The sequence below is a fragment of the Pituophis catenifer genome, unplaced genomic scaffold, assembly GCF_029215685.1.
Source record: "Pituophis catenifer annectens isolate HBS135680 unplaced genomic scaffold, rPitCat1.0.hap2 SCAF_4, whole genome shotgun sequence".
In the NCBI taxonomy this organism is placed as follows: Eukaryota; Metazoa; Chordata; class Lepidosauria; order Squamata; family Colubridae; genus Pituophis; species Pituophis catenifer.
Window position 1 is genome coordinate 55,844,843 of NW_027256884.1, and position 60,948 is coordinate 55,905,790.

Sequence of the window (60,948 nt, forward strand, 5' to 3'; positions counted from 1 at the left end):
GGTGCACCCATTGTTTGATCAGCCCAACCCTAGTAGGGCAGTTAGGGATTAATGTAAGAAGGCTGAAAAATCCCATCGCGTTCTGCCAACTAGATGGGTCAATAGTAGGAGGGGAGCCAGCTTCTTTTGCTACTGAGCCTCTACATATAGGCATCGGAAACCATGAGGAAATGCTTAGATTTATAGTGGCTCCTGGCATGGAATGGCCGTTGGTTCTAGGCCTTGCATGGCTGAAAAAATGGAACCCAAAAATCAATTGGAAACAAGGCATCATAAAATTTCAGATGAATGTGACTTTTGCTGAGAATCCACATAAAGGAATGGAGGGGGCAGAGAAACAGCCATGCCTGGTCATGCCATACCAACTGAAGGCATACCCATAGAATACAAGGATTTGGCTGAGGTTTTTAGCGAAAAAGCCTCAGATGAGCTCCCCCCCCACTGCTCTACCAACTGTGCGATAGAAATCTTACCCGGCGCGGACTTCTGGTGGCACCGCAGGTGCTGACCGATGCTCCTCTTGGACCGTCAGCCCCGCGATTTCGTTAAAACCGCCAAGACAGCGCAAATCAGCTGTCTGGCGGCTTGGAAACCTTCCCCTTGGGAGAAGAGAGGAAGGCGAGCAGCCGGACAAAGGTAGAGCTCCCCAAAAGCCCTAGGAGTAATTCTGGGGCTTGGAGGGTGAGAGCTCCCTGGTAGTTCGACTGAGCTCCAAATCCGAGGCTTTTCTGCTTCAAGCAGAACAAGACGCCGCGACCACCCCTGCAATCAACATTCAGATTCAAAATAAGCTTAAAGCAGGCAGAACAAAAACAGGAGTCCTAGCAACTGCAAGTACTGAACTTTAATTCTGTGTCTATACTTCTTCCTTCTAAGACTTTTAAAATGAAAGCAAAAATGGCGCCTGAACTGTAACAGGGCGTGAAAGTGAAAGTTATAGTGAAAGTGATAGTTAACATTGTTAGCGCTTCTAAGGCTGTTTAAGATTACTGGATTCTACACCAAAGAAAGAAAGATTTAAAGTGGAAAGGCTACAGTTTGGACTTTAAATAAACTATAATACTTAAAAAAGATTTAAAAACATTTGGATTTATTGATTTGGTTGCTGTAGGAAGTATAAATTGAAAGCTAAAAATGGCTTCTAAGCAAACAAAATCTGACTTTAAAAGTGCTGGAGGATCGCCAGCACAACCATCAAAACTACAATCTTTGTCTACTTCAAACCCACAAATACTGACTTTGGTAGTTTTACAGGAGGCTTTGAAGCAACAAACTTCTTTTTTAGAGGGGAAAATTAAGGGAGTGTCTGAAGAGATGGCAGAAATTAAAGAAGTCATACAAATTCGGAATAAGGAAATAAGAGAAGATATAGTAATGGCATTTCAGGGTCTGGCAAAACACATTGAATTGTTGGATGAAAGAGTAGAAGAAATTAATCAGTCCAATCTGAATTTGGAAAATAAAATGGATGAAGTTCAGACCAAGGTGGATAGGGCAAACGATGAAGTGGTGATGTTGCAGTATAGAGCGATGGAATTTGCCCTGAGAGTAAGAGGTCTGAGAGAACACAATCGAGAGAACTTGAGAGAGATTTTTGCAGAGGCTTTTGCAGAGATAACTGGGGAGCAACAAGCAGATCTCTCATTGCAAATTGACAAAATATATCGTGTTAATTCCTGGTTTGCTAGACAGAATCAATTGCCAAGAGACATTGTGATTTATTTTACAATGCGGAGGACCTGAAATGAAATTTTACAAGCTTTCTATAAAAATAAACTTCAAATTGCAGGACAAGAGGTTTTAGTGTTCCCTCAAATTCCCCCAAAAATGTTGAGAAGCAGAAAGGAGTTGGCTTTCTTGGTGGATGAACTTAGAAATCGACAGATTCAGTTTAGATGCGATGTTCCAGCTGGACTGGTGGTGAATTATATGGGAGAAAGGTATCGTCTTAACACAATTTGGAAGGCAAGAGATTTTTATACTAACATATTAAAGACTGGATGTCCACCATCTCAGGAAATGAGGAGAAGAAAAGAAGAGCTGGTGATACAGGGACAGAAGGAAAGTAAACAGCCACAAGACGCAGGAGAGACCTCGCTTATTGAAGAAGATTTATTGCAATTTTTTGGTACTGATCAACCTTTGGAAGTAGCAGAAAAAAGAGAGGAACCAAAAGATCAAAGGCAGACTTGCGCTGCAGCAAAGCGAAAAGAACAAGATTTAAAGTCACAGCAAATGAAAGCTCAAGAAGCTACAAAAACAGAAGCAGTGGGAGGAGCAAGGCGAAGAGAAAGGTGAAGGAGGATCTTCAGCTGGCGCTCTTAAAGCTTCAAGGTGCCAAGAATGGTAACTAAATTTTTCACCTGGAATGTCAATGGTTTGAACTCACCACAAAAGAGAAAGAAAATATTTCATTATTTGAAACAGCTTAATTTGCCTATAAGAAACACATATTAGAGTGACAGATCAAAAATACTTGATAAATTCAAGATTGGGGCCACTTTTTGTTGCATCTGCTCCAGAGAAGAAAAATGGTATAGTAATATACCTAAGGACAGATTTAACAGCCAAATTAATTGAGGCAGATGCTCAAGGAAGATATATTGCAATTGAATTCCTAATAGAAGGGAAGAAAACACTTTTAATTGGAGTATGTGCTCCTAACCAACAGCAAGAAAAATTTTATAAGCTTTTGCATACCAAAATAATACAATGGGATTATAAATCGAGTATATTAATGGGTAACTGGAATGGAGTATTGGATACCCAAAAGGACAAAAAAGGATTACTTCAAAATACCCAAAATCGTGCAAGATTGCCTAAAACTTTTTTTGATATAATGGATAATATGAAGTTGAGAGATATCTGGCAAGAACGAAATGTTGAAGAAAAGGATTTTACTTTTTTTTCTGATAGACATCAATCCTTTTCTAGGATTGATTTTATATTAATTACTAATGATTTCTTTTCTAGGGTAACGAAGACGAAGATATGTTCAAGAATTTTATTTGATCATAGTCGGGTGTGAATGGAATTAGAGCAGGAAAAGGGAGCTAGAAGGTCTTGTTTAGATATGAGGAAAATGTGAAAGAATGTAAAAAACAAATGAAAGAATTTTTTGCTATGAATATGCACAAGGGTACACCTGGAAATGGTTTGGGATGCAAGTAAAGCATATATGAGAGGAACCTTAATATATTTGAATAATAAATATAGACGTGGACAAGAAAAGAAATGGAGGGACTTAGAAGAGGAAATAAAAAAGAAAGAGCAGGCACTTATATTAAATCTAACAGATAAGAAAATAAAGGAAACAATAAATTTGTTGTGAGGGCAGTTTAATATGTTGATGGCAGACCAAGTGGCAACTAACTTACAATATGCTAAACATAACACTTTTTGTAATGCAAATAAACCAGGTAGATGGTTAGCCTACTTGTTAAGGAACAAACAAAAGCTACGTACTATAGAAAAAATAGAATACAAAGGTAAAGAGGTATATCAACAAAATATGATTAAAAAAGCCTTTTTAGAATTCTATACAAAGTTATATGCTAGTGATACAATTCAAGGCAAAGATATAGACAGATATTTACAGGAGGAGAATATCCCTGTAATTACGCCAGGGCAAAGGGAAGGACTGAAACAACCAATAACTTCGGAAGAAATTATTTTAACAATTAAACAGTTAAAGGGGGGTAAAGCTCCAGGCACAGATGGACTGACAGCTGTTTATTATAAAAATTTGCAGTTAGAAATGGTAGAACCGCTTAAGGAACTATTTTTCAAGAGTCAAGCCGGAGGAGATTTACCCCCTTCATGGAGAACAGCTTTTATTTCATTGATTCCAAAGGAGGATCAAGACCGTAGTCAATTATAGGCCAATATCGCTTTTAAATACTGGTTATAAGATTTTTGCTAAAATATTAGCAAATAGGTTAATGGTAATCATGCAAGAAATGATTCATAATGACCAATCTGGATTTATAAGTGGGAGACAAATGAAAGGTAATGTAAGACAAATTGTAAACTTATTGGAATACTTGGAAAGGAACAACCAAGTCCCTGCAGCGCTTATCTTTTTGGATGCGGAGAAGGCATTTGATCGATTGAATTGGCAATTTTTATTGAAAATAATAGAAAAGATACAGTTTGGAGAATACTTTATACAATCTATTAGAGCAATATATCAGAGACAAACAGCACAAATAATAATTAAAGGTGGTTTAACAGAAACTTTTAAAATTGAAAAAGGAACAAGACAGGGATGCCCTTTATCACCATTATTGTTTATTTTAACTTTGGAACCTTTATTGAATAAAATATGAGGGTCAAATAAAATAAAGGGAATTAAAATTAGACATCATGATTATAGATTAAGAGCATTTGCAGATGACTTGGTTGTTACTTTAACTCAACCAGTACAATCAGCTACAGGTTTAATGGATATAATTAGCCAATATGGACAAATGTCTGGATTTAAAATAAATAAACAAAAAACAAAGATAATAACTAAAAACATGATGGTAAAGCAAAAAGAAGAACTAGAAAGACTAACAGGATTTGAAATAGTAAAAAAGGTTAAATATCTAGGGGTATATATCACAGCCTCAAATGTAAAATTATATAAAAATAATTATGAAATGTTATGGCAAAAAATACAGAAAGAGATGGAGAATTGGGGAAAACTACAATTATCTCTGTTGGGAAGAATAGCAGCAATAAAAATGAATGTTCTAACTAGGTTTCTATTTTTGTTCCAAATGATACCAATACTCAAAAAAGATGAAAATCTGAGGGAATGGCAGAAGGGTATTAATAATTTTGTTTGGGCAGGGAAAAGACCGAGAAAAAAGCTAAAAATAATGCAAGATATACGTGAAAGAGGAGGTCTTAAAATGCCTAATTTAAGATTATTTATTTATTTATTTATTTATTTATTTATTTATTTATTTATTTATTTGTTCTTATTTCTATACTGCCCTTCTCCAAATAGGACTCAGGGCAGTGAACAGCCATAGTAAAAAACAATACATACAAAATTTAAAAGCAGTTTAAAATAATTAAATATTTTGGCCGTAAATTAAAACAACCCAATTTAAAATCAATTTAAAATTTAACTCAAGCCAGCCCAGCTAGTTGAAATAAATGGGTTTTCAGGGCCCGACGAAAAATCTGGAGGTCTGTTATTGTACGTATCTCTGGAGGGAGGTTGTTCCAGAGGGTGGGCGCCGCCACAGAGAAGGCTCTCCCCCTGGGAGCCGTCAGCCAACATTGTCTGGCGGACGGCACCCTGAGGAGGCCCACTCTGTGCGAGCATACTGGCCGGTGGGAGGCTATTGGTGGCAGAAGGCAGTCTCTTAAGTACCCCAGCCCTAAGCCCTATGAAGCAGCTGTCCTAACAATAATTAGTGATTGGATTAACTCAACAGAAGAAAGAATATTGAACATTGAAGGATATGATTTGTTATATGGCTGGCATGCTTATTTATTATATGATTAAAAGGTGGATAAGACCTTTAAAAGCCATATATTACGGAACGCCTTGTAACGAGTTTGGAAAAAGTATCAATATAAGTTAAATTATAAGATACCTATATGAGCAATACCCAGACATGCGACAGAGAATATAAGTGTAGAACAAAAGCAAGAGGTGATTACTTATAAAGAGCTTCTTAAAATGGAAGGGTGTATTGCAGTTAAAATCTTTAAATGCATTAAAAGAAGAAAGAATAATTCAAACTTGGTTTCAGTATGGTCAGTTGCAAGCTAGATGGAAAGAAGATCAGAGAATTGGTATCATGCAGAACGAGGAAAATTTGGTAAAACAAATTAGAGACCAAGGTCAAATGCATATAAAAAGATTATACAATGTATTGATAGAAATAGATTCAGAAACGGAATTAGTTAAGGATTGTATGATAAAATGGGCACAAAATATTCAGGAACCAATAATGATGGAAACCTGGGAAAAAATATGGGTTAGAAATGTAAAATTTACGCAAGCACAAAATTTAAGAGAAAACTTTTACAAAATGTTTTATAGATGGCATTTAGATCCTAAAAAGTTGGCTTGTATGTATCCGAATTTACAATCTAAATGTTGGAGATGTGATTGTGATGATGCCACTTATTATCAGATATGGTGGACTTGTAAAAAAGTTAAAGCATTTTGGATTAAAATATGGTGGATTATCCAAAATATTCTTAAAAAGAAGATAAAGGTTACTCCACAATTGTTTTTGTTGGGTATAATTACAGATTGTATGGTTATAGAGCCTTAATTGATTTTAAATTTAATAACTGCAGCTAGACTTTTGGTGGTGCAATATTGGAAGAAGGAAGATTTGCCTACTATTGAAGAATGGACATTAAAAGTAGCGAATCTGGCAGAAATGGCGAAGATTTCAGCATATTTGAAAGATCACTCACAAGAAAGATATATATCGGAATGGAGAAGATGGATTGATTATATTCAAAACAAATATCAGACTAAAAAATATCAAATAGCTTATGAATGAATAGAAAAATTAAGAGTATTTATATTTAGTTAAGTAAAAGGGGAGTTAAAGTGTGAAGGGGGGATAGGAATCCTTAGTTTATTAGCTTAGTTTAGCATATGATTGTTAATTGTTATACCCTGTATTTTGTTCTGGGAAATTTGGGGGGGGTGGTAAGGAAGGGAGGGGGGGAGGGGGAAATACTTGTAAAAAAAATTGTTTTTTTTTCTTTCTGTAAAACTCTTTAATAATAATAAAAAAAAGAAATCTTACCTGGCGCGAAACTCCCTAAACCCAAGATGTACAGCATGTCACTGAGGGAGTTGGAAGAGCTGAGAACATTTATTGAGAAAAACCTATCAAGGTGTTTCATCGAGCCAGCCCAACCAAAAATCGCAGCCCCAGTGCTATTTAGAAAGAAAAAAGATGGCTCAAAACATCTCTGCATTGATTTTCGTACCCTGAATGCAATCAGTGTGGAGAACATGTATCCCCTCCCCCCTATGAAAAATATGTTAGCACACCTCGTTAAAGGGAAAATTTTTTCAAAGCTGGATTTAAGGGAGGCTTACTACTGTGTCAGAATTAAGGAGGGGGATGAGTGGAAAATGGCATTTAACACCCTCCTTGACTGCTACCAATTCAAGGTGCTCCCTTTGGGTTGCAAGGAGCCCCTGCGGTGTTTATGCAGTTAATAAATGAAGTGCTGCCTCAGCATTTATATAAGGGTGTCCTGGTCTATTTGGACGACATTCTAATATATACCGAGACCAAAGCAGAACATGTAAAACTAATCAGGATGGTTTTAAACAAACTCCACTCTCCAAACTTTATGCGAAACTTTCCAAATGTGAGTTCCACCAAGAGAAGATTGACTATTTGGGGTACCGCATTTCACACCAGGGGGTTGAGATGGATCCTCTAAAAGTGCAGGCTGTACTTGATTGGAACCCTCCACGCACTCATAAACAGTTACAGAGCTTCCTGGGTTTTGCCAACTTTTACGGCCAGTTTATCCCTGCTTTCGCTCAGATTGCCCTCTCCATCACCAAGCTCTTAAAAACGAGGGGGGAGAACAACCCTAAACCAAAGCAGCTATTGAACTGGACTATGGAATGCCAGGCGGCATTTGAAAAATTTAAACGGCTATTCTTGGCAGAACCAATTCTAAAACACCCAGACACAGAGAAACCATTTGTCATACAAGCAGATGCCAGCGATGTGGCAATAGGAGTGGTCCTGCTTCAGAAGAATGAGCAAGACCAACTACAACCCTGCGCCTACACATCCAAAAAGTTGAATGAGACTGAGCAAAGGTGGGCCATTTGGGAGAAAGAGGCTTATGCAGTTCGTTGGATGTTGTTAACCTGGAGGCACTTTCTAGAAGGTAGTAAGACTCCTTTTGAAGTCTGGACTGATCATAAAAATCTAGAAGCTGTAAAGACTCCAAGGAAACTCTCCCCAAAACAAATACAATGGGCTCAGTACTTTAAACGGTTTGATTGTACTCTAAAATATCTCCCGGGGGGGGGGACTTTCTGGCAGATGCACTATCCAGAAAACCGCAATACAATAGTGCAAAGCCAGACGTAATCAAACCCATAGTACAAAACAATCAACTAGCTGCTAAAGTAGTCACCAGATACTAGGCAAAACAAGAGACATTGATGGGCAGAGGGGTTCAATTCACCTCCAACTTTTGGAGGGCATTTTTGGACTTACTTGGTACTGGCCAGGGGTTGAGCTCGGCATGTCATCTGGCTACTAATGGAAATTCTGAAATTTTGAACTCGGTATTAGAACAATATTTAAGATGTTTCATTAATTTTCAACAGGATAACTGGACCGAACTTTTGCCTTTTGCTGAAGTTGCGTTTAGTAATGCTGTCCATTCAAGCACTGGTTTTACCCCTTTTAGAGTAGCAACAGGCCAGGATTTCAGCCCCATGCCTGAACTACCCACAGAAGAACCCACCATCCCCTCACTTAAGGAGTGGATGGATAATTTGCAAAACACGTGGCCAGTGGTTAGACTAGCTTTAAAGGAAGCTAGAGAAGCTTTTAAAATTCAAGCTGACAAGAAAAGGATGGAACCCAAACCTTTTCATATTGGAGACAGAGTATACTTATCTACAAAATTCCTGAAATCATTACAACCATCGAAAAAACTAGGGCCAAAGTTCATTGGACCTTTCCCCATCACTAGAATCATCAATCCAGTAGCAGTTGAACTATTCCTTCCAAAGACACTCAGGCAAGTCCACCCAGTATTCCATATTAGTTTACTCAAGCGAGAAGTAATCTCATCCCTCAGACCACCTGCATCTACACCACCTGTGCCCATCATGATTGAAGGTGAACAACACTTTGAAATCAAGGAAATCCTTGATTCTAGGATCCACAGAGGGAAAATCCAATACTTAGTTGCTTGGAAACATTTACCATCAGCACACAATGAATGGTTCGCTAAACACCACATTAGGGCTCCAATCTTACTGAGAAAATTTCACTCCCAATAACAAACCTTGTTAATATACTATCATGAAATCTTGTGGACCCTTTCGCTTTCTAAGGAGGGTAGCATGTCAGATCCCCCTAAAAGTAATACTGCCATTCAATCGGAGGAGGGGGGACACTTGGATTCGATTTAATAGCATTGCCTGTGTCAACAGATATTTTACAACCTATATCCTGGTGCCAAAGAGCCCTGAGATCCCCTTTACCTGCAGGAATTTTTATAATAGCCATGTGGGTTGTTTCACTTTAAAGGATAATGGTGGGAATGCATGTTTGTTCAGGTTCTCAGAGAAACTAGTAAAGAAAACATCTTCACACTTGTGTATTGGCAAAAATCTGCATTCTGACTTAAAGGGAGGGGTCTCTACCAATGTAATCCTACTGTCTTGCCTAAGGGTATTCAGATCTTGCTTTAACTGGATGGCTGTCACTTCTGCTTAATAAAAGAAATCCTTTTGAACAACCACGTTTCAAGAGTTCTCACTTTCTTAAGTTAGAAGGAGAGGCAATCCTTACAATGATTTTGAAGGAAAAGGAATTGAAAGTAAAAAGCAGTTAGATGATCTCACTGGGATTTACAGTGGCATAAAAAGAGTAGATGGGGGGATATTAGTGGAAAGGAGGAAGGATAATAAGGTACATATTAGTAGGTTAAAAGGAATTGTATTATTATTAACTGTGGATAGTCAACCAAATTAAAGGGTTTTTATGTAAGATTTGAATATGATAATGTATATTGCTTATAGTAAAACAAAACAGCAGATGGAATATGAAATGGCAATTTGATTTAATTTTGAAGACAATTTAAATTGAGAGATGAAGTTGAAATGTTAAAAAGTGGGATGGGGAATTTGAGAAATATATCTAGCAATGGATAAATAAGGTAATTAATTGATGTTATTGTAAGAGATTAGGAATTAAGGACAATTAGTAATATTAGTAATTAGTAATATTAGTAATATTGTTTATGTATTAAGAACATAACATGTTGGCTGGTGACCCCCAGGGGGAGGGCCTTCTCTGTGGCAGCACCTGTCCTCTGGAACGACCTGCCCCCGGAGATACGTAGGATCCCAGATCTCCGTGCTTTTCGCCGTGCCCTTAAAACTTTATTTCATCAAGCCCGGCTGGCTTAACCCCCACCCCCCTTTAGATATTTTTAATTGTTAATTGATTTTAGTTGGGGTGTTTTAAATTTATTGGGCCAAAATTTGTTTAATTCTTTATTTATTTATTTATTTATTTTTATTTTGTATGTGATGTTTTTATTCTTGGCTGTCCACCACCCTGAGTCCAGTGGGAGAAGGGCGGTATAAAAATCTAATAAAATAAAATAATAAAGAAGAAAATAAGATAAGATAAAGAAAATATGGAAAGAGAATATTATGGCTGAAATTGGAAACAGAGATAGGATGTAAAATGGATTTGAAAAGAGAACAACATGGCAGAAGCTAAAATAATAAGATACGGTGAAAAATGATTAATTTGTGATAAAGGATTATATAAAAGAGATGAATATGGAAAAAATGGGAAGATTAAAATAGATTATTATGTTTAAGATATATAAGATGTGACCCGGTCAACACTCTGTTCATAAAATATGTATGATGAAAGAAAAATTCTAATAAAACTTGTTTACAAAAAAAAAGAAAAGAAAACATCCTGTAAGCCACCTTGAGTTGCCATGGGTGGCAATATAAATTTAATCAATCAATCAATCAATCAATCAGAAATTGTGACATGTTTGGCCAGCCAAAAAATTGGATGAGCTTCTCAGCTTGAATTTAAAGCTGTGGGAAACAGGTAGGCAATGGTTAGGGAGTTTTAAAGTCTTATTTATCTTTTCTTCTTTTTCTTTTTTTTTCATGTGATGTTGATTATCCAAATCCAATTTAGCCCACCAAGTTTCTTCAAATCTTTCAAATCCGCTTTTCAGTGTCCAGTTCCAATAAAGTTTTAGTGTTTAATTTAATTTGCCTTATGAATCTTCAAAAAGCTCAGTAAATATTTCCCAGCATCCAAATCACCTACCAAGATAAAGTCAAGATCAAGTAGATTTCCAGATGTTGTTTACTTTCTCTCATCACTTTCCTTTGAATTTTACACATTGCAATAATCTTCTTCCTCCAGTAGATGGCTCCCCTACTGGGGACAGCAACATTTAGTGGTGAGACCATTTCAGTGCATTCAGGTTGAGTTTACTGAATTACCGTATTTTTCGGAGTATAAAACGCACCTACCTTTTTTGGTGTTTTTTTTAAAAAGGTTTTTTTTTTTATTTTTTAGACAAACACACATACAAACATACAATGTATTTTCTTTTAACAGAGTATTTGGCTGGTTCACAAATTTAAACAGTGTTTAGTCATTTCAATTAAATTTACAATTTCTGTATTTCCTTTTTACCATATTTATTCCTCATCTATTTTTTTAAAAAAAACCAATATTACCCTTCATACTCATCTCTAATCTTAATCAAATTCAAGTTTCCCTTCTATTCTATATTATACCCCTTCCCATTTTCATCTATTTTTATATCCATCCTCACATTGGTTAATTATGTAATATTACAATTGTTTAATACAAATTCAACATTTTAATATAAATCAAATAGTTATATAACTATCTTTTTTGTATATTAATCAATATGAACATGAATATTCCAATTATCTCCATGCAATCCAATTTCTTACAAATCAATTAATTATGTTTACCAATAATAATAAACCAAATAATTTTCCCCTTATGTTACTCATTTTCACATCTTAAACTCTCCCAATAACCCACATAGTTTTGCCCATATAATCCTCCAAATCACAACTTAATCATTTCTACTTTCATCACAATATATAATTAAAAATATTTCAATAATTACAATTTCCCTAATTAAATTTTAAAATGTTCTAGCTGTTATCCACGCTATAATTTAATCCTTTTTACTTTCTCCATAATACCATTAAAGGTATTTCAATTGTTACAGTTTATACTTATTCGTATTTCTAAAAAAAATAAAAAAATAAAAACTTATCATTGTCTAGATTTCAAAAATACAAAAACAAAGAGCCTGATAGTACAGTGGACTAAAGCACTGTTATTAACATCTGCTGCTTGCAATTACTGCAAGTTCAAATCTCACCAGGCTCAAGGTTGACTCAGCCTTCCATCCTTTCAAAGGTAGGTAAAATGAGGACCCAGATTGTGGGGGCAATAAACTGACTTTGTATAAATACACAAAAGTATGAAGGCTATTGCTTAATGCATTGTAAGCCACCCTGAGTCTCCGGAGAAGGGCGGCATATAAATTAAAGCAAAAAGCAAAAAAATAAAATAAAAATCCAATTATTATTCATTTCATTTTTATAATCATGATTTCCCATTTATTTCTTATTACTATTCATATTTCAATTCTAAATATGTATAACATTTTTCTCTTTCGTTTCTTTTTCTCCCTTCCCATTTTTATTTTTGCCTTTTTCTTTCTTCTTTTTTCTTTTGTGTTTTAAAATCTTGAACTCTCCTCTTTTGCCCTAAATTTCCCATTGTTTGCACCTACCTTTTTTGGTGAGGAAAAAGAAGAAAAATTCTGCTTCTGCCTAATTTTGCCTTGTTGCAGCAAACAGCCTGCTTTACTTTCAGTTTCGTTTTCAGCATAGCTTGATTAGCACAAGGAAAAAAAATCTGCTCCAGCAATTTACCTCTTTGCAGCAAGCAGCAGAGCCCTGCGCAAAACAGCTGAGAGCAAATCAGCTGAGAGTCGGAAGGCCGATCTAATCAACTTGTGCTAGTCTATGCTGAAGCTGAAAGGAGCTTTTTTTTCTTGCTGTTTGCTTGCAAGGAGGTAACTGCTGCAAGGCACAGGCCAAAGGGTGGGGGCCAGTGGGTGAGCAGGGTTACATTTGGTGTATAAGACGCACCTAAATTTTCACCCCCTTTTAGGAGGGAAAAAGGTGCGTCTTATACTCTGAAAAATACGGTACCTCAAGTGGAGGAGACTTCAATATTTATTGGTGATAGTGGATCATTTGACTGGATGGGTTGAAGCTTATCAAGCCATGAGGGCCACTGCAGCAGTAGTCATCAAAATAATATTGGAACAGATAATACCTATATATGGAATAGTAGAAGCTATAGATAGTGACCAAGGGACTCATTTTACTGCAAAAGTGCTTCAATCAATCTGGAGGCAGTGGGAATTAAGTGGGAATATCATATTCCATGGAACGCAAATTTGTTTATGCCATGGACAAGATGTTTACCATTGGCCTTGCTCAGAATTCGATGCCAACCAAAAAGGGATACTGATATTTCACCCTATGAAATCATGTTTGGATTACCACACTTGGGCAGAGTGGGGAAGATTCCACAATATGAAACTAAGGATATGTTTAAAAGAACTGTGTACTGGGACTGTCCTCTTCTTTGTCTTACCTCAGGAACAAAGGACTCTTGGCTCAAACTCCACCTATGGACTTTTTGGTACATTCTTATAGAGCTGGCGATTGGGTCCTAATCAAAACTTGGAAAGAGGAAAAGTTACAGCCGAACTGGGAGAGACCATTCCAAGTGCTGTTAATCACTGAAACCGCTGTGAGAATCAAAGAAAGGGGGTGAATATATTACACTTGAGTAAAGGGACCAGTGGAAGAACCAGCCATTTGGACTGTTCAGTGAACTGAAGATCCTCTACAAATCAAAATAAAGAAATCATAGCTGATGTTAGAATATTAGTATTTTTGGGTAACTTGGGATTTATTAACTGCAATTGAGATTTTAATTGTCTACTGTTTCAGGAAAGAAATATCTTGTGTGTTTGGAAAGAAGAAGAAGCTGAATTGAGAGTTTAGCAGCTGCTGTGAGTGGGCTGTGTGCAGAACAGATTGATTATAGTTGTTGTATCTATAATACTAGTTAAGAGGTACCTGGTTATACTGAACTAATTTAAAAACATCATGAACAAATAAATAAATTACAAGTAAAGACTAGGGCCATAGGGAGGTATGGTTAGAATCCCTTGAAAGGACTTAGTGATTGGATCCTTAACTTGGTCGGATGGGTAAAACAATTAGTAATGTTGGGAATTTTAATATTGATAATTGGAATGATGATGTGTTGTTGTGTTCAGCTTGGACCAATAATGATGACTTGTTGTAAAGACTGTATGGTTTAATAGAGAATGAAAAATGAGAGTGAAGAGATTCGAAAAATGTTGTGACAATTTGAGAAATATGAATGTAAAAATCAATATTGATTGTAAAAAGTAAGTGAAGGGATTGTGGGGAACAGAGCCTATTGTTTTTACAGAATTGTAAGAAGATATGTTAGCCTGTGAAGAAAATACATTGTATATACACTGCTCAAAAAAATAAAGGGGACACAAGCAGAAGACATCTGAGATCTGAATGAATGAAATAGCCTTATTAAATACTTTGTTCGTTACATACAGTAGTTTTGTGTTCCCTTTAGTTGTTTGAGCAGTGTATAAACTACTGTATGTAAAGAACAAAGTATTTAATAAGGCTATTTCATTCATTCAGATCTCGGATGTCTTTTGCTTGTGTTCCCTTTATTTTTTTGAGCAGTATATTTCTAATCTCATGAGCTATCTGAAGCTTGAGAATTGTATGTAAGAACTAGGATCAGAGGCCTCTGCTATGCTAGAAACTGGTCTTAACCAGAATTTAAATAAGGGCATCAGGAGATAGAATTAAGAGTAGTGAGAGATGTAATTAGGGGAGGAGATAATGTATTCATTTTAGACACTTTGGATAGGTGGTGACAGCATGAGTGCTTAGCCGATGAAGAAAAGGTGGGAGGTAAATTTGTAATGGAAATAGAGAATATAAGGCAAACATATTGATGACTTTTGGTGTATCCAGTGTACCTGCGTTTGCAAAGCAGTTAATGAAATTACCATTGTTTTCTCTTAGAAGTTTTGCTGGTGATTGTTTATTTCAAAATAAGATGAATCCCACATGGGGAAATATAATATTCTTCCTCTTTTAATATTCCCCAAAATATTTCATTCTTCTAGGAGGTGGGGGGGCTTCCCACAGGTGGTACTCGAATATTGTCATGTCCTAAAAGTGGTACAATCTGTGAAAAGGTTGAAAAGCACTGGTCTACAGGACTACGTTAGCGTTAGATTGCCACAGAGAAAATCTACCTATGTGATTGCTAAAAGCAGTGGTGGGATTCAAATAATTTAACAACCGGTTGGCCCACGGTCATGTTGGCTGTTGTAGGAGACATGGCCCATCCCCATCCTCCAGCTCCATCACACATGCAGGATGAATCTCCCACGATTGCCAACCGGACCCTGGGCGAACCAGTTGTTAAATTACAACACCACCACCACCACCACCACTATCACCACCCCGCTGTCAAAGTGGATCCTGGGCACTGTGCTACAATGAAGAAATGGGAAACGGAATGTCCGATGCAAGGGAAGGAGGAGGCCGCTTTCCCTTTCTTCTCCCTGCTTCTCCTCCTTCCTTCATGCCAGCTGCTCCATTTCCTGTTTTCTCCATTGCAGCACAGTGCCATGCTTGCCCCACCCACCACTGCCCAGATGCCCTCGCTTCCCCCAAGCATTTCTTTGCTAACCTGATTTCCAGGTCCATTATGTTTCTCCATCACATTTCTTGCCATTGTGTGCAGGGAAAGAAAAGTTTCTGGGACTAAAAAAAAAAAGAGCTCAATCAATCAATTCCAACTTCTCGCAAAAAAAAATCTTGCGAAGTTGGAATTAATTGATTGAACTTTTTTTTTTAGCCCCACTAACTTTTCTTTCCCTGCACACGATGGCAAGAAACGTGATGGAGAAATGCAAGAGACATGGAAATCAGGTTAGCAAAAAAATACTTGGGGGAGGCGAGGACATCTGGGTGCCAGGCGCTGAAATGGGTCCATCTGCCTCCAGCAGCTTCCCAGGCCTGCCGGAGGGAAGGCCAGCATCTACTGGCACTTAAACTTTGCAGCATTCCATCTCTGGCCAGGAAGGGGCAGCCAGCATGGGTGCTGCAGGCAGGAAGCATGGGTGCTGCAGGCACTTCAGCATCCTCCCCAACCTTCTAATGCTCTGCTGGTGCTTTGGCCCTGGGCTGGTGCCTTATGCACAGGCCCCGCCCCACTCCCATTCCCTGCTGTAAAGTAAGACAGTTTCGAACTGAGTGAAGTGATTGAAGGTGCCACATCTCTGTTTGATTTTCGTCGCTCCTCTCTTGGACTTTTGGGGAGGGATTTATTTTTCCCCGCCTGGAAGGAAGTTGAACGAAAACCAGATATGTTCTGGAAAACACAGATTTTTCTGGAACATGTCTAACCAGTTCGCTGAACTCAGCAAAAAATTAGGTATCAGTTCTACTGAACTGGTGCAAACTGGCTGAAAGTTGACAGATTTGATGGCATATAATCTGTAAGTTTCCAGAGTTTACCTGAGTCACTGAGGTGCCAAAGATAGTGAGACTCAAGAAGAGGCTTGGAAAACAATAAAAATTTGTACAAAGAAGAGCTGGGTAAACTTATTCCATATGCATATAGACAACAAACATGGAAGGAGAAAAGCCACATCTAGGAAAACATGTCTAGGATCTTACACATTCATTTTGCCAATAAGAGAGAAACATTCATTGCTCAATGTGGGCAATGCCTGCCCATGCCCCTTATTCATGGAGCGTTCTTTCTCCATGCTCATTCTATGCTTTGTTATCTTACAGAGCATCCCTTGTAGCCTTGTGTGTTCATGCTCCTAGGCAGCCCCCTTCTTTGGCCCCATTTCTATGGAGCAGGATGTTCCTGGGAACTTTTTTGTTGTTCTATATCCAAGCATGTGCCTAGCTCTGAAGCAAGTAGCAGAAGTGAGAAACCTGATAGCAAAGGATACAATTCTTTTACAGAATTAATTCCTAACAAATAATTCCTAACTGTAGCAAAATAGCACAAGCAATTCTTAACAGAAGCAAATAGCAAAGGTTAGATTGATTTGTGTCACCATCTCCTTTCAAGTCAATAGCGCTGATATACTGGCTTTTAAATCTATTTAAAGGCACAGGATTCGCACCGTGTGGTGTTGGGAGGAAAATGCCTCCTGATGAGGATTCTTCCAGCCAGGAAACGCTTTGAAGAATAAATGAAATAGCGAAGCAGAGCTGCCGGAAAGAAGCCTTTTAATGGCAAGAAACCAAGACAATGACAGTCAGCGGTTTCTTGGCTAGCTAAGCTGATTGACATCCAAACATGAGTTTATATATTCTTGCTGAGTCTTTCAGTTTAACACATGCCTTTGATAATTAAATCCTGTATTTGGTGATGTTTTAATTCTATGTCTATTGATAGGATAATTTCCTTAGTTTGGAAGGAAAAAATGGTTTATCTCTGTTGAAAAGAAATGGAATTGGGAAATTTGATTAGCTCCTGTGCCTTGTTTATTTAACAAAAGATAGTAATTGGTTTAACAAGATATCGCTACTTTGTTACTGTCAGCTCCTGTGTTATGTCTAGCTACATTGTTGCTATATTTCGGTTGTTTTGTTAGTCTCAAGTGTTTCCCTGATTAGCTCAAGTGTTTCCCTGAGGCTGCCAGTTCTGGAAATGAGTTAAACAAGGCTAGTATTTTAGCTTGAAAGGATTTAAACTGTTGTGATTTAATCATTTGTATTTGATTAAGTTGTATTGCGTTTTAATTATTTTCTGCCTCATGGTATCTTCTTCTACCTGGGGAGAGGAGGGCTTCCTTCAATAGTTTTAGAAGAACCGCCTTTAAGCTCCTGAACAATTATTTTAATAGAACGAAGAAGGTTTCTCAATCAACGTCTCCCCGGGGTCCCCACAAAACAGCCACAGCCAGCTGCGCGTCTCTGCGAAACTAAGAGTGGAAGCGCAGCAGTTGCAGTGCTTGCGCGTCTCCAGAGTGGGAGGGCCGTCGGCCCCGCCCCAAAAAGTAGCTCGGTTGATTGGTTCTTCCTCCTCCAGGCCTGCCTTGCCCTGCTGTGCTTTCCCCTTTGTTCTGCCAGCTGGGCCAGCGAGACGTGCGGCTATGGAGAGCGGAAGGCTGGCGCGCGGGCTTCCGAGCGAAAGTCAGGAGGCAGCGAGGCTGAGCGGGAGGCACCGGCGGTTGAAACCCGTGTCAGAACCGTTAGCACTCTGCTCCATGGTTTTGCTGATGTTGGCGGCAACGATGTCCAAGGAGGCGGGGGCCGCTGAGGCTGCCCAGAGCTTCGGCTACGGGGACGAGAAGTGCCACTACTATGCCGGGGGCGAGGTGTATCCTGGCGAGGCATCGCGGGTGCCCGTCAAAGACCACTCACTCCACCTCAGTAAGGCCAAGAGTAAGTGCAGAAAAAGGCCGCCGCGCCATATGGCCGGGAGAGGGGGACGGGGCGAGGCGGAGCTGCCCGAGCTAGCCTCTGCCTTGTCTTTTCAGTTCTTGAGTGAGGGAAAGACCCGAAGCCTTAGTTGTACCCTTCCTAATTGCAAGCTGCGCTTCCTGTCTTTGTCCACAAAGACCCTACTTGAAAGGCCATTCTTCTCGTACAGCGCCTGATCTTATTGCCCTTAAGAGCATTTGGTCTTCCTCAGTCAGGCCCCAATAATGGTTTGCGCTTAGGGAGGGAGGGAGGCCGTGGGAAGTCCAACACATCTGGAGTGCTATTAGGGAGAAAGCTGATGTATTGCATGGTAACACAAAGCCCGCGGTAGAGCTTCAAAGATATGTATTGTGATGCCAGTGTTTCTTCAGGAAAAGGGTGGTCACAGAAAGTCTTGCTCACTTGTCATATATAATGTCTTAATAACAACAGTATGGAGTTAATAAGCTTTTCTTCAAAAACTCAGAAAAGGATTGAAATGTGAACTTTTCAATAGCAACTATGAGCGCAGAAGAATTGAGTTAAATTGAATAGCAATCACAAATATTGTATGTTGTTCCAAATATATGCTAAATAAAACTTAGACAAAGGACATGTCAGGAAACTTCTAGTGTAATGAGCCATACAAAGAAGCAGGAGAATCAAAATCATTCTTTTAGAAAGACTTGTTTGGGGCCTAGTTCTGAAATGGTAGAAAATATTACTTCATTCATTCATTCATTCATTCATTCATTCATTTATTTATTTATTTATTTATTTATTATATTTATATACCGCCCTTCTCCCGAAGGACTCAGGGCGGTGAACAGCCAAGATCAAATACATAAATATAAAAGTTAAAAACAATTTAAAACCAGATTAAATACTTTGGCCCACAATTAAAAACATCCCATTAAAATCCAATTTAAAATTTAAAACCGTTAAAATTAGGCTAGCCCGGCTTGCTGGAATAACAAAATCTTCAGGGCATGGCGAAAGGTGCGCAAGTCTGGGATCCTCCATACCTCTGGGGGCAGTTCGTTCCAGAGGGCAGGAGCCCCCACTGAGAAGGCTCTCCCCCGGGGGGTCACCAGTCGACATTGTCTGACCGACGGCACCCCGAGGAGCCCCGCCCTGTGGGAGCATACTGGCCGGTGGGAGGGTATCAGTAGCAGACGTTGGTCCCGTAAGTACCCATGTCCTAAGCCATGGAGCGCTTTAAAGATGTTAATCAACATCTTGAATCGCACCGGAAGACCACTGGGAGCCAATGCAGCTCACGCAGGAGAGGTGTTACATGGGAACGCCCCACCGCTCCCATAATCACCGACGCGGCTGCATTTTGGACCAGCTGGAGCCTCCGGATGCTCTTCAAGGGGAGCCCCATGTAGAGAGCATTGCAGTAGTCCAGTCAGGAAGTGACGAGGGTATGAGTGACCGTGCGCAGGGAGTCCCAATCAGAAAGGGACGCAACTGGTGGATCAGGCGAACCTGATAAAAAGCCCCCTTGGCCACGACCGTCATATGCTCTTCTAAAGACAGCTGCACGAACCCTCTCTGTGGGGGCCAATGACTCGCCTCCAATAGCCAGCGATGGCACCAGCTGGCTATATCGGGACGTTGGGAGCCACAGCCACTCAGTCTTGGAGAGGTTGAATCGGAGTCTGTTTCTCCCCATCCAGACCCGCACAGCCTTCAGGCACCGGGACATCACTTCAAGGGCATCATTGGGGTGGTCTGGGGTGGAGATGTACAGCTGAGTGTCATCAGCGTACTGATGGAACTGCACCCCAAAACCACGGATGATCTCACCCAGCGACTTCACATAAATGTTGAACAGAAGGGGCGAGAGGACCGACCCCTGCAGCACCCCACACATAAGGCGCCTCAAGGACGACCTCTGTTCCCCTGCCAACACAAACTGCGACCAGTCAGAGAGAAAGGAGAACCACCGTAATACGGTGCCCCCAACCCCCAGCCCCACCAGCCAGCGCAGCATACCATGGTCGATGGTATCAAAAGCCGCTGAGAGATCTAATAGGACCAGGGGACAGAGGAACAACCCCTGTCCCGAGCCCTCCAGAGATCATCAACCAATGTGACCAATGCCCTTTCCGTGCTGTACCCAGGCCTGAAACTGGACTGGAACGGGCCTAGATAGACAGTGTCATCCAGGTGCTGGGGAAGCTGTCGCGCAACCACACTCTCAACAACCTTTGACACAAAGTGAAGGTTGGAGACTGGACGGTAATTTGCCAAAACAGCCGGATCTAGAGAAGGCTTCTTGAGGAGGGGCCTCACCACCGCCTCTTTCAAGGCGGAAGGCAAGAAACCCTCACTCAACGAAGCATTAATGATCCTCTGGAGCCAGCCTCATGTAACCTCCCGGGAAGCCAGCACCAACCAGGAGGGACACGGGTCCAATAAACATGTGGCCACGCTAAGCCTCCCCAGAATCCTGTCCACGTCCTCGGGAGCCACAGGGTCAAACTCCTCCCAGATAATATTCTCAAGACCCGCCTCCATCATCCCATCTGGATCCACCCAGTCAGAGTCCAAGCCTTCCTGAATATGAGCGATTTTGTCATGTAGATACTGCGCAAAATCCTCAGCTCGACCCTGCAAGGGGTCTTCCCGCGCTCCCAGATGGAGGAGGGAGCGGGTCACCCTAAATAGGGCAGCTGGGCAGTTATCTGCAGATGCGATAAGAGCGGAAAAATAATTAAACTTTGCCATTTTTATCGCCACTAGGTAGGTCTTAATATGAGACCTCACCAGTGTCCGGTCGAATTCGGAACGGCTGGCCCCCAACCGCTCTCCAGGTGTCTTTTCTGGCACTTCATCTCCCTCAGCTCCTCGGAAAACCAAGGAGCCAAGTGAGTTTGGCACCGGGTCAGAGGCCGCAAAGGCACGACATGGTCCAAAGCCCCAGTGGCTGCCCTATCCCAGGCAGCCACCAGGTCCTCAGTTGGGCCATGACCCAGAGCCTCAGGGAATGGCCCAAGCTCCATCTGGAACCTGTCGGATCCATCAGGTGCCTGGGGCGGAATTAGGTGAAACCTAATTGTTTCCGCCTCCCTGCAGCGGGGTGTAACGGTTATAAAGTCAAGCTGGAGGAGAGAATGATCTGACCATGACAAGGGCTCAATAACTATATCCCCTATGTCTAGATCATTCATCCACTGACCAGAGACAAAAACCAAGTCCAAGGTGTGTCCCCCTGGGTGAGTAGGGCCATGAACTAACTGGGTCAGGTCCATGGCCGTCATGGAAGCGATGAACTCCCGAGCTGCCTCAGATGTTTCCCCAATGGATGGCAATTTGAAGTCCCCCATGACCAAGAGCCGGGTGATATCAACCGCCACCCCGGCAATAACATTGAGCAGTTCAGGCAGGGCCGCCGTCATGCGGGAGGGAGCCAGGTATGCAGTCAGCAGGCCCATCTGTGCCCTATGACCCCACTTCATAAACAGGGACTCACACCCGGCTATCTGAAGTACAGTGGTCTCCCTTGGAGCAAGTCCTTCCTTTACAAGAACCGCCACCCCCCCCCGCCTCTACCCTGGGACTTCAGTCAATGGAATATGGTGGGCACATTTCAATGAGAGGGACTCCCCCTCTTGGCCCAACCAGGTCTCCGTAATCCCCGCCAGGTCCGCTCCCCCCTCCTGAACAAGATCACAAATGAGGGGGGCTTTATTTGCCACGGACCTGGCGTTGCATAACATCAACCGAAGGCCCAGGGCCTGAGGGTTATGCAACCTGGGGAATGGGAAGAGCATTGGGGGCTGGAGCGAGCCACCGCTCGAAGACAGCGAGTGCGCGCCCCCACCACCAGATATGGCCCCCTGCTCCCACCAAATCTGCGCCTGCCATCCACAGTACTGATGGAAGAGCCCTCATCTGTATGAGCTATAGCCCCCTCCTTGACCCCGAGCCCTGCAGCCGTTGTACTGTGACCCCCTGCCGGACCCAGCCCCCTCCCCTGCAGTTTATCCCCCGAACCCACACAACCCACCCCCCTCCGAGAACCCTTTAAAATCTTATCTAAAAACTTCCCCAAAAAACCCCACAACCCCCTCCTCGCAACATGCCACCTCTCGGGATTCCAAAATCCGTCATCAAGGTAGGCCATCGATAATGAAGAGGGCCAAGCCTGCGAGAGGGGGGAGTCTTACAGCGCAAGAAGGTCAGCAGCCGTAAACATCACAAAAAACAGAGGTGGGAGGTAAACTGGTCAGGGCTTCACCAGATAATCTAATAATACTGGGTCAAAAGTAGATCTTCATACCAGGAGCTGGGCTTCACTGCCCTCTCACGGCAGTAGGAGGGGCCAGTGTCATCCCACCGCATTTGGAGGATAACTATCCCAGTCACCCTCTCACAATGACTGGCCCAGATGACACCGACAATAAAGTCAGAATAGTCCATCCTTTCGTTTGGTGGATATAATTTCTACCGAATATATTAATATATTTCTAAAAATTTTAATATATTTCTAAAAATTTCTAATATTTCTTGGGAAATTCTAAGGATGAAATACATTAGCAGTTCATAATAAATTAAATGACACAACAGACAAAACCTATTATTTCAATCTGACATACACCTACTTGATTTCTTTGTAAGTTTTACTAGATTTATTTGCAGAACTGCTACCCCCTTATTTCTTTGATGCATCTATCATTAGATTATAGGAAAATATTTAGACTATTTTTTTTTATTGGAAAGTTTTATAAGAAATACAATTTTCTCCCCCCCCCACCCTTTCCCCCTCCCCACATAATAGAAAATATACATTTTCTTATACATAATAAATCCTACATATACATGTTTCCCTTAAAGAAAGCATTAAAATAAGACATTTTAATTACATTCGGAGTTGCTCTTTTTCTCTTTCTTCACTCATTCCACAACAAACCTTCTTCTTCTCCTCCTTTCTTTCCCTTCCCTCCCTCCTCTTCTCTCCTACTTTCTCCTTCCTCCTCTCCTACCTCATCCTACTTCCTTTTCCTTTCCCCCACTTCTCTCTTCTTTTCCCCCTTCTCACCTTCACTCCTACTCCTGTCCCCTTCCCTTCCTCCTCTCCTTTCTTCCATTCCTCTCCCTCCCTCTCCTCTTCCTACCCTCTCCTCCTCTCTCCTTTCTAACTTCTTTGCTGTGAAATATTCTCCTCCTTTAGTATCTGAGCAACTCCTGTATTCTAATTGTAGATACTTTCTTCTGTTAAAACATTTCTCTATTCACCACTTTTTTCCCACCCCACCCCTTATCCCACCCTCCCCACCCACCCCGACTTCCCAGAGCCCAAAAACGGGGTATAGCATCTAACAAACATGCTAAAATAAACTAACTAATTATAAAATTCAAAACTCCCACACGTTCTTTAACTCCCCTTGCTCCAATTCATCAACCTCCCTTTTATAAATTCTCAAGACCAATTAAATTAAATTCATTCTTCCTAATTATAAGAAAACTTTTTCTTGATGTATAATCCAATACTTTAGCAGTATTACAAATAGTAAAAATCATGAATAAATTTCATTTCCATACCCTCGAACATCATTCTTTATTACTCCCTAATAAAATTCCGAATTTCACATTAATCCTCTTTCCTTCAAAAAATTGGGCATCTTGAAATCTTACACATTTTATCTCATATATCTTTTAAAATAATATAATCTTATGTTAAACATTTTAAAAATCTCTTAATACCATTAAAACACTTATTTACCAAATATAAATTTCAAAATCTATAGGAGGATATCTTTCAAATTTTCAATTAACCATTTTAATACCTCTAACTTTTTAAAAAGCAGCCCTTTTACTATCCAAAACTAATTATCATTTTGTAATAGAATTCTGAATTTAACATTAATCCTCTTAGCTTCAAAAAGTTGGGCATCTTGAAAGCTTACACAATTTATCTCATATATCTTTTAAAATAATATAATCTTACGTTAAACATTTTAAAAATCTCTTAATACATTAGAACACATATTTGCCAAATGCAAATTTCGAAATCTACAGGAAGATATCTTTCTTAATCTTCTGTTCTTCTCTTTTTTCTATATTTTTTCCAGTCCTTTTTTTTTATAAATTCTTTCAACATTCCCCCCAATTTTATTTTTGAAAATTTTAAAATGTTGATTTGAGGTTGATGTTTCTGAAATGCTCGCTCTCTTCTTGAGGTCACGTTTTTTAATTTGAAATCCCCATTTCGACTCTTCTTGCTTGTATAATCATTCAGTCCATTCCTCTGTCCATATAGCCAAAATTTGTTGCCATAAAGATTGTCAACTTGCAATAAAGAGTCTATTTGTTGCTTTTCTATCAATTGAATGGAAACATTCACCAAAACCTTTGTTTTAACTGTGCCAGCCTGCCTTTCAATTCTGACATCCTCTTGATCTTCCAAAAGCAAACTCCTCTGAGTAATTTCCTGCTGTCCCTCCACCAACTGCTTATGTTTTTCCAAGCTGTTTTTTGAAAAAGCTCTTTCAATTGTATCCAAAAGAGCAGACTTAAAAGAGTCTAGAAGTTCTTGAAAAACCTGAACAGTCACAGCTTGAGAATTTGCTGATTCACCAGCCCTGATGTCAGCCATATTTCAGCCACTTTGTATTCATCCAGCTATAAGGAAGACAATTCCAATTATTTTCCACACAGTATAAAAGCAAAATTTTAGTTAAAGTCAGTACCAAATTCTTTTCCTCGATACCAAATTCTTTTCCTGGCCGCTTCCACTTTAAAACTTTCTCTTAAAGTGTAATCCAGTAGCTGTATCACTATTGCAAACATTAACAAGCATTAACAAGCACTTTCCCTAGTAGCTTCCTCCTCCCGCCCTCAGGCGCCATTTTCTGCATTTTAAAACGGAGTTAAAGTGTTACTTGCAATTTTTCCTTTTTTTTCTCCTGATTTGCTCTGCAATCAAAGTAAAGATGTTAAAAGTCCCCCCATTTATTTTCAGCAGATTTTGGTTGCGGCTTCTAGCTCTGCTTTAGCAGAGTCGTCCCTGGTCCGGAGCAGCTTGACAGGCTTCAATAGGGAGCCCACACCCTTCACGCCCCAGGATTTCTCCTAGCGCACTTGGGGGGCTCTACCTCCGCCTGTCGGCTCTTCTCTCTCCCCTTTGCCCGGGGAGAGGGTTCCAAGCCTCCAGACAGCTGTTTTTCGGCTGTTCTGGGGCTTTTACGGAACCGGGGATCGGGCGCTCGTAAAAGAGCGTCTTCGAGGCTCGCGGAGCCAACCGGAAGTCAATATTTAGACTATTTTTATAGATTAACATTTATTATTAATCCATTACAGAGTTCTTGAGAAATAATTTTAAAATATCAGACATTTTAAAATATCCATACTGTATACATATTCTGTTACAAGCATGTTCCAATAACATCCTCCATTGTCTTTCTAACTTACGGTATTATATACTGAGAGTATACAGGTCAGTATAAAAGAATGTAGATAGGTATAAAATTGCTCAGTTAAGAATTTAATTTTTCTTTTCTAACTTGAATTGTGATTCAGTCTCTATTTGTTAATCTTAAATCTGAATTTTGTTTCAGTGGCATTTAGGTACTTGCTTCTATGTAATTTTACATACTCTGTATATATTAAATTTATCTAATTTACATGCATATGTGTGTATGTATAATATATTTTATATAAATATATAGATAAATATACAGTATACTGAATCATGTGAAAAGTAATATTTTGCAAAAATTTGTCAGCATATTTTATCACTATGAACATAAACATTTACCTTTTTTGTAGCATACAGTATACTGTCAACGTAATCCATTTCTATTCATTGCCTTAACAAAAATGACAATACCCACAGCCTTATTACACAAATAGCTTATATTTTATTTTAGACTTTAAAAATTGCCAGCTGTTGAAGACACTTAGTACTTTATAATAAATGTCTGTAATACTTTTAATAGGCAACTACTTTTACATAGCTTAACCTTTACTGTGATATTTTTTAAAAAAAATTAAAGTGTTTAAAAATAATTTAACTTATTTTATACATTTCAAATAATGCCTCACAGAACAAAGCTTAGTCATTATTCCCAATAATAAAAGCATTAATTCTATCCTTAAATATTTGGGATGGCATTTCTAGATATATCAGTTTTAAAAACTGATAATTCATGGATTTATTTTAGTAGTTTAACAATTCCTAAGACTATATGTTGGTACAGTAAATAATAAAAACAAAAGTTAAATGTTTAATAATTTGCCTACTAAATACTCAGTTTTTGAAACAAAATTGCACTTTTCATTTACTAGAATGAAAATATTACCCATTCATTTTGAAACCACTATTTATTTATTTATTTATTTTATTATTTATTTATTACTATTTATTTGAAATAAAATCAAAATGTTGATTTTAAATGTTTTCATATTTTGTTTGTTGTTTTAGTTTCTAAACCAGCACCTGACTGGGAGGGAACAGCTGTCATCAATGGAGAGTTTAAAGAACTGAAATTAGCAGATTTTGAAGGAAAATATGTTATTTTCTTCTTTTATCCTCTTGATTTGTAAGCAAATGTGTTAGTACATATGTGTTTTTGCAATGTTTATTCAGCAAAAATATTTAATAGATATTTCCATACATAGAGAAAAAAATAGATGAAAGGAATTAAGGGATTTTTTTCCCATGTTGAATAGCAATAGCATTTAGACTTATATACTGCTTCACAGTGCTTTACAGTCCACTCTAAGCAGTTTACAGAGTCAGCATATTGTCCCCAACAATCTGAGTTCTTGTTTACCAACCTCAGAAGGATGGAAGGCGGAGTCAACCTTGAGCCAGTCAGAATCAAACTTTTGGAGTGGGCAGTGAGCTAGCCCTATAGTACCGCCTTCTAACCACTGCGCCACCACGTTTAATGTCTGAAAACATTCAAATGGGAGAAGGGATGTACAGTACTGAAAATGGGCAGCTTTGAAGACTTTATTTTATAATTGCTGACTGTCTTAAGCACAATTGATAATAAATGGAAGATATAAATCTGTGATACAATTTTTAGAATATACACAAACATTTTACTTATTCTTGCAACTGTAAAATTGCAGAAGTTTACTAAATTATATTGAAAAAAGTTGAAAATGTGAAATTGATTTATTTCTGCTACCAAATAAGTGCTTATTAATATCTTAATGCCATAAAATACACAGTTATATTGGCACTGTAAGGGTATTAGGTACCCAATATAATAAGGTTACAGTTCAAGAAATTTTCTTAAACAGTATGGAAAATATATTCTTGCATTAGTAATATAGCATTTAAACTATTATTTCAGTTTTTAAAATATCTAATTTTAATCTCTCTTCAGTACATTTGTGTGTCCAACGGAAATAATAGCATTTAGTGACAGAATTGAAGAATTCAGAGCAATTGATGCTGAAGTGGTAGCTTGCTCAGTAGATTCACAGTTCACTCATTTAGCATGGTATGTTCTTTTCCCTATCTTTTTACTTATGCAAATTATTGGTAGTGAACCATTCAGTTTTACAGTCCTGTAAAATTCAAACAAATGTGATACCTGAAAATTTTAGTATAAAATCAATGCATTTCAATTTATAATCCTTATGCCATAAATTTTAATTTTATCTGAATTAATTGTATGTATGAGTCACTAAAATAACATTGTTGAGGTATCTCAACAAAGGTGAGGAACACAGGGCTGCCTTACTCTTCCATTAAGAATTTTTTCACTTAATTTTATGCAATGGAACTGAATTCTCATTTTTGTGATTAAATATGCTTTGGGAACATGTTTATTTATGATACCAATAATTATCTATTCAAAATTAGTGTAAAGTATAAAATAATGCTTTAATAGAATATTTGGCTACTTTTTATTGCAATAGGATAAATACACCTCGAAAACAAGGAGGACTTGGACCAGTGAAGATACCTCTTCTTTCTGATTTGACACACCAGATTTCAAAAGACTATGGAGTTTATCTAGAGGACCAAGGACATGCTCTTAGGTATAATATTAACTATTCTGGGTTTTTTATACATATATTGCAGCAGTGACAAATGAAATACAGAATGGCTCAACATTTTTAATCAAATATTTGTTATTATACTGTATCTTACGTGGTGCATCCCTTATTTATTAGGTTAATAATTACCAAAATTGTTTTAGTAATCCAAGTTCTATGTATTCAAATGATGGTGGAATTAAACATAATACAAAGTATTTAGAGGATTTTAAATTATTTTGTTCTAGTATACAAAAAGGTTGCAGCAGATCTTTCACTATTTCCAAAAATGAATTTTTTTCTTGTTCATTTTTGCCATCTTTTCACAGAGGTCTGTTTATTATTGATGACAAGAAAATTCTTCGACAAATAACAATGAATGATCTTCCTGTTGGCAGATCAGTAGATGAAACCCTTCGTCTAATACAAGCATTCCAGTATACTGACAAACATGGAGAAGGTACTTCTCTATTCAGTTTGATGCAGTATTTAAGGTGCTGGCCTAGAAACCAGGAGACTGTGAATTCTATCCTGTTTTAGGCATGAAAACTGGCTGGATGATTTTGTGCTGGTCACTCTCTCTCAGTCCAACTTACTTCACAGGTTTGTTATTGTGGGAAAAATAGGAGGAAGAAATATTATGTGTGTTCGCTGCCTTGAGTTACTTATAAAGTAATAAAGGTGGGATAAAAGTCTAATAAATAAGTCTAATAAGAGCCTTGGTAGTACAGTGGTCTAAGGCACCCTGTTATTAAGCTGGTTATTAAGACCAGCTGCCTGCAATTACTGCAGGTTCGAATCTCGCCAAGGCTCAAGGTTGACTCAGCCTTCCATCCTTTCTAAGGTAGGTAAATTGAGGACCCAGTTGTGGGAGCAATAAGCTGACTTTGTATAAATATACAAAAGGATGAAGGCTATTGCTGAGCACATTGTAAGCCGCCCTGAGTCTCTGGAGAAGGGCGGCATATAAATCAAATTAAAAAAATAAAAAAATAAAATAAAATAAATGTTTTGGTACCGTGTTTCCCTGAAAATAAGACCCTGTCTTATATTTTTTTGAACCCTGATATAAGCACTTGGCCTTATTGCCATGCACTCAAAAGCCAGATTGAGTTTATTATCAGGGGATGTCTTATTTGAGGGGAAACAGGGTAGTAACAGTAATTAAATACAAATTTATAACACTTGGAATATGGGTCATTATTCCCTCAAAACTCCAAGCTGGAGTAATCCTGAAATTGTAATATCTTTCTTCCCACTACTAAAAAGGGAAGCAGTGAACGTTCCCTTTCTTCATATCTATTCAGATTTTTTAAAATCCTACTTAGATTCATAGATCCGTAATAACCATTAAACTCTGCTATGATTACTAGATAGACATTGCCACAGATGGTATCGGATCTATGTCAAATGTGTAATCTGCTACCCTTTTGACATCATCATCAAGATTATTCACCTTTGATCAGCAGAATGACTAAGTAGCTACCATTTTTTTTTTAATTTGATTTATATGCCGCCCTTCTCCGGAGACTCAGGGCGGCTTACAATGTGTTAAGCAATAGCCTTCATACTTTTGTATATTTATACAAAGTCAGCTTATTGCCCCCACAAACTGGGTCCTCAATTTACCTACCTTAGAAAGGATGGAAGGCTGAGTCAACCTTGAGCCTGGTGAGATTCAAATTTACAGTAATTGTAAATTGTAAATTGTAAAAAGTAATTTACAGTAATTTATTCGAATTTACAGTAATTGCAGACAGCTGGTGTTAATCACAATGCTATTAGTCTACTGAGTCACCAGGCCCGTAATTTAATTTAATATTTCTGATCTATGTCACTGGAGAATCTGGGGTACTTTCTATTGATTAAGAAAATTAATATGTTGGAAAGTGCTATAGATATCCTACTGTCGTTGTCTAAACTGTACTTTCTGCTTGTAAAACATATTGTTGTTGTTAGTTGCAAAGTCATGTCCGACCCATCGCAACCCCATGGACAATGTTCCTCCAGGCCTTCCTGTCTTCTACCATCCTCTGGAGTTCATTTAAGCTCACACCTGCTGCTTCAGTGACTCCATCCAACCACCTCATTCTCTGTCATCCCATTCTTCTTTTGCCTCAATCTTTCCCAGCATTAGGTTCTTCTCCAGTGAGTCCTTCCTTCTCTTTAGGTGTCCAAACATCTTCAGGTTCTGGCCTTCTAAACAGCAGTCAGGGTTGATCTCCTCTAGGACTGACTGGTTTGATCGCCTTGCAGTCCAAGGGACTCGCAGGAGTCTTCTCCAGCACCTTAGTTCAAAGGCCTCAATTATTTGGCACTCACTTATGGTCCAATTTTCACAGCCATACATTGCAACTGGGAAAACCGTAGGCTTGACTATGCACACTTTTGTTGGCAGGGTGATGTCTCTGCTTTTTAAAGTGCTGTCTAGATTTGCCATAGCTTTCCTCCCCAGGAGCAAGCATCTTTTAATTTCTTGGCTGCAGTCCCCATCGGCGGTGATCTTGGAGCCCAGGAAAATAAAATCTGTCACTACCTCCATTTCTTCCCTATCTATTTGCCAGGAATTGAGAGGGCCAGATGCCATGATCTTAGTTTTCTTAACATTGAGTTTCAAGCCAACTTTTGCACTCCCCTTCTTCACCAGCATCAAGAGGCTCTTTAGTTCCTCTTCGCTTTCTGCCATTAGAGTGGTATCATCTGCATATCTGAGGTTGTTGATATTTCTCCCAGCAATCTTAATTCCAACTTTTGATTCATCTAGCCCCACCTTTCTCATGATGTGCTCTGCATATAAGTTAAATAGGCAGGGTGGCAGTATACAGCCTTGCCGGACTTCATTCCCAATTTTGAACCAATCAGTAGGTCCGTGTCCAGTTCTCACTGTTGCTTCTTGACCCGCATATAGGTTTCTCAAGAGACAAATAAGATGGGTCTGGTACTCCCATCTCTTTTAAGAACTTGCCAGAATTTGTTATGATCCACACAATCAAAAGCTTTAGCATAGTCAATAAAGCAGAAGTAGATGTTTTTCTGGAACTTCCTAGCTTTCTCCATGATCCAGGGTATGTTGGCAATTTGATCTCTAGTCCCTTTGCCTCTTCAAAATCCTGCCTGTACTTCTGGTAGTTCTCGATCCACATACTGCTGGAGCCTAGATTGTAGGATTTTAAGCATAACTTTGCTAGCATGTGAAATGAGTGCAATGGTGCGATAGTTTGAACATTTTTTGGCATTGTCTTTCTTTGGAATTGGAATGTAAACTGACCTTTTCCAATCCTGTGGCCACTGTTGAGTTTTCCAAATTTGCTGGCAAATTGAGTGTAACACTTTTACTGCATTGTCTTTTAAGATTTTGAATAGCTTAGCTGGAATATTGTTACCTCCACTAGTTTTGTTGTTGCTCAGATTTCCTAAGGCCCATTTGACTTCACATTCTAGGATGTCTGGCTCGAAATCAGTGACCACCCCATCATGGTTATCAGGGACGTTAAGCTTGTTGCACAGGTAATCTGAAGCGCCTTTTGATGAGAACATTATCTCTTTCTCTAATTATATGTTCATCAACACCTCCCTATACCCATACAATATTTTGCAAGCATAGCTCTTCTTATTTCTATTGCCTTGGCATTAAAGAGTGGGCCTCTTTCTAACGGGCCTCAAACAAAAGAAGATCTATTCTAACACAACATTGTTACATATTGGTATGCTTTCAGCATGTTCTCTTAACTATCTTAAAGCAGAATAATGTCTAACAAATTTACCAGAGTAGCAGAGTTGGAAGGGACCCTGCAGGTCATCCAGTCCAACCCCCTGCCTAAGCAAAATTTTTATTTTTTCAAAATTTTTATTTTTGAATTTTCTCATATCCTACAATCCACCCATTATATTTTTTACACATTTCATAAAATAAAACATTACTACCAAAATTCTCTTAAACTTTCTCTAATTTCTTCAACATTTTCAAATTTCAACATAGCAGTACATTCATTTACATCATTCAACATCAGCATCGTATGTTTCTCTTTATTTTCTGTGACAGTTATCATACCTTCAATAGTACTTTGTACTACATTTTTTATAAGGGGTATAAGACATGGTTAAACAGATTAATGCCAACATAACCATACCTGCCATAAATAAAACTTGCTTTCAATTATTAAAAATCCTCCCCCCCAAAAAAAAAAATCCATCACCATCCAGAATCCCTGTCAATTTTTGTATTGGAACATGAGCTATTTTTCTCATCTATCTCTGATTTGTCTAATTACTTCTCCTGTATCATCGATTTCTAGGCAACAGTTAAATTTACCACAGACACCTCCCTCTTTAACTAGTACATTCCATCAGCTGCCCAATTTTTATATCACTGGGTTGTACCAATCTTTTTGCTCTAACATTATTTGCTAAACTATCATGCACTATCAGTCCCAACAGTTGTTTTTACTTCATAGGAAGAAGGAAAAAACCTGGCTTAATTATTTCCAATATACAAGATGCATACCACCCCTTGGGTAGATATCCATAGGCATATTTTCCACATATCCAATACATACCTTTCGGAGCTACCCAGTCCACTGTGTCACTTTCAGGATCCTTCAAGTAAGCCATCTCAATTATTTTATGTTTCCTCTTTCGAGGTTCCACTTTCTCCCCACCAATTGTTGTTATTCCATACAGTTAAGCAAATCTTTCTAACTCACTTCTTTTTCTTCTTTCTCTCATAGTACACTTATCTTACCAAATTTATTGTTAGGGCCCAAGTACCCTCTTTTCCTTTTGTAAATTTTAGAGTTTCTTCAGCCAATTGCACGAACATGTTTATTGTTTTCTTAGGGAATTCAGGGAATTCTAATTTTTCAAACTCCTGATAGTATGACCAAAATATACTTTTGTGTACTGGTTTTACTTTGGTGGTTTCTAAATTAGTGTGTTCTCAATCTTCCCCTCCCTCTTTGTTATTCTTCTACATTGTGTACACTTTTGTAATGGTTGGGCTGCATTCAAGAGTATCTTCAATGATCTTAATGTCACACTCTTATCTTGCACCCAGTACACAGAACACAATCAATACAATGAGAACAATAGCAGCACCCACAAGCACGTTACAAAACCAACACATCTGGGAGAGTGCGCAATGGAATCTGCTCAGTTGTAGTCCCCTTCAGTTGGGGAAACAGCATAGGCAACCACTCAATCCTAAGAAAGAAAAATACAAAAATAGCCCAGATGATGAAGAACACTATTCCCACTGGTAACGTTACTGCCCACCAGTCCATTGGGTTCTTTGGATCGTCAGCTTCAATAGATCTCCTTGGTGAGATTCCACCTTCCATTCCTTTGGGGCTGGCATGGGCCTTTTCACTTGGGTTTAACTTCTTCCAGCTCTGGATCAACACCCAATCATCGTGGTGGAATTTGTAGACTGGAAACTCCAAAGGTGGTGTTTGGCTAATAATCCTTGTTTCCTAAGAACTTCAAAATATCTGGACAGTTTATGCACATATTATTTCAACACTTTGTCTCTGGTTTCCAGGGAATCAATTCCTGGAGTGAAAGCTACTCCAAACAACAATTCATATGATGATATTCCAATATTCTTTCTAAGTTGGATCTAACTAAACTCTTGACACTACTGTTGCTATAGCATTCGTGCAGGGAAAAGCTTCAACCCACTCTGTGAGGTGGTCCACTATGACCAATAAATATTTTACTCTCCCCACTTTTGATAATTCTGTAAAATCCACTTGAATACATTGAAATGGTCTTAAAGCTGGTGGTCTCCCTCTCATCTGTTGTTTCCTGACAGCTTGTCTATTCACCTTTTTACAAATTAAACATTTGTCTATAATTGACTTTGCTAAAGGATATATTCCAATACAACCATAACATTTCAAACATTCATCTACAATAGCTTGAATTCCCCAATGACTCCACCCATATTTTGCCAAATGGATGCACTATCCCAAACGCATACTTGGAATCTGTGTATATTGTGCATAGAACTTGATTTAGTGCATACAATCCACAAGTTTGAGCAGACCAATTTTGAGGCAAACCCTTTGCTTCCAGGATCTCTTTAGTATGCCCATTTATAATAGCATATCCATTTTTCCGTACTCCACCCTCCACCCTAGAGGAACCATCTAAAAAAATTGCTTCTCCTTTCTCCAGGGGGCATTCCCCCAAATTAGTTTGAAAGTTTATTACTTCAGAACAATAATGTTCTAACCCATACTGATCCATTGATCTGTTGTTGGCTAAGAACTGTGCCAGATTCAAATTGTGATCTGTAGTCAAAACCAAGTCTGTCTGCTGCATTAAAATTGCTTCATATTTTAGATGGGGTGCTCACAATAAGGGCTTCCCCAAAGGTCAATTTCCTACTTTCTTGGATCAGTATTGCAGTAGCAGCAATTGCTTGAATACATACTGGCCATCCCCTTATTACTGGATCCATTATTTTTGACAAGAATGCCACAGACTTCTTTTGTCCTGCCCAATCCTGAGCCAACGCCCCTTGTGCGATTCCATTCTCTGTGTTTACAAAGAGATGGAATGGCTTTTTCCAAATTTGGCAAACAGGAGCCTTTCCCATTTCAAATTCCAAGGTTCAGATTCAATTAATTTTGCATACAGGGGTTTGATAAGATCAGCATACCCATCAATCCAGAGTCTGCAGTATCCAACCAAACCTAAGAATTTCCTTAATTTTTGCTTGTTTTTAGGTAGAGGCTGAGATGCCACCCCTTCTATTCTATCAGGAGTGATTTTCCTACTCCCTTCACTAATTAAGTGTATTCTAATGCTTTGTCCACTTAATCTCATCTCTGTCAATTAAAAACACCACTTCCTCTTCCTTAGGTCCAACTACTAAATTTATCAAGGGCTCTCTGTGGAACTCAAAAAGGAATCACCCAACACCACTAGTACTGACTTTCATCTTCTGCCATCATATTGTACACTTACGCCTCCCTTCTTTGGATTGGGCAGTCTTTAATTCTGTTTTCCCTGCCGTACCACCACTTCTTCTACCCGTTATCACTTGGTTCCACCCTCGCATTCCTTTCTTCCTTCTCCATCCGAAGGTTCCCTATGATCCAAAAACAAATATACCTTCTCCCTTCCATCAGGTTCTGCTTTCTCTAACTCCTTCTTCTTATAACACTAAATATTCAATTCCTCCTACCACTGCCATCCTGGCTTCCAAGTCAGCACAAGTCTGTGCAGACCAACTTAAAAGCAACTTTCTGGCTTCCACTAAAACTTCCTCTCTCCCTTCTACTATTGTATATCCATTCCTTTCGCTTCCCTTCTCCCACTAGGGAGGATCCATCTATAAACAAATTAGTTCTTTCTTCCAAAGGAACATCCATTAAATCAAGTTTGACCCTAGGCTATAATACAACTACCCCAACACAATAATGTTACTGCTTTCATTAATCAAATGTACTAAGTATTTTATCTCTCTTTCTACATATTATAATTGCTAATCCATCTCTGTAACAATTCCTAAAAGGGCAACAACTTGTGCTGTTAACAAACAAATAATGCCATAGGATGGAGCACCTAAGCATTCAAAATGCACACAGACATAAAGACATTTAAAAAAAAATGGAGGTAAAAAGAACAGTTTCAAAAATAAAACAGACAATCTAAATGAAGTATTTCGGATCAATGCTCTGAAATATATTTGGATCAAACTTTAGTGTCAATTCTCTGCCTTTAGTAAAATGCGAATCAGATTCAGATTCCATTCAGATGGAAGTAAATTCTCATTGAATAGGTAAAAATTTTTTACAAATGTAAACCTCAAAAATGTCCAGAAAAAATAAAATCAAAATTGTATTCAGAGCAGAAAAGAAAATATATCTGCATAGTTTTTATATGCAGGTGAAAGAGACCAAAACAGTGAGAGGCAAGGCTGCATGAGCAGGTCACTCATTTCCCACTCCTTTCTCAGACAGGCTCAGCAGTGGGGGGGGGGGGGTAAGAGAAAGGGGGGAAATGGTTAAAACGAGCAGAAAAGCCTCACTCCCCCCCACACACACTCAGCGTCCTTTCAACAAAACAACCCTCTCTGCATCTCTCTCTAGTCTCAACAACTCACAGACATTTTCCACAAATTTCTACTTACATCACAACAACAACAAAATCTTGCAACTTACTGTTTATACGAAAGGGAATCAAAATACATTCACACCAACTTTTACCCTCAACATACTCACATTTGCACTGTAATCAAAATGCTTGTGTACACCAATTTCAAATGCAAAAAACCCATTTCATGCAAACCAATCATAATTATTTCAGGGAGCTTTTTCACAAGCCAATGAGCTCCATTTTCTAAATAATTTTGTGTACTATTATTAGAGGATTTCATCCTCCATCCAGATCCTTCCACTTTTTCCTTGGTCAATCTGTAGCTCATTCTTCAAACAGTGGGAAAACTCAGGAAGTAGTTTTAATTACAAATGTGATTTTGGGCCCTAACCACTGCCTGTTTCCCACAGCTCCAAGCCCAAGCTTACTTAATTTCCTGGCCGGCCAAACATATCATAATCAATTCAATCCCATTCAATTCTACACACTATCATTATAAGTGCACATCAACAAAATAATTTTTAACAGAAATCACATCAAATTAATCAATTCAAATTATCTGAGTCTTCCCATTTAGACAGGCTTTACCTTTTTATTACCTGCTAAATCCCGGGTGGGAAGAACAATAAACAATTTCTTCTTTATTCTTAGTTCTTTCAGAGTTCTCTGGCTCTTTTAAGAATGGTAAATTATCAAAATCTTTATAACACTGCAGTATTTCTTTTCTCCTTCTCTGGGGTCCTCCTACCACACATAACAGCATAAACTAATCATATCTTCTTTGGTCAACCCCAATGTCTGAATCTTCTTACTGTATGGTGGGGCTTCCCAACTTCTAAGTATTTTTTCCTAAAGGACTAGTTGGGTCTTTTTACAATTTGGGATTCTTCCTAATTGTTTTAGTGAACTTCTCACTTTTACTCAAAGTTACATCCATTGTTCTATCTCCTCAAGCACTGGATTGTCTCTGCCCTGGGGATGTTCTGTCTAGCTCTTTCTAACTTGGGTCTCCCAGCTGATGCTGGCTTATTTTTAAAGATCCAAAATATATAGAGACTTTTGTTCACACATCATTTGCACCTGGCCAGAGATCTTATGAGCAAGTTTGAACTCCACTTTTCTTTTCTTTTTAAAAAAAACAACAACAACTTTTACCGCTGTAACAGTTTTAACATGTCCCTGGATGGGCTAGCACAGTTCAGAGAGGACATTTCCCTTGGGACCACCTGAATTGCCCATGGCCATTAGTTACCAGACTGGAATTATCCTTACCAACTTGATCAGTCCTTTACCACAGCCCGGAGACCGCTAGGGACTTCTCCACAAGTCTCAGATTTTCACAGCTCTGAATTGCCCTTGACTGGTTACCAGACTTAAGAAATCCTTACCAACTTGTTCTAGTGAGACCTTTATTACAACACCTTTCAGGTGCGGATCTCTGGCCAATGAAAACGCAGATCACCGCTCCTATATCACTTAGTTCTTTACCATGGCCAAAGACCGCTAGAGACCTCTCATCCACACACCTCTCACACAAGTCTCAGATTCTCAGTCCTACCCAACCCACCAACTGCCTAGGGCAGTGATGGCGAACCTATGGCATGTGTGCCAGAGGTGGCACGCAGAGCTCTCTCTGTGGGCACGCACACTGTCACCAGCTGCTCTTCGTGGGTGCCGAAGTGCCAGAAAATGGCCTAAAAATGGCCCAGAAAACGGCTGGAAAAAAGCCTGAAAATGGCCAAAAAAACCAGGCCTGAAAATGGCCCAAAAAACGGCCTGAAAAAATGCCCAAAACACAGGCATGCACACACCAGCCAGCTGATCTTCAGGTTTCCAGTGCTCCGGCGTGTGCAAAGACCAGCTGGCTGGCGCACATACGAGTGCCAGAAACCCAAAGATTAGTTGGCTGGCGCACGCATGCGCACCGGCCAGCTGGTCTTTGGGTTCCCGGCACTCCAGCGCATGGACATGCACATGATTTCCAGTTTGGGCACTCAGTGCCGAAAAGGTTCGCCATCACTGGCCTAGGGAGTGCGTTCTTATTTTACCAGAACTACTTACCCCTAGGTTTGTGCACAAAGTCTGCCCGGTCTATTCCGGCAATTCCAAAAACCTGGTACCTTCCCTCTCTCCATTTTCAATTGACCACTATTTAAAACGGGGGTCCATGCTTTTCTCTGCACTCCTGAACAGCCAAGTTGACTGCAGACTGTTGAAATCAACAGGGCATGCCTTCTTCACTCGACCCCACTGCTCAGGGCATCAGAAGAAAACAAAAGATTGCCTGCATCCTCCACCAATTTGTTGGAAATGAATTCAACCAACAAGCATGTGTTGATGAAAACAAAGAGACTTTATTAAAAGAAAATAATAAAAACAATTTTGTGAAATAGGGTGGTATCCCAGCAGACCTCAACAAGGAGTTTGAGCCAGGAAGCCACTCCTAAAGTTTCAAAAGCATTACATTTTATAGTTCCCTATCCCAGCGCCCCCCATGCCCCTCCTACATCGCATCCAGAGACCGATCACAGCTAATCCGAAGCACCTTTTAGAGAGAACATCATCTCTTTCTCTAATTATATGTTCATCAACACCTCCCTATACCCATACAACATTTTTCAAGCATAGCTCTTTCTTATTACTATTGCCTTGGCATTAAAGAGTGGGCCTCTTTCTAACGGGCCTCAAACAAAAGAAGATCTATTCTAATACAACATTGTTACATATTGCTATGCTTTCAGCATGTTCTCCAATTATCTTAAAGCAGAATAATGTCTAACAAATTTACCAGAGTAGCAGAGTTGGAAGGGACCCTGCAGGTCATCCAGTCCAACCCCCTGCCTAAGCAAAATTGAATCTTCACTTATATGCATTTCTAACCTATATACCTACATACTATTTTATTTTTGAATTTTCTCATATCCTACAAGCTCATTCTTGTATAGTTCTTCTGTGTAATTTTGCACCTCTTCTTAATCTCTTCTGCCTCTGTTAGGTCCCTGCCATTTTGGTCCTTTATCATGCCCATCTTTGCATGAAATGTTCCCTTTATAGCTCCAATTTTCTTGAAAAGTTCTCTGGTCCTTCCTATTTTATTGTTTTCGTCTATTTCTTTGCACTGTTCATTTAAGAAGATATTCTTATCTCTTCTAGCTATTCTCTGGAATTCTGCATTCAATTGGGTATATCTTTCTCTTTCTCCCTTGTCTTTTGCTTCCTTTTTTCCTCAGCTATTTGCAAAGCTTCCTCAGACAGCCATTTTGCTTTCTTGTGTTTCTTTTTCTCTGGGATAGTTTTAGTTGCTACCTCTTGTACAATGTTGCAAACCTCTGTCCGTAGTTCTTCAGGCACTCTGTCCAGCAGATCTAATTCCTTAAATCTATTAAACCTCTACTGTATATTCATCTGGGATATGATTTAGTTCATACCCGAGTGGCCTAGTGCTTTTCCCTACTTTCTTCAATTCAAGGCTAAATTTTGCAACGAGAAGCTCATGATCTGAGCCACAGTCAGCTCTTGGCCTTGTTTTTACTGACATTACTTTTTTTTACTTTGAGTTTGAGTTTTTACTTTTAGTTTTTACTGTGATATTGAATGGTTTGCCTTGGATTCGAACTGAGATCATGCGGTCATTTTGGGGATTGTATCCCAGTATTGCTTTTCCTACTCTTTTATTGATTATGAAGGCTACTCCATTTCTTCTGAGGGATTCTTGTCCACAGTAGTATACCTGATGGTCATCTGAATTAAATTCACCCATTCCTGTCCATTTTAGTTCGCTGATTCCTAAGAGGTCAATGTTCAGTCTTGTCATCTCTTGTTTGACCACATCCAGCTTGCCTTGATTCATGTATCTTATACATGAATCAAGGTTCCTATGGAGAAAAAAATCTTTACAGCATCGGACTTTCCTTTCAGCACCAGATGCATCCACAGCTGGTGGATGCATCCTTTTGGTTTTGGCCCAGTCACTTCACTTTTTCTGGCGCTAGTAGCACTAGCCCTCTGCTCTTCCCCAGTAGCATATTGGACACTTTCCGACCTGAGGGGCTCATCTTCCGGCATCATATCTTTTTTCCTTTTGGTACTGTCCATGGGGTTTTCATGGCAAAGATACTGGAGTGGATTGCCATTTCCTTCTCCAGTGGATCACGTTTTGTCAGAGCTCTCTGCTATGATCTGTCCATCTTGGGTGGCCCTGCATGGCATAGCTCATAGCTTCATTGAGCTACGCAAGCCTCTTCACCACAACAAGGCAGTAATCCATGAAGGGGGTAAAACATATTACTAATATTCAAATAAATAATATGTTTCTTTGTGTGTTGAAGTTGAACACATGTACCAGAAACAAGTCATTGGTTTAAGAATTACAGCATAATAAAATATGCAGAAGCTAACCTTAAATTTGGTTAAAATTTAACCAAATTTAACCAAATCATCTAGTTAGAAAACAAGATTTTTAAACATATGCACAGCAAAAATTAGACTTTCATGTTTATTTATATCACTCTTGATCGTAAACAAGTTTATGAAGAAATAAATTAAAATGTTATTGAGTGCTGAAGCAATGCCTACATCTTTACATATATGTTCCAGATACAAAGGGTTAGCTGAAAACTCTCACCCTAGTCTAGGCCTGGGTAACTTAGAATTATTTATTTATTTATTATTTATTTATTTATTAATCAAATTTCTATACTGCCCTACTCCCGAAGGACTCAGGGCAGTGAACAGTCAAGATAAAATACAGATAATACAAATATTAAAAATCCCTTAAAATTATTAAATATTTTGGCCGAAACACAGATTAAAACACCCAATTTATAAAATCACGAATTAAAAAATTTAAAAGAGGAGAGTTAGGCCAGGCCAGCCTGCTGAAATAGAAAAGTTTTGAGAGCACGGCGAAACATGCGCAGGTCCGGGATCCTCCGTATCTCTGGGGGGAGCTCGTTCCAGATGGTAGGTGCCCCCACAGAGAAGGCTCTCCCCCTGGGGGCTGCCAATCGACACTGTTTGGCCGACGGCACCCTGAGGAGCCCCTCTCTATGGGAGCGTACTGGTCGGTGAGAGGCTATTGGTAGCAGAAGGCGGTCTCGTAAATACCCCGGTCCGATGCCATGGAGCGCTCTAAAGGTGGTAACCAAAACCTGGAAGCGCACCCGAAAGACCACCGGGAGCCAGTGCAGCTCGCGCAGGAGGGGGGTCACATGGGAGTGCCACATCGCTCCCATAACCACCCGCGCGGCCGCATTCTGGACCAGCTGGAGCCTCCGGGTGCTCCTCAAGGGGAGCCCCATGTAGAGAGCATTGCAGTAGTCCAAGCGGGAAGTAACGAGAGCATGAGTGACCGTATTTAATGAGTCCCGATCCAGAAAGGGACGCAACTGGCGAATCAGGCGGACCTGATAAAAAGTCCCCCTGGCCACGGCCGTCATGTGCTCTTCTAAAGACAGCCGTGAGTCCAGGAGGACACCCAAGTTGCGAACCCTCTCCGTGGGGGCCAATGACTCGCCCTCAATAGTCAGTGATGGCACCAACTGACTATATCGGGATGTCGGAAACCACAGCCACTCGGTCTTGGATGGGTTGAGCCTGAGTCTGTTTCTCCCCATCCAGATCCGCACGGCCTCCAGGCACCGGGACATCACTTCAAGGGCATCATTGGGGTGGTCCGGGGTGGAGATGTACAGCTGAGTATCATCAGCGTACTGATGGTACTTCACCCCGAAACCACGGATGATCTCACCCAGCGGCTTCACATAAATGTTGAACAGAAGGGGCGAGAGGACCGACCCTTGTGGCACCCCACATACAAGGGGCCTCGGGGTCGACCTCTGCCCCCTGTCAACACGGACTGCAATCGGTCAGAGAGAAAGGAGGAGAACCGCCGTAGGACGGTGCCCCCCACCCCTAACTCCTCTAGCCGGTGCAGCATGATACCATGGTCGATGGTATCAAAAGCCGCTGAGAGGTCTAATAGGACCAGGACAGAGGAACAACCCCTGTCCTGAGCCCTCCAGAGATCATCAACCAACGTGACCAATGCTGTTTCTGTGCTGTGCTGTGCCTGAATCCCGAATTAGGATTTCGCAGTAAAATTTTCATTTGCAGAAAATATTTTTTATCTTTATATTTGGCCTCAATAGTCTACAGAACAAGAATAAAAAGACAAGTTTATTTGTTAATTTTTAACCAACATATTAACATCAGTCTTCATTATTTTCTCAGTTTGTCCTGCTGGCTGGAAACCAGGCAGTGAAACAGTAAGTTGTATTTTTTAAGCATTATCATTTGAAAAATGCCTATTAACACAGTCTTAACAGAAAATGTCACATGGGGAAATGTCACCCATATGCCAAAAACAGTTTGCCAGCAATTTTAGTGCCATTTAACTATCTAGTTTTCTGCCCTGCATGAAAATGAACGTTTGCTGCAATACTACTGTGACATTTCATGTGCTTTAGGTACATCTTATTACCCTGTCATCTTGCGTGGCATAGTGACATTTAGGGCCTATGCCAGACCTGAACTACTAATTATTTACATCTATTCAAATGCTGAACTTTCTCTCAGGTATGCTTGAAGCATGTAGCAGTAATTCCTTCACCACATGCAAATGTTATAATATCAAGAAATTATTGCAGTTTTCAATTCAGTCAGTCAAGATAGAAATTCACAGTGAGCAAACTATTTATTTCCTATATTTCTAATGCTTTATTTTTCATTTTTTGAATTCTTTGGAAAAATCTATTTAAAAGGAAGTATGCCTCTTATATAAGTATTTTCTTGAGTTGATATTGTAGATTGAATTAATATTCAAACTTTTCTCTGAATTCTATAGCACTTCAACAGAAAATGATTATTTGAGTTAGATGTAAATTGTGAAAACATCTGAGCCAGTATGTTGCAGCCTTTTTTTTCTGCCAATATCAGCCTGTCTTCCTCAAATCTTAAAAACAACCTATGTTATAATTTATTATTTTTACAAAACTCCTTAACTGGCATTGGCCATGGCCATTTTTAAAGACAAAGTTGTAAGTATACTTGCAGATACTTATAGTTAGACTGCATGGAACTAAAGTGAAGAGCCAAAATAGCTATTAAAGAATTTCTAACTTCCATTTTTTAAAGTAAAGTAGAATTTATGTAAATTCAACAGAATGTAGAGAGTTAGTGATAACTGTATCTGTTTTTAAATCAATCTGAAGATTCTTTGAAAATGATGATACGGAAAAAAGCTACAAATCAAGTTTTTAAAATATGTAACATAAGACAATAATTTTAGGCTATAGATTAATAATATACTTTTTCAAAACCAACCATGCATGCACATAAAGACTGTGTTTTGATAGTTATATTTTTTTCTTTTGCAGATAATTCCAGATCCTGCGGGGAAATTGAAATATTTTGGTAAAGTGAACTGACTGCTTTCTTCTAAACAGACAGCTTTCAACTAAAAATTATAAATAAAATTCCATTAATTTTGTTAATTCCCTTTGGATTTGTTGTTCTTTTTTATAGTAATTTTATTAAAAGTATAATTAAAAAGATAAACTAAAACAAAATAAACTAAAAGAAAAGAATAAAAAGAAAAAAGAAAATGCAGTAAAGAAACAAGTAGAAAAAAAGGAAATAAATAAAATATAGTAAAAAATAAATTTATAAAGTCATATATAAAGAGAATTCAAAACAAAAGTACTTTCCCATGGGAAGGGTTCTTACAATTAATTCCAAAATCTTATTTCAGATTCTTAGTTTGCAACTTTCCAAAATCAAAGTTCTAATCACTCTTTTGCTGTTTATTAAAAAAAAAAAAATTAAGATCCTTAAACTTGTATTTAAAACTTCCTTCACTAGAACTGAAGAAAACTCACCCTGTGTTGTAAAACCTGTTCATCCAAAGGATCTTAAAACAAGCAATTTCTGAAAATGATCAAAAAAGGAAGTATATGAACCCAATGTCCTTTTAAAAGTACTTTATTTATTTATTTATTTATTTATTTATTTATTTATTTATTTATTTATTATATTTCTATACCGCCTTTCTCCCGTAGGACTCAAGGCGGTGTACAGTCAAGAAAAATATAGACACACAAACATCATAAAATTGCTAATTAAAATTATTACTTAGTTTGGTCAATTAAATAAAACCCAGAATTAGATAACATTTAAAAAATCATTCACATGTTTGTATGTTTAGCCCTGCCTGTTGGAACATCAGGGTCTTGAGGGCATGGCAGAAAGCACGGAGATCAGGGATATTCCGTATCTCCGGGGGCAGTTCATTCCAAAGGGTTGGAGCACCCACAGAGAAGGCCCTCCGCCTGGGAGTCGCCAGTCGACATAATTTGACTGACGGTACCCTGAGTAGTCCCTCCCTGTGAGAACGAACTGGTCGGTGGGAGGCTATTGGTGGCAAAAGACGGTCTCGTAGGTACCCAGGTCCTAAGCCATGGAGCGCTTTAAAGGTGACAACTAACACCTTGAATTGTACCCGGAAGACCACCGGGAGCCAGTGCAGCTCGCGTAGGAGAGGTGTTACATGGGCGTAACGAGCTGCGCCCATAATCACCCGTGCGGCTACGTTCTGGACCAGTTGGAGCCTCCGGGTGCTTTTCAAGGGGAGCCCCATGTAGAGAGCATTACAGTAGTCCATACGGGAGGTAACTAGGGCATGAGTGACCATGTGCAAGGCGTCCCGATCCAAAAAGGGACGCAACTGGCGGATCAGGCGAACCTGATAAAAGGCACCCCTGGCCACAGCCGTCAAATGATCTTCTAAAGATAACCGTGAATCCAGGAGGACACCCAAGTTGCGGGCCCTCTCTGTGGGGAGCAAGATCTCATCCCCTATTGTCAGTGATGGGACCAGCTGACTATACCGCGACGCCGGAAGCCACAGCCACTCGGTCTTGGAGGGGTTGAGTCTGAGCTTGTTTCTCCCCATCCAGATCCGCACGGCCTCCAGGCAACGGGACATCACATCAAGGGCATCATTGGGGTGGTCTGGGGTGGAGATGTATAGCTGTGTGTCATCAGCATACTGATGAACACTCACCCCAAAACCACGGATGATCTCACCTAGCGGTTTTACATAAATGTTGAACAGAAGGGGTGAGAGGACTGACCCTTGCGGCACCCCACAAATAAGGTGCCTCGAGGTCGACATCTGCCCCCCTGCCAACACAAACTGCGAACGGTCAGAGAGGAAGGAGGAGAACCACCAAAGCACGGTGCCCCCTATTCCTAACCCCTCCAGCCGGTGCAGTAAGATACCATGGTCGATGGTATCAAAAGCCGCTGAGAGATCTAATAGGACCAGGACAGAGGAGCAACCTCTGTCCCGAGCCCTCCAGAGATCATCCACCAATGCGACCAATGCCGTTTCTGTGCTGTATCGTGACCTGAAGCCCGACTGGAACGGATCCAGATAGACAACTTCATCCAGGTATCGGGGTAGTTGTCGCGCCACCACACACTCAACAACCTTCGCAACAAAGCGAAGATTGGAGACTGGACGATAATTTGATAATATAGCCGGGTCCAGGGAAGGCTTCTTGAGGAGGGGCTTCACAATCACCTCTTTCAAGGCAGCGGGAAAGACACCCTCACTCAGAGAAGCATTTATAATCCCCTGGAGCCAGCCTCGTGTAACCTCCTGGGAGGCCAGTACCAACCAGGAGGGACACGGGTCCAATAAACATGTGGCAGCGTTAAGCTTGCCCAGAATCCTGTCCACGTCCTCAGGAGCCACAGAGTCAAACTCTTCCCAGATAATGCTCTCAAGACCTGCCCCCGTCTCCTCCCCTGGATCTACCCAATCGGAGTCGAGGCCTTCCCGAATCTGAGCGACTTTATCATGCAGGAATTGTACAAAATCCTCAGCTCGACCCTTTAAGGGATCTTTCCGTACCCCCACCTGAAGTAGGGAGCGGGTCACCCTAAACAGCGCAGCTGGGCGGTTCTCTGCAAATGCAATAAGAGCGGAGAAGTAGCTAGACTTCGCCGCTCTTATCGCCACTAGGTAGGTCTTAATATAAGATCTCACCTGTGTTCGGTCAGATTCAGATCGGCTTGTCCTCCAATCGCTCTCCAGGCGTCTTTTCCGACGCTTCATCTCTCTCAGCTCCTCGGAAAACCAAGGAGCTAGACGAGATCGGCATCGGGTCAGAGGCCGCAAAGGCACGACGCGGTCCAAGGCCCCAGTAGCCGCCCTGTCCCAGGCGACCACCAGGTCCTCAGTCGAGTCGTGAGCCAGAGTCTCAGGAAATGGCCCAAGCTCCATCAGGAACCTTTCGGGGTCCATCAGGCACCTGGGACGGAACCATTTGGTTGGTTCCGTCTCCCTGCGGTGGGTGGAAGTGACTTGAAAGTCCATGTGAAGGGGAGAATGATCAGACCATGACAAGGGCTTGATGTCTATATCCCCTATTCTTAGATCATGCAGCCACTGATCAGAGACAAAAATCAAGTCCAGAATGTGATTCCCCAAGTGGGTGGGGCCTTGAACTACCTGGGTCAGGTCCATGGCCGTCATGGAAGCCATGAACTCCCGAGCCGTCTCCGACATCTCCCCAGCAGATGGCAGGTTAAAATCCCCCATAACAATAAGTCTGGGGGTTTCCACCGCCACCCCGGCTATAATGTCGAGCAGCTCAGGCAGGACCGCTGTTATGTGGCAGGGAGCCAGGTACACAATCAGTAGGCCCATCTGAATCCCCCGACCCCACTTCACAAGGAGGGACTCACATCCGGCTATCTGAGGAACAGTGGCCTCCCTCGGGCAAAGACTTTCTCTAATGATTGCTGCCACTCCCCCACCCCTTCCCTGAGTCCTTGGCTGATGGAATGCACGGAAACCTGGCAGGCACATTTCCACAAGGGGAACTCCTCCCTCCTGGCCTAACCAGGTCTCCGTAATCCCTGCCAGGTCAGCATCCCCCTCTGAAATAAGATCATGAATGAGGGGGGCTTTATTTACCACTGACCTGGCATTACATAACATCAGCTGTAGACCCAGGGTCTGAGACTCTGAACAACCCGGGAAACGAGCAGTGCTTTGGGGGTCGGAGTAGGCAATCGCTCGTAAACATCGAGTGCGCACTCCCGAAACATAATATGGCCCCCTGCAGCCGTCATATCAGCCCCTCCCACTTACTATACTAATGCCCATCGCTTCATCCCCCTGCATCCTTGTCAGATTTCTGTCCCCATCCTCCCCACCATGATTATCAGACCCATTACCCCTTTCAGTGGATTTATGGATCCCCCCAGATCCATTCCCACAATCCCTCCCAGAACCCCTTAAAATAGAATTTAAAGATTTATCTAAAAACCCCCAAAGCTGTCGGTTTTTTGCAAACCACCTCTCAGGGTTCCAAAACCCATCCTCAAGGGCGGCCCTTGATAACTGAGAGGGCCAGACATGTGAGAGGGGGGAATCTCGCAGTGCAAGGAGCTCCGCAGTTGAATACATCAAAGATAGGAGCGAGTTGAAGGAGATGAAGGATCATTTTCTTCTAAGAGTGTTAGAGATGGTTAAGACAGGTAATTTAAAATAAGGGAGGAAATAGATGTAAAAGGGAGACCAGTATGTTACAAATGTCAATACATCGGAACATCATCGCCCTCTCACGACGATGGTTGTAGTAAGTCCATCCAAAGGAGGTGGGGGTAGAGGTCTCAAAGGGTCGTCCTCTCACAGCGACCAAACCATTTGAAACAAACAAAGAGAAGGTGGTCTTATCTCCCCATAATCCAAGACTCTCGATGTCTGTATCTCCTCCAGTCCTGACACCAGCGATGGCCGAGGATTAGATCAAAAAAGTAAGGCAGAGCCACTGGACAAAGTATTTAGGGTTAAATAATCAGGGTAATCTTGGGGGAATAGGTGGTAAATAAAGCTGCAGATCGATCTAAGATTGCAAGTTAACGCTGAGTGGCCGTAATAGATCTAGATCTGATAAAGGAGAGAGGGACAGTTGAGGGGGAGAGTAAGTCATCATCTCCTGTTTGTAATCCTCAGTCCCTATCCATCACCTTGCTCAGGCTACTTAGTTCAATTAGTTTAATAAGTCCTCAGAGTTTCAAGAAAGAGGAGTGCAACAGATCCCTAGAGGTTGAAGGGATCCTAACATTTATAGCCTTTGCAACATTGCCCTCTCCTCTATTAACAACGAGGGCTTCCTTGCAGCCTCCTGGTGTTGCCGTCGCCATCGCTGCCATTAGCGCCATTCCCCTCACCATTGTGGTAACCCCCCTTGCCATAGACATCATCGCCGCCGTGTTGCTACATGCAGCGCCTATTAGCCCAGGCATCATTATCAACACCCTATCCGGAGTCGCTGTTGCCACTGTCTCGCCAACCATTTCATCAGCTGTATTAGACTCAGTGGTTGACCCGGTCATGACAGCCAGGTTTTGATGTTGACATCCTCCCCACCGCCCTCAGTCTTTTTACTGACAAACAGTTGATCTTCGGGCTCGGCTCGGGTTTTATCCTTGGGCTCCATCCACAGCTCTATTGAGCTGAAAATACCTCAGCTTGCTGGGAGGGGGGGTCTGTGGATGGTTAATTGACCCCCACACTCTTGAAAATGTCAAAACATCTCCCTCCTAGCCTCGGAGTTTCAGCTCTGAGCTGCCATTTTGTTTTGCAACTGTCAACGGAATTTATAACTTGATCACAGTTTGAGCAAAAAGATGGACCAGGAAGAATACGGTGAATTGAAGATAACTCTACTAAAAGGAAAGCTGATGACTGATGGAATGAAGAGCTGACAAGCATAGTGGTTTTTTGTAATTCCTGTCCTGACAAGAAAAGGACTTGTGATTACCTGCAAGTGCTCTGTATAGTTGCTCCTTGCAAGGAGACTGCAAGAAAGCAATCTCGGGGGAATTTAGAGCTCTGTATGATGAGGGAATAGACATCTTTTTTATTTGTTGTTCTGCTACAGTATAAAATGCATGTGTGCATTTTAAGCTGGAGGGATGATATTGAAATAGTGAAATACTATGAAATGGTGTATTAAATTATTTCTATTTAATTAAAAGCCATGTGCAAGGACTGACAATTATCCAAGGTTGAATCCAAAAGATTATCCAAGTGAAATAAATTCCAAAGTAAACCCCTGCAGCCCTAATCAGGAATTCAATACATATGTGCATTAGTTAATCCCTTTCAGCCTCTCAATTTATGTAGACACTGACTAATTCCCCTTGACAATATACTGTAGCCATATTGGCTGCTATAAAGACTCATGGAGTGCAAGTAGCTGCAGCAATAAAGTCTGCACAAGCATAACGTTCCTGAGTAATTGAAAAGGCAATGCACTTTTCTTGTTGCAGTCATCTGTAATGGATGTCTATAGGACCCAGTATAATCCAGACTTGCCACTTCCAACAAAAGCTTTCCAATTTTACTTAAGGAGTAAATATCCCAAATTTAGTAGAATGATGACATATTTTTAAAAGCTGCAACTGGACTACAGAATATATAATTATTCAAATTATCACTATTCTATAACTAGTGTTTCTCATTGTTCTGAAAACTGTTATTTGTAGCTTGGGGTTTTTTGTTGGTTTTACTGTTCTGCATGCCACCCAGGGTTGCTATTTATAAATTGGGCTGCTATATAAAATTTTAAAATAAATAAAATTTGAATACTTTCATAATAATTATGAACCTGATATTTGAGTTAAGATAATTTGAATATTTTTAAGGATCATTGTTTCGAGAATTTTGAAAGGCCACCAAATATTGCACCCTACCATGGTGCTTCCTAGAGTCTAAAATTTCTTTGCTTCGAAATGTTGCTCCCCTTCTATCAGTATGGGAACAGGAGGGGAATCTTGTTCTGGTCGTAAAAGTGACAAGTGTTCTGGTTTCAACAAACTAACATGAAACACAGGGTGTATCCGTCTCAATGTTTTTGGCAATTCCAATTCAACTGTGACTGGATTAATAAGTCTAGTGACCAGGAAAGGACCCACATATTTGGGTCCAAGCTTTTTTGATTTCTGTGAAGTCTGTAAGTATTTGGTGGAGAGATAAACCCTGTCACTCACTTTATACACATGTGCCGGGGACCGTTTTTTATCTGCTTGTCTCTTATGCGCCTGGTGTGCATCATCTAATGCTTTTCGAGTTATAGTCCAAGTGCTCCGTAACTGTTCGATCCACTCAGCCAAAGATGGGTTTTGTGGGGTATCTTGTGGTAACTCAGGAATTGACACAAAATCCTGACCAGACACTACCTTAAACGGAGTAAACTCGGTGCTGCTATGGATAGAGTTGTTGTATGCCACCTCCACAAATGGCAATAAATCCACCCAGTTGTCTTGCTGGTAATTTACATAACATCTCAGGTACTGTTCTAACACAGCATTGGTTCTCTCACAGGCCCCATTGGTTTGGGGGTGGTGGGCGGAGCTTAGTCCTTGGGCAGAGCCTATTAACTTTAAAAACTCCTTCCAAAATTTGGAAGTAAACTGTACACCCCTATCCGAAATTATACGTTTTGGAGCTCCATGTAATCTATAAATATGACAAATAAATAGTTTTGCAAGAGTTTTTGCAGAAGGGATTTTAGAGCAGGGGATGAAATGTACTTGTTTGGAAAACAAATCCGTTACTGCCCAAATGACTGTGCACCCTTCACTTTCTGGTAAGTCCACAATAAAATCCATGGATATTTCCTTCCAAGGGGCATCCGGTCTTGCCACACTCTGCAGCAACCCAGGTGGCTTCCCTGGAGGTCTTTTAGCCGAGGCACATACCGGACAACTAGCCACATATGCTTCTATGTCCTTTTTTAGGGCAGGCCACCAAAACTGTCTTTTAACAAGATGTAGAGTTTTAACAAATCCAAAGTGTCCGGCTGCCTTGGCATCATGAGCGTATTGTAATACTGTTAGTCTTAAACTCTCGGGAACATACAATTTAGCCCCAATCCAAGCTAGACCATCACGGAGAGTGCATTCATTTTTGCAAAAGTACTGCTCCCACCGCCATGTCGCTCGCGTCTGCTTGTACTACAAAAGGCTCTTCCATGTCTGGATGTTTGAGGACCGGCTCAGCAGCAAACAGTTGTTTCAATTTTTCAAAAGCTGCTTGACAGTCCATAGTCCATTCAAGAGGTCGTGAGGGCCTTGGTTTTGCCTCACCCTTAGTTTTCAGATTTGTTATAGGCAGAGCTATTTTGGCAAATGAGGGGATAAACTGTCTATAAAAATTTGCAAACCCCAGGAAACTTTGTAACTGTTTGCGGGTGCATGGGGCGGCCCATTCCAATATGGCCCGAACCTTCCCAGGGTCCATCTCTATCCCCTCATGTGATATGCGATATCCAAGATAGTCAATTTTACTTTGATGGAACTCGCACTTAGAAAGTTTGGCATATAGTTCAGCAGTCCTGAGTTTTTTCAGAACCGTTCGCACCAATTTTACATGATCGTCCATGTTCTCTGAATAGATAAGAATGTTGTCCAAGTAGACCAGAACCCCCTTAAACAGGTGCTCATGCAGTACTTCGTTAATCAATTGCATGAATATCGCAGGGGCTCCCTGTAGTCCAAATGGGAATACTTTAAACTGGAAACATCCAAGTGGACAGCTAAATGCTGTTTTCCACTCATCTCCCTATTTAATTCTCACTCGGTAATAAGCTTCCCGTAAGTCAAGTTTGGTGAAGATTTTTCCCTTTCCTAAGTGAGATAGCATGTCCTTCATGAGTGGTAGGGGGTAAACGTTCTCTACACAAATCGCATTTATGTTCCTATAATCAACTACCAAGCGAAAGGAACCATCCTTCTTTTCTCGGAAAAACACCGGTGCCGCCACTTTTGGTTTGGCAGGTTTAATAAACCCCCATTCTAGATTTTTATCAATAAAGTTTCGCAATTCCCCTAATTCTCGAGGGGTCATGGGGTAGATTTTTGGCTTAGGAAGTTTCACACCGGGGAGTATTTCAATGGTACAGTCTGTAGCCCTGTGGGAGGGGCAGTACATCCGAGGCGTTTTCACTAAAAACTTCACGGAGATCCAATATTCTTTTGGAATCTTCTCCTCTCCTTCAATGTGGCCTACTCCATTTCCACAGTTTCAGGTCCTGACCTATCTTCTGGGGGGTGGGGGTGTTCCCTCTCTAATCTCGGTTTTCCGGTGTGAATACGCAAGATCCCAGTTTTCCAATTAACTCGTGGGTTCCATCTACGGAGTCAAGGCAGTCCAAGTATGAGGGGTCGTTCCTGCCAGGGGCCACAATGAATCTGAGATTTTCTACATGATCCCCCAGCTGCATTTCAATGAGTTCAGTCACAAAACTGGCTGGGCCCCCTCCTGCAATAGATCCATCCAACTGACAGAACGCAATAGGCCTTTTTAGAGTTTTTAATCTCAGGCCCATCTTTTCCACCACTTTCGGGCTGATTATGCACCTTGTGCACTCAGAGTCCAGTAGGGCTAATATCTGCGCTTGTGTCCCTGTGGATGGCACCCTTATTTCTACGGGGATGAGCATGGGGTCCTCGTTGTGACTCACCAGATCGTCGGAGTCGGAGTCCATCCCGCTGTCGTCGTCGGTGGTCGGAGTTCCCAACTCACCCTCGTTTCGGGGAGCGAACTCAACAACTTCTCCTTTCAGGGCGGTGCCGAGGGTTTTTGCGGGTGTTTTGTCTGCCTTCCTGGGCCCCAAACCAGTGGTCTTAGGTACTGGTTTGGAGAAACATTTGGCAGCCCGATGTCCTTCCTTCCCACATTTGAAATAGGTGAAAGGCTTTGACTTTGGTTTGAATTCCGCCTTCCTTTTGGCCATCTTAGGTGCTCCCTTGCGGTAAAAGGAGGATGACGGGTCTCCAGCACATCCCCCTCTGAGTCGGCTTCGGGCCAGCTCGATCTCCACATCCTCAGCTGCTATATACCAACTCTGCAAATCTTCAGGAACCCCCCGGCCTCTACAATCCTTGTATATCTCTTCATTCAGCCCATATTTGAAACTCTCCAGGAGAGCCGCTTCTGACCACCCTGTCATGTAGGGTGCCAGCTCGCGGAATTCTTGGGTGTATTCTGCCACTGATCTCCGGCCTTGCTGGATGCTTTTCATTCTAAGTCTTGCTTTCCGTTCAGCTAGGTGGTCTTCAAAACGCCTCCTAAGAGCTCCCATGAATTGGTTGTAATTTCTTAGCAAAGGGGAGTCATTATTGTGGAGGACCACCATCCATTCAGCTGCAGCTCCCTCTAATATGCTCATGACGCATCTCACTCGAGCAGCATCTGACAAATAGTCTTCCCCCCAATCTTGCATGTGGTTCCATACTTGAGTCAAAAAATAACCCAAGGTCTTCGGATTCCCATCATATTTCCCGGTTAGGGGGGGGAATTTTTGGTTTTTTACATCTGCGGGGAGGAGCCTGCAAGGCTGGGGGTCCCTGACCTGTTCATCCCTCACTCGAGCCTCCGAAGTCTGAGATGTTCTTTCCTCAGCTTCCTCATCTTCTCCCCCACAAGCTGTTTCTTCCGATTTCCCTCTGGGGCCGTCTCCTCCCTTCTCCACAGGGAACCCATAAAACTCACGGTTTTTCCGGCTTTCTTCAACATCATGGAGGAGTTGCACTGCCTGTGCCAGCATGAGTTTCTCCTTTTCTTCCTGCAGCCACACTGCCTCCCCCTTACATGGTCTGGAGCTGGTTACACCCTGGGGGGTCCCTCCCCAGTCCAGCAGCCTTCCTACTCCCTTCGACCATCTGGTTTCCTCAGTCTCCTCTGGGAGCCGGAGTCTTCTCAACCATTCGGCAGTTTTTTCCTCTGTTTGAAATGGAGGCATCGCTGACCCCGATGCTTCCATTTGCGTTTCCTCAGTTCCCTGATCTGACATGATCTGGATCACAGTCCCCTTGGTGGTTTTCCGGGATGACTGAAGTGAGTTTCAGCTTAATGTTAGGCTTGCTTCCTTCAAAGTCCAGGAAAGAATGAGCCAAACTCCATATTTATAGAGTAATGTACTTTTACTGGAAAATGAAATGAACGCAATCATGGAAAGCTGAAACTAAAGCAATAGGCGCGAAAATTGCATATAGAAAGCATCCCCTCCCACTGTTCATCATCAATCACCCAATCCAAAGGTCTCCCAGAGGTCAGGTGGACACACGTCTGGCATCGTCATCAATCAGGAATGCGATGACGGTTGACCCGATAGCCACTTCGGTGCTTAGGTTTCTTTTCTTCAAAATCCACCAGCTTGCTTCCCTCCCCCTCCTCTCTTCCCTCCCCCGTTTCTTATAGCAGCCAAAGCAGAAAGTCAGAGGCTGACATTGTTTAAGGTAGTAGTGAGCAGAAAATGTTCAATTGGAAACCACATACATCTCGTATAGATTATTTAGGTGGCCCTTGGTAGTTCGAGCTCTTGCAAATGCTATAGTACAGAGATATTTCCAAATGATTTTCTGGCAATGCCCAATTCAAATTTCAATTAATCATTTCATAAGGATCATGATTATGCTTTGACTTTCCAGCAGGGGGAGTTGCTCTCTTCGTTTAGAGAATGCAATAGCTAGATTAAATATTCCAAACAATAAGTTTCACTATTAGCAAGTGAATAACCTGCATTAATAAATGAAACTAATTCAAACAATTACAGGATAAAAATGGAAATGGATGGATATCTGATTGTTACATATTTATTAGGTTACTAGCTGGATATCTGTGCTTCGCAACAAAACTATGTGATCAGGCTTGATAAATTGTCACTTAAAGTTTGAAAATTAATGAGTAGTTTAAAAAGATACTGTATTATTTCGTTAGAGACGGAAAGTTAAGTTTCCACGGCAGAACATCAGAGGGTAATGGAGAGCATCATAGGAACGGTGTGTCTCACTGATTCGTAACAACCTGTTGTCTCTGCTGTGGAGAACAATATCTCTCTTCTCAAAATCATGGCCAACAATGAGAACAGCTACTTCTGTAGTCGGGGCATTGAAACAACTTCGGTGCTCTCCAGAAGGCTTCCTACCACTTGGCGTTAATTACCACTTGGAAGTCCTAGTGGCCCTTAGGAACAGAATCAACAGCAGCCTTAAGTTCCAGAATATACTTGTTCTGTTCACGCAGCAATTTCTGCAGTTGGCTAACCAGTTCTGGATTAACGCCCGGGTAGTTTCCACAACAGATGTCCCTCTCATTGTCATCATCACCAACAAAGTATATCTGGAGAAATGAAGGCTGCTGCTGAGGCCCCGCTATGATACTCCCTATCCTGTGGTAAACCTGCCCCTGCACTTTGAATGTTGGCATAAAATTTCCCTCCTTCTCCTCTCTGGCTCCAAACGACATCATTTGGAAGCATCCATTGTACTTCCAGGCAGCAGAAAGAAAGTGCTGTGCCATTGGATGCTGGTGGGTGAGAATGCCGTATAAGGGTTCAGGATAGGGCTCAAGGGGAGGGAGCTGGACTTTACCGCCATTGCAGCACATCCCAGGAGTCTCATCACTTCAGGCACGGCACCAGGAACAGGGTAATCAAAGCCCGAGATCAACAACCTTTTCCCTGGAGTAATCAATGTGAGGTTCATATTTAAAACTGGAGGGGGCGGGACCAGACAAATACTTATTAGTCCAAGGCATTGATCTGATTTGTGATATCTTTTCATTGTATTTAGCTGTAGCTGCCTGATTAACGTAGGGGTTATTACATGCATACTTTTTTACAGCCTCTCTATTGACTTCGGGATGATTTTGATGATACTTTTTTGCAACTTCCCTTACTTGTGTTTTCCTAATCGCATCTGTAAATCTTTTCCTGCATTTTTTCCCTCTTTTCTCTTTAACTGGTGTTACAGTAGAAGGAACAGATTCGTCTGAACTGAGGAGGTCAGTGTAAGAAGTGATTTGGGGCTGGGACACTATGCAGGAGAAATTTGGTTCACAATCTGTTGGCTCAGTGGTGGTCAGTGATTGAAAATCATAAGGGTATATCTCTCCTGCTGCCTTGAGTTCGGAAGCAGTTCCATAGGTGGAAGACGTAGACATTTTGATGAAGTTGTGACATTTAGTACAGTAAGGAGCCCCAGACCGCTTCTGAGTGAAGGAGTGGAACGTGTGTCAGTTTGAACTGAGTAACAGAATGTGAGGCAATTGGCAATTGGAACAGAGTTCTTTTCAATTGGGGAGGGGTTAATATAAGGCAACTGGCAGTTGGAACAAAGTTCTTTTCAGCTGGGGAGGGGGAGTAGAATATCTAACTCCTTAGCATCAGAGTGTGTGAATATAATACTGTATATGAAATACTAATGCTCTGATGATCATTTTGAAAAATCCTTTCTTAGCAAGCACCTAGAAGCCAAGAGGAACATATGTGCCAAATTTCAATTTTGTAGGCTTTACAGTTCTGGAGATTTCATGATGAGTGAGTGGTATTTGGCTTTTATATATATAGACTAGCTGAATACCCGTGCTCTGCTACGAAACTATGTGATCGGGCTTGATAAATTGACACAGCTTGAAAATTAATGAGTAGTTATGATCGGCCTCTCCTCTCCCCTTCTCTCCCTCAGCCTTACCCCACAGAAGCCTGTCACATGTAAATGCCTTATTCTCTAATATGTAAATAGTATATGAACGGGATATCAGGGGTTAATTTATTCTTCACTTCTTAATGTATTCATACTTTACCACTCCCATACCTAGCTCCACCCATTGTATATATAAGGAGCTGCACGCACCCATTCCTCGCTTCTATCTGTGAATATTCAGTGAATATAGAATGCCTAGTGTAAATAAAGAGAGATATATTTGAACTTTTAACTCTTACTAGATTTATTGAGTCTGATCCTGAAAATATTGCATCAAGCTGGTAGCAGAGGATGGTTAATTGACTCAATAAAAATTTAAATATGTCTAAGAGAGATAGGCCCAACACCAGGGCATACAGCAAAGAAATGGAAACGGATCAAGAAATAATCGATGAATCCACAAACACGATTTCGAGAGAATCCGAAGAATACACCACTGAAGACGAAGAAATAATAAATGAAAACGATGACCGAGAGGAAATCAAAATAGAAAACAACGAACTCAGGTCAGAGATATTAAAACTATTAAAAAGCCAGAAGAACGATGAAAGCCTCATCGCGAACCTCCAAGATATGCTGAAAAACAGCGGAGCAGCGAGAGAGAAGCACATCGCTACTGAAAAGCCAAAAGATTCAAAAATAGTGAGTGATACGATTACAGAAAAAAACACTATGAAGAAGAAAAATGGTGATCCCGCGCAAAATTTTGAATGGCAGCCATCTTGGTTTCAACAGACCTCCAGGGTGAGCGAAGCAGAGCCAATCAGAAAACTCGATTCAAAATTTCTGGCGCGAAAGACATTACTAGATAATGAAAACGAAAAAGAAAAGTCAAACACCTCAGAAGAATCAGAATCGGAAAGTGAAGGTGATTCAACAGATACTCAGATAAAATCAGCAATGAAAACGCTTTTTGCTGCATTTGGACCGAAACTAAAAATTACCAAAAAGTCAACTAGAAAGCAAGCGAGCAAGCCAACGCCTCAAAATCTACCCGCTCCCATCCTGACGACGAGAGCACCGACGCCTGAACCCAGAGAGCCCTGCAGATACCGCCCCACGCCGCAGACCGATGCAAGCACCAACGCTCTCAAGAGAAGAAAAAGAACAACCGCCATCGTCAGGACTCCCAAGATCGAGCCAGAGACCGATTCATCTGAGGAGGAGCAGAACGAGCGAGCCGCAACGACGAGAACCTCTCACGGCGACTCCAGGGACGAAATAAACAATGCGCATGCGCAAGACTACGCAGACGGCCCAGGAAGACATGAGTTGCTGAAAGGATCGTGCAGGCTCGTTGCGAGCATTCCCACGCCATTTTGTAATTTCCAGCATTTACGAGACCACGGACTACCTCCGGTTGTAAATAATGGACCCAATAATGTCGGAAACTTGCCCAGTGACTTCCCAAAGCTGAGGATAGATGGCATTAATTTACAAGAATGGTATCAGCAGCTCCAGGTTGTCTTTATGAAAGAAAACTTACTGTTTTTTATCACTAATCCCCCAAAAAGACCTTGGACTCTAAAATTAGACTGCTTACACCATAGAGCATTTTTCTTATTAATTTCTAGTGTATCTCCTGCTATGTATCACAGCATTAAGTAAAATCTGACTGTTTCAGAAATTATTCAATGCATGTTCAATTTATTTCACAGTGACAGTGTAGCTACTACCACAAGAATGTCTAAAGATTTCTTTTCCTCTAGGATAAAACCAGGGGTTTCCATAAGTGAACATTTAATATCTTTAAACAAAATAAGAGCTGAACTGCATTTAAGGGGGGAGGTGATTTCAGATCAAACGATGAAAAGTGTTATCATCAATTCACTTGACCCATCATGGGATAATTATATGTCACATTTAGACACAATCAATCTAGGATACTTATCCATAGAAAGTCTATCCAATAAGTTAATAGCTGAAGACAATTCAAGGAGGAGTCGCTCTAACAACCACATAGAACACAAACCATATAGAAAAGTAGCTTTTCAAGAAAGATATAATGAAACATTTAGATGCCACAACTGTGGATCCAGGGAACACAATAGAAGAGATTGCCCCAAAATCTCAAAAGAAAGACATAGGTCAGAACACAGAAATAAATACAATTATAGACAGTCTTCCATTGATAGACATAGATATAGAAGCCCACCAAATTACAAAGAGCATAGAGGGGGCAGAGATAATTCAAAGGATAGAAAATCTGGTTCACTGAATGGACTAAACAAACAAGACAACACTAACATACAGCAAACTGAGAACAATAATTGGCTTATTGATTCTGGAGCAACTAATCACACCACTAATAACAAAAGTATATTATCTTCATTTGTAGAAGATAAATTTGTAATAAAGGTAGCTAACCAAGAAAAGGTTCAAGTATTAGGTAGAGGGAATGTAACCTTACCTGGCCTAGGAAAAATAGAGGGGGTATTTCTAATACCTGAAATACCTCATAACATACTAAGTGCCATAAAACTAAGCAGAGATTCTGATATTAATATTGTTTTTTCAAAAGGAAAAGCGACCTTGGAGAAAAATAAAATAGATATAGGTACAGTAATGATTAAAGGAGGCCTACCTTATTTAATAACAAAGGAGAAATGGTTACACAACATTGATTCAAATATGGAAGATTGTATTGAACTAGATGATGGAAACATTAGCAACAGTGACAATGATGAATGTAAAGTAGCTCATGATCACAAGGATGCACATAATGAAAAAAAACCAAAAATAGGTAAGCCAATTCATGATGAGTGTGCTCATGTTTTGCATAGGAAGTTAGGACATGCCAGTTTTCCTGTAGTACAAAAAATGACTGAACACGCAGAAGGTGTTAAAATAAAAAATTGTGAAAACTATTTGGAATGCTCAGTATGTAAATCTACAAAACTAAAAACTAGTCCCAGGCCTAGAAAATCAACAAGGTCAACCAACAAAATTTTTGATTTAGTACACATGGACCTGGTTGGTCCACTAACTCCATCAATCACTTATAGAAAACGTTACTTCTTAACCATAGTGGACGATTATAGTCGCTATAGATTTGTTTATACATTAAAACACAAAGATGAAACTTTTCAGAAATTTAAAGAATTTTATAAACGCGTAGAAACACAACACAATATCAAAATAAAACAAATAATGACAGATAGGGGATGTGAATTCATGTCTAAGGAATTCTCCCAATGGCTGAAGGACAAAGGAATGTTACATTACACATCTAGCCCATTTTCTGCGTTCCAGAACGGAATTGCAGAGAGGAAGAACTCAACATTACAAACCATGATTAGATGCACATTGGAAGATGCTGGCTTAAGCAAACAATTCTGATCAGAAGCCCTACATTATTCCAATTACACACAGAATAGAACCTGGTCCAGCATTGTAAATAAGACACCATATGAAGTGATGTATAATAGGAAACCAAAATTAGCACACATGCACATATTTGGAGTCACTGCAGACGTACACATACCTAAACAATTAAGAAGAAAGGGAGAAAATGTGTCTAGAAGACTCAGATTTATGGGATATGAGACAGGCACAAAAGGATACAGATTCATTGATAATAATAACAAATTTATAGTTTCCAGAACAGCTGTGTTCCATGAACAGGCCAACTGGTCTAAAATACATCTTAATGAACTATTCCCAAGTAACAACAAAGATACAAAATCCCAAGAGAAAGGGACTATAGAAAAGCAAAATGACAACAAACATAGAAACAAAACCAAAACATGGACAAATAGTCAACACAAAATAAAGACAGATACACTAACAAAAAAGGAAGCAAGATATTTGCATGATAATAATAGTAAACCTGAAAAAACAATTAGAAACACCAGAAACCAAATGCCAAATAAATATAAGGATTATATAATGCATATGGATGGAGAATC

The 60,948-nt window shown here is 40.5% G+C and overlaps 1 protein-coding gene across 2 annotated transcripts; it reads left to right on the top strand.

Moving 5' to 3' along the window:
• The first annotated feature begins 18,008 nt into the window (after window positions 1-18,008).
• On the top strand, window positions 18,009-43,952 carry PRDX4 (peroxiredoxin 4). Of its 2 annotated transcripts, none has more exons than XM_070944073.1 (7): window positions 18,009-18,343; window positions 26,796-26,913; window positions 27,712-27,828; window positions 28,250-28,372; window positions 28,699-28,829; window positions 42,704-42,738; window positions 43,049-43,165. In XM_070944073.1, the coding sequence occupies exons 1-7, from the start codon at window positions 18,052-18,054 to the stop codon at window positions 43,142-43,144; spliced, it is 912 nt and encodes a 303-aa protein (XP_070800174.1). In that variant the 5' UTR covers window positions 18,009-18,051; the 3' UTR covers window positions 43,145-43,165. The 2 variants fall into 2 exon arrangements, with proteins under 2 accessions (XP_070800174.1, XP_070800173.1); XM_070944072.1 differs by lacking the exon at window positions 43,049-43,165 and adding an exon at window positions 43,849-43,952 and having other exon boundaries at window positions 18,021-18,343.
• Window positions 43,953-60,948: the final 16,996 nt, after the last annotated feature.

Excerpts from the sequence above, each read along its gene's own strand:
- PRDX4 (XM_070944073.1), top strand. The coding sequence starts at position 18,052 with ATGGAGAGCGGAAGGCTGGCGCGCGGGCTTCCGAGCGAAAGTCAGGAG. Across the intron at positions 26,914-27,711 it reads TTCTTTTATCCTCTTGATTT|TACATTTGTGTGTCCAACGG; the intron begins GTAAGCAAATGT and ends ATCTCTCTTCAG. Across the intron at positions 42,739-43,048 it reads GGAAACCAGGCAGTGAAACA|GTATGCTTGAAGCATGTAGC; the intron begins GTAAGTTGTATT and ends ACTTTCTCTCAG.